The sequence below is a fragment of the Quercus robur genome, chromosome 11 (genome assembly GCF_932294415.1).
Source record: "Quercus robur chromosome 11, dhQueRobu3.1, whole genome shotgun sequence".
In the NCBI taxonomy this organism is placed as follows: Eukaryota; Viridiplantae; Streptophyta; class Magnoliopsida; order Fagales; family Fagaceae; genus Quercus; species Quercus robur.
In genome coordinates this window covers 34,898,892-34,952,122 of record NC_065544.1, presented here as the reverse complement: position 1 = coordinate 34,952,122, position 53,231 = coordinate 34,898,892, and the positions used below count along the sequence as shown (strand labels likewise).

General features: G+C 34.7%; 4 protein-coding genes across 4 annotated transcripts; 3 read left to right on the top strand and 1 right to left on the bottom strand.

Annotated features, from left to right (window-relative positions):
• Nucleotides 1-14,174: 14,174 nt before the first annotated feature.
• Nucleotides 14,175-21,582, top strand: LOC126706104 (probable prolyl 4-hydroxylase 9). Its single transcript, XM_050405375.1, has 8 exons — nt 14,175-14,605; nt 14,715-14,840; nt 15,741-15,898; nt 16,338-16,440; nt 18,802-18,897; nt 19,922-19,987; nt 20,091-20,210; nt 21,178-21,582. Exons 1-8 carry the CDS (start codon nt 14,495-14,497, stop codon nt 21,268-21,270), a joined length of 873 nt encoding a protein of 290 aa, XP_050261332.1. The 5' UTR covers nt 14,175-14,494; the 3' UTR covers nt 21,271-21,582.
• Nucleotides 21,583-24,381: 2,799 nt separating this feature from the next.
• On the top strand, nt 24,382-29,208 carry LOC126706520 (uncharacterized). Its single transcript, XM_050406027.1, has 5 exons — nt 24,382-24,736; nt 26,295-26,453; nt 26,530-26,702; nt 26,785-28,804; nt 28,955-29,208. Exons 1-5 carry the CDS (start codon nt 24,608-24,610, stop codon nt 29,009-29,011), a joined length of 2,538 nt encoding a protein of 845 aa, XP_050261984.1. The 5' UTR covers nt 24,382-24,607; the 3' UTR covers nt 29,012-29,208.
• A 6,700-nt stretch (nt 29,209-35,908) lies between these two features.
• Nucleotides 35,909-39,134, top strand: LOC126705454 (leucine-rich repeat protein 2-like). The gene is made up of 7 exons (XM_050404480.1): nt 35,909-36,230; nt 36,530-36,662; nt 36,817-36,888; nt 37,192-37,335; nt 37,437-37,508; nt 37,603-37,674; nt 38,881-39,134. Exons 1-7 carry the CDS (start codon nt 36,152-36,154, stop codon nt 38,945-38,947), a joined length of 639 nt encoding a protein of 212 aa, XP_050260437.1. The 5' UTR covers nt 35,909-36,151; the 3' UTR covers nt 38,948-39,134.
• A 4,380-nt stretch (nt 39,135-43,514) lies between these two features.
• On the bottom strand, nt 43,515-47,262 carry LOC126706694 (putative F-box protein PP2-B12). The gene is made up of 3 exons (XM_050406230.1): nt 46,884-47,262; nt 45,474-45,592; nt 43,515-44,396 (listed from the first exon to the last, which is right to left on the bottom strand). The coding sequence occupies exons 1-3, from the start codon at nt 47,208-47,210 to the stop codon at nt 43,883-43,885; spliced, it is 960 nt and encodes a 319-aa protein (XP_050262187.1). The 5' UTR covers nt 47,211-47,262; the 3' UTR covers nt 43,515-43,882.
• Nucleotides 47,263-53,231: the final 5,969 nt, after the last annotated feature.

Here is a 53,231-nt window from a genome sequence, read left to right as displayed (position 1 = left end):
CTATTTAATACTTAGGAAAATAATAGGAAATATTAATTTACTCAAAGTATGTGGTCCGAGGAGCCCCACATAACTAAGGTTTTATTTAATACTTAGGAAAATAATATGAAGTATTAATTTACCCAAAGTATGTGGTCCAAGGAGCCCCACATAATTAAGGTTCTGTTTAACTCTTAGAAAAATGTCATAAAATATTAATTTACCTAAAGCATGTGGTCCGAGGAACTAGGCAAGGTTAAGGTTCTGTTTAACACTTAGAAAGATGTCAAGAAGTATTAATTTATCCAAAGCATATGGTCCGAGAAGCCAGACATAACTAAGGATTTGTTTAATATTTAGAAAAATGATTGAAAGTATCAATTTACCTAAGGTATATGGTTTGAGGAGCCAGGTATGACCAAGGTTCTGTTTGATATTCAAATAATTTATAGGAAGTATGACGCATAATGTAATAAATAAAAATATGGTAGAGAAAACTTTCATTACTAATAATAATACATTCTCAGGTTGTTTACATTCCAGGGGTGTAGTACAACATTTTCATTTAGATCTTCAAGATAATATGCACCTATTCTAGCCATCGAGGTGATGCGATATGGCCCTTCCTAGTTAGGCCTTAACTTTCCCCATGCTGAGTTCTTAGCAATGCCCAAAACCTTTCTTAAAACCAAGTCTTCAAGCACTAGTAGCCTTAGCCTTACATTTGAATCATACTCTTACTTGAGCTTGTGTTGATAGTACGCCAGTTGAACCATAGTGTTTTCTCTTCGCTCTTCAATTAAGTCTAAACTCTTTCTTAACATCCCATCATTGTTGCTCGGAGTGAAAGAACTCATTCTGAGTGTTGAGAATCCAGTCTCTAGAGGAATAACAGTCTCGGCTCCATAAGTCATTGAAAAGGGTGTCTCCCCTGTGGACCTATGAAGTGTGGTCTGACATGTCCAAAGGACGTGTGACAGCTCTTCCACCCATTTTCCTTTTGTATCATCCAATCTCTTCTTGAGTCCATTCACCATAACTATTGACAGCCTTGACCTGTCCATTCCTCTATGGATAAATCGGGGTGGAATACTTATTTGTAATTCCCAGGTTACAACAGTACCTCCTAAAGGCTTTACTATTAAACTGAAAACCATTGTCCGAGATGAAGGTATAGGGGATCCCAAATCGAATGACAATGTTTTTCTACACAAATTTCTTGGCATCCACATCCCTGATATTTGCTAGTGGTTCAACTTCAACCTACTTGGTGAAGTAATCTGTGTCGACCAGCAACCATTTCCTATTTCCTACTGCCTTAGGGAAAGGCCCTACAATATCCAAGCCCCACTAAGTAAAAGGCCAAGGGCTGGATAGAGAATTAAGGACACCCCCTAGTTGATGAATGTTTGGGGAAAATCTTTGGCACTGGTCACACTTCTTCACATATTCTTGTGCTTCCTTTTGTATGTTCGGCCACCAATATCCCTGAGTAAGGGCTCTGTGAGACAAGGATCTGCCTCCTGTGTGGCTTCCACAAATTCTTTCATGTAACTCCTCCAGAAGTAGCTCTGATGCCTTAAGGTGTATACATAGTAAATATGGCCTGAGAAAAGAGTGCTTGTGTAACTTTTGGTCCTCGGACAGCCAAAATTGAGGAGCCTTTCTTTGTACCTTGTCAGCCTTAGACTTCCCTTCGGGCAAGATATCCTCCTTAAGGAATGGCACGATAGAGTCCATCTAGCTATGTCCCACTCTAATTTGATGAATATAGACCACCTCTTTCTTTATCTCAGTAGGTTTACACAAGTCTTCAACAAGGATAACCCGAAGCAAGCTCTGTGTCGAGGAGGTTGCAAGAGTAGCCAAAGAATCAGCATGGGTGTTTCCGCTTTTAGGGATGTGTAGTAAGTTGAAAGACTTAAACCCTGATTGTAAGTGTCTGACTTGATTTAAGTATTCTTGCATTCTCACGACCCTGACCTCTAACTCTACCTGAACCTAGCCTACAACTAGCCTTAAATCTGAGAATATTTCCACTGCTTTTCCTCCCATTTTCTAAACCATAGTCATTCCTACCAATAGAGCCTCATTCTCAGCCTCATTGTTTGTGGTCGAGAAGCCTAATTTTAAGGATTTCTCTATAGTGATCTTTTCAGGAAATATCAGGACTAATCCCACTCTAGATCCCCTTTAATTCGCTGCACCATCAACATATACCCTCCAGGATAAAGGTTCTTGTACGGAGACCATGCCAATTAACTTTTCATCCATGCCCTGCTTCTCTACCTCTTCTTCTAATAGGGATTCAGCGAACTCGGCCACCAAATTTGTGAGGACCTAGCCCTTAATAGAGGTGTGAGTCACATACTTGATATCAAAAGCCCCTAGGATCATACCCCATTTGGAAATCCTCCCTGTGAAATCAGCACTCCGAAACAGTGATCGAAGCGGAAGTTGGATTAAAACAACAATTGTATGGGATTGGAAGTAGTGAGGGAGTTTATGTGTAGCATGTACTATTGCCAAAATGGCCCTCTCAAATGGTAGATAACGAACTTCTGTTTTATGCAACGATTTGCTTACATAGTAAATTGGCCTCTACACACCATCGTCAATTCATATCAACACCAAGCTTACAGCATGGGAAGTCACAGGCCTGGACATGACAAGTGGCCGAGAAAGGTATTCCTTAAGCTACTAGAAGGCTAAGGCACACTTCTTGATCCATTCAAATCCCTTCCACTTATTCAACAGTTAGAAGAAGGGTCTGTATCTGTCCACTGACCTAGAAATAAACCGGTTCAAGGCAGTAGTCATTCCAGTTAGCTTCTGGACTTCTTTATGATTCCTAGGTGGTTGTAGACTATTGATTGCTTTAACCTGATCAGGGTTAACCTCAATTCCACGATGAGTGACCATATAACCCAGAAATTTGCCTAATCCCACGCCAAAGGAGCACTTGGAAGCATTAAGGCGCAGTTTGTGTTTCCTCAGTATTTCAAAAATATCCCCGAGGTCTCCCACATGCTCGGATACCACCTTACTCTTCACCACCATATCATCTATATAGACCTCAATATTCTTGCCCAGTAGTGGCTCAAACATCCTAGTTATCATCCTTTAATAAGTAGACCCTGCATTTTTCAAACCAAAAGGTATTACCTTATAGTGGTAATTTCTAGTATGAGTGACAAAAGTTATCTTCTCCTGATCACCTAGGGCCAGTGGTATTTGATGGTATCCTTGGAAGACATCCAAAAAGCTCATCCGAGGATGACCTATAATTGCATCCACTAGCTAGTCTATCTGTGGCATAGGGAAAAGGTCTTTTGGACAGGCCTTATTCAAATCAGTGAAGTTCACACACACTTGCCACTTGCCACTTTTCTTTTTCACCACCACAATATTGGCTAGTTACTTAGGGTAAAACACCTCTTTAATAGCTCCAACCTGCTTAAGTTTTATCACTTCGTCTTTGACAGCATCCAAATGGTCTTTAGATGAACGCTGAGGTGGTTGCTTTTAGGAGGTAACAAATGGATTGGCATTCAAATGATGACAAATGAAGTTCGGATCCCACCCTAGGAGCTTCATAAGCACTCCATGCGAACACGTCAATATTCCTTCTAAAAAACTCTACCAGCTCTTCCTTCTCCTTAAGAGGCAGTTGTGCTCCGACTTGAAAAAACTTTTCTGAATCATCATCTATAACAATCTTCTCTAAATCCTCACACTTCGCCCTTTCGGTTGTCTCATCCACGGGTAACATCGGAGTTCTTGATTACTATAAACCCCTATCAGTTGATGTCGAGGACTCGGTTTCAGGCTGATGCACAATTACGACATCAAGCACTGCCTAGCCACGAACTGGCTCCCAACCAGTTCTTTAATTTGATCCCCGAACGGATACTTCACTTTTAAGTGGAGGATGGAAGAAACAGCCCCCAAGGTATAAAGCCAACGTCGTGCTACAATGTCTATGTAGGGAGAATAAACATCTAGCACAATAAAATTCACCTTCACCACCTCTGAACCTGCTTACACGGGTAGTCTAATCTGACCCTTTAGAATAACAACTTTACCATAAAAGCCCAATAGAGGTGACTCATAACCTGTCAAATCTTCCGGTTTCAAGTTTAGCCCCTTGTACAAATCAGAGTACATAATCTCTGCCCCGCTACCCTGATCCACCAACATCCTCTTCACATCATACCCCCTATCTTGAGGGTGACCACCAGGGTGTCATCATGTGGTTGTATGGTTCTAACTTTATCCTCATCCGAGAAGCTCAACACTGGTCGGATCTCCATTCTAGCCCTCTTTGACTTATGGTTAGAGTCCTTCGCAGGTGGCCGAGCTACAGACATCACTCTAGAAGGATGAGAACCAGTCCTCCCTAGGGCAGTGAGGATGACATTAATTGTGCCCAAAGGGGCTCTCGAAGAAGCATCTCTCCAAGGTTCAATCCTGCCTGGCCCTCTTGCCTACTAGGATGATACAAAAATTGCTTTAACCTCCCCTCTTGGACTAGCTGCTTTAGTGAGTCCACAAAGTCTTACAATCCTCTATGGTGTGCCCTCGGCCTTTGTGGTATTTGTAATGAAGGTTTTGATTATGCTTCATAGGGTCACCTCCCATCTTATTTGGCCATTTAAAGAATGGCTCATTTTATTGTGTTCAAAACTTGTTGTATTGGTTCTTGGAACACCGTGTTAACCATTTAAGCAGCAGTAGACCCCGATTGTCCAGCAAAGTCTCTCCGGGGCCAGTTGTTGTTGTATCGGTCTGACCTGAAATCCCTCTTCTTCTGAGGGATAACCTTTGTTAGTCCTTCTCGACCCGCTTATACTTGTCAATTCGGTCTATGAGTTGATGTATGTTGTTAGCAGGTTTCTCAGTCAAAGACTTCCTCAAACCATGCTCGGCAAGTAGGCCGACCTTGAAAGTTATTATGGCCACATCATCAAAGTCACCATCTATCTCATTAAACATCTCCCAGTATCTGTCTGAGTACGTTTTCAGGGTCTCCCTTTCTCGCATGGTCATAGACAACAGGGAATCTAAAAGCCGAGGAACCCTGCTACACATAATAAAGTGAGATCCAAACGCTCGGGCGAGTTCCTTAAAGGAATCTATAGAATTTGCCCCCAGGCCATCAAACCATCTCATTGCCACAGGCTCCAGACTGGTGGGAACATCTTGCACATCAAGGCCTCATTCTTGGAGTGGACAGCCATTCTCTGGTTAACCATTATACATGGTGAACGATGGTTGAGCAAACCGCTGAGGAAGTTTTCCTCCTTCAATTCTACGTGTGAAAGGCGATTTGGAAATTTGGTTTAACGCCTTGCTCATAGCGTCATTTCCCAAGCCTTTGCAAGATGGGCTCCTATTCTTGCTCTCACGGTGGTAATCCTCATCACACGACAAGGATTCATTGGGGGGAGTTCTTGACCTGGGTTTGTAGCTACCATCCCTCTCATCACCATAAGAAAAATCAGAGTTTGAAGGAGTTCACCTTCGCCGTTTGTGGCGCAACTTCCTCTTCAAACAATCAATCTCCAATTGCATGGCTCTTGTGTTTTCCTCATGAGAGATATAACTCCTACTTTGAGAGTGGCTCCTACTAGTATGGGTGGTATGCACACTAACTTCTCAGTTCCTTCTCTGCTCAAGATTGAGGAAATGATCTTGACATTGGGACCCCATGGATTCCTTGCAGTTTGGACCTGAACCTACCATAATTAACTGTTACACTCACTACAACACAAGCAATTCCTACAGACAACACCAATTGTAATGACACAATTTGAGTCCTAAACCCAACAGTTAAAAGAATATAGGCCCAAAGAGCCCAATATAATGAATTTATAGAGAGTGGGTTGGAAAATTACGTTCTAATGAGTTAGGTAACAATTATAGTGAATCCAAATGACAATAAAGTAAAAATAGACATGTCTCATCTAAAGAAAATCGTCCTTGACACAGTCTGAGAAGATCAGTTCTTGTATATAATTCTTGAAGTTGATTACAAGTACAGTTCTTATTGCTACAGTATTTCTCTCTCAATTCTTCAATCCCCTTCTCTTAGGGTCTCCCTTCTATTTTATACCCTCTTCCTCCTTTCATCTCTATCCTCCACGTGTAGATTAGGTTGTTGATGTCGTTGTCACATCAACACCTTCCTAAAGTCTTTAGGGAGTAGCTGTAAGACTAAAAACTACTGTTCAGGTATCACTTCCTCATTAATGCGGCCAGAGAGTTAACTGCAGAGCATTTAATGCGGTGGTAACAACTTTCCTTTAGATATTTCATAGCCTCCCTTTGTCCTGTTCTTTCCTGATACTTATCCTCACCAGTGGAATTATCCAGAATGTTGCTCTTGATGGCAGACCGCACCTTCTGACCTCAGCTTTGCTCCGCCGAAGAAGCATTCCTCCTCAGACCGCCCTCTTAGACAATCATGATCAGACCTCACCTCTTCACTCACTAACACGGATTCTTATAACAGTGTTTACCTGTCCTTAGACTACTTAATGTCCTCGGATTGGGCTCCCAGCCCAATATATACATAGATACATACCACTAGGCTTATCACCTTTACAGATAATTTTTTTTTTTATTTGAAAGATTAGTAAACATAATTTTTTTACACTTGTTTATGCTTTATTATTTTCAAATAACCTTATAAAAGTGTGAAAATTCATTTGAAAGTTGTTTAATTTTTTAGACATATTTTTAGTAAAAAATTGTTAATGTTTTAATGTTTTCTATATTAATACCTTCATTTGTATTTTATTATTATTAAATTAATTATGACATTATCACGATTTATAACCTGGGTTGAATCTTAGTCCAATCTTAAAAATCTTGAACCTCTCCCTTTTTGGGTTCATTAAATGGTCCAAGTCTAAAAACTATGATAAGAAATTCTACTAATTTAAAAGCTACCCTTACACTAAACCTTTAAAATGTTAAAGAACTTGAATTAACACTACTCCTAACGGTGCATTCACTTCTCCCATTTCCCATCACTTTCTCATCCTCATTTCTCTCTTGACTTCTCATCCATAACATGCACATGGTAGTTACCACTATTTCAAAAACATTTTTTTATATAAAAAAAAAAAAAGTGTAACACAAGCGAGATTCAAGCATCAGTTTTTCTATTTTCTCTACTTATTTGGTTTTCTGGTTTGTCTATTTAACTCTCTTGGATTTGATTTTTCATTTTATTTATCATCAATTGAATTCAATTTAAATTGGTAGTTTCCCTTCAATCTTGATTATGCTCGGTGTACAAAAAAGGTTTTTCTTTTTCTTTTCTTTTGTAGATGGAAATGCAAAACCTTTGAAGCAACCCAAGTTTGATAATAACTAGTACAATGAGCGAAAGAGGTAAGTTTTCAATTAATTGAAATTTACGTGAATCTGTGTCTTCAAAGTTTGTAGCTTAATGGATTGGTAATTTGCTTATTTATTTTGAGTGAAAAAAGTTCAAATTTGTTCTCAAGGAGTTTTAATTCTTGGGTTGTTTTTTACTTGAATTTTTATTTATTTATTAATATCTGTTTGGTTACTAAAAAATATAGATAATAATGGATTTTTTAAAAGTGAAAATTCTAGGTCAATATAAACAATTGATTCAATTTAATAAAAGTTTTCTACAGTTCTAAAAAAAAAAAAAAAAAAAAAAAAAAAATCAAACAAGGAGCCAACACGAGGATTCAAGAGTTAGACTAGTACATTTACAAATTTACTCATAGTTTATAGGACTAAAATCCCTTTCACGTGTTTTTCCTATTTTCCCCCACCCTCCATTTTTCGTTCAAACCTTCACAAAATAAATTTGTTTCTATTTTTTTATTGCGCTATAATACTCGCTCCTCTATTTTTTTTGTAGAATGAGAATCATGGAAAATTAAAGAAAATTTAAAATATATATTATTTGTTAATTGTTGAGGATTTTTTTCCACCAACCAAAATAGTACCATTAGTAACTCAATGTTTAACTTATTTGCAGGTTGATTCTATAGATTAAGAAGGGTGATTTGGGTTTTACCCCAAATTATATAAGACCGTCAAACACATCTTTTTCTTTTTCTTCTTTTTGGTTAATTGGGTGATCGAAAAATGGATATAGGTGCTTGAGTAGTAATGCACGTAGCAAGTCCTTCACTTATTATGTAAGGAACTTATACGGTTGAATATCAAAGATTCATATAATTTTTTTTTTGTATGTTTTATTTTGTTATTCAATAGTCTTTACATCAAAATAAATATGCTCACCCTTATGAATAATGATTACTAGATCAGAAGCTCTTCTATTTTTTTTTGGGTAAAGCATAATAATTTGTAATAATTATAATTTGGAATTATTACATTTTCCAATAAAAAAAAAAAAAAAAAACCTAGGGGTGTGATGAAAAATTTACTTCACCCACAAATGCATAATACTCATCACACCCCTAGGGTTTTTTTTTTTTTTTTTTTTTTTTTTTTGTGTGATTGGAAAATGTGGTAATCTCAAATTATATAATTGTTGCAAATTATTAACTTTTACCAAAAATAAAAAAAATAAAAAAAAATAGAAGAGCCTTTGAGTATTAATGATGAATTTGGAGTAGTGGGGTACAAAGGGTAAACAATAGGCCTTTTTTGAAAAAAATCTATTATGCATCGGGTGCATGTAGCTTATCCATGGACACAAAAGATAGAATTTGCAAGTGGGCTTAGAACATTTGCAAAACCTATGAGTCTATGTGTTGGACACAAACACATGAAAGAACACCTAATTGATTTGATGTAGATCCTTAAATTTCAGCATAATCACTTTAATGGTCTGTTTGGATGGCATGAATTTGGAATTGAGGGGGCCTAAATACAAATCCTTTGTTTGGGTAAGGAAAAAGAAATGGATTTGGATTTGGCCCAAATCAATCTTGGAATTTAGGGGTCCAAATCCATGGATTTGAAATCCCCTCACAAACCCAAGAATTTAGAAATCCCTCACTCTCACGCTAGCTCTCTCTTCTCAATTCTTCATCAGCTCCAGAAACTCTGTCACGCTCTCTCTTCCTTGCCCAAGTTTTTCTTCTTTCTCTCTTTCTCACAGTTGCGAGCTGTCAAGCACAGTGAAATTCAGATTTTTTAAATAAATTTTTTCGTAATTATTTTCTTTAGGCATGCATGTATCATTGGATGTGTATTCCATAGACTTCTAGAGTGATAGTATATTTGCTATAGCACCTTCATCACCTATTCGGTAAATAACAATATTAAATGATAGCTAATTTCAAAATTAAGAGCAACTTTAGTTTTTAATTTGTGTTTGGGTTTTTTTTTTTTTTTTTGATTTGCTTGTGCTTTTTATTTCATAGTATTTTCAATGATTTGTTTTGGGTTTATCTTTATTTTCTAATTCTATTTTGGTTTATGGGTTTGTAATGCAAATTATGTGTTTGATTATACATAAATAGAGCATGTGAATTGTTATATGACTATATTGCAATATATTTTATGTTATCCAAATAAATCAATGATCAGCTTGAAATAATTTCCAACGAGGACAGGATCATGACGTGATTAGTACAGTGGTTCTTGTTATAATTATTTCTTAATAGAATTGCCATTATTTCTTTTGGATTAGTTGTCCAATATTTTCAGTGAGGCTGTTCAACTAAGAATTTTTCTTTAATTATTTGAGAACCAAAAAGCTTGGGATCATTTAAATTGAGGACAGAATCATGGTTTAACTAAAATAGAATTGCCTTTGTTTCTTGTGAGATAAAAGCTTTTGCTTCATTTTTCTCAAGACTCATTGAGTTTGTGAGCTAAAAGCTTTTGGTTCATTTTTTTTTTTCCAAGTCTAATTGTGTGTGTGTAAACAGTTCTTGTTGGCTATTTGTTGAATTTTTTCAGTGAGGCTGTTCAACTAAGTGTTGGAGAGATTAACACCTTGGAGAGTTTTCTTGAATAATTAATGAGAAATAAAATGTCCACAACATTTTTACAACAAATCCTAAGAGGCAGGTTGTTATTGTTGGGGCAAAAAAGTAATCTTAGTGTTAGTTTCAAATTTGAACCAATAACAACTAACCACCTGTGATTTGTTGTAAAAATGTTATGAACGTAGCATCTCTCATAATTAATATAACATATAGAGACACACTTTAACCTAAAAGGCCTAAGCCCTAATGGATATGTACTCAATTATGTTATATTAACTACTCATTTTTTTCATCATTATTTAATGTGAGACTTCACTCACACGTGTGACCCAACACTGAGATGGTGCTTTGGTCAGTTGAGAACCCAAAGGATTCATTAAATTGTGATTCTATTGTCTGTATAATTAATTGATACTCAAGCTCTTTAAAAAATGAAAATTCATGTGAAGTTGCTTCTTGGGCATGCTATCTTGCTTAGCTGTATCACACAGAGCTTGGTCTAGTTAAGCATTTAAAATTTTTTTAAGCATGAATATGTGCAAAGCAGCAGTCGTAAATTGGCACCAGTGATATATATATATATATATATATATATATATAGATATAGATATATCTCATAGGTATTGGTGGTATTTATTTCCAGGGGTCATTAAATTGGATTGAGGATGACCTTATACTAGTCAGTGTTTTCATGAGTTAATCATTCACTTGTATCTCAAATCAGAGCTAGAACCCATGTAAGCTTTCTCTTGTAGTGTTTAAGTTTTCATGTCAACTCAATTTATGATTCTTGTTTAGCATGCATGTTTAAGTCTTAGTTAATTGGAATATCAACATTACCTCATATATTTAAAATTAAAATGTAGAATGATTAAGAAGAATAATAATTAAAAAATATATTTTATTGATCTTAAATCCAAATTTAGGTATCCAAACAATGAAATTTCAAATGATGAATTTCAAATCCTTCATTGTTTAAAAAGATCCAAACAAAGAATTTCAAAATCAAGGGATTTCAAATCCAAATCCAAATCCAAATGTTGCCATCCAAACACAATCTAGTGATGAAAGCTTTTTAACCTCATTTAGTGTTGATTGATCAAATCTCTTAAGCTTTTAATTAGCAGGTAAATGGTCATTTTCTCTAAAATTGGCTCAGCTAACCAGATTACCTGAATTGGTAGCAAACCAAATTATTATATTATCCAAAAAAAGAAAAAGAAAAAAAGACAACTGCTCAATGTTGTCATTCTTATAAAAAAATTTCAACCAAAAACTTGAACCCATATTTAGAGGTAGATAATAAACATGTCCTGAACTCATTATAGAGCCTTGACCCAAAGTCATGCATTAATCAGACTTCACTTACCTCACCAATTACACTGATTCTTAAGTCCAAGCTTTTGATTTAAGAAACAACAAAGTCAAAAGATGCTCGTGTGTGTGGTAGTGCAAATAGTGTTCTCTCTCTCCTTCACCATTTCCTTCATTTTCCTCATTTTGTTGTATTGCGATCATAATAATAATATTGATAATTTTTTTATTGATATTATCTTGTTGTGAGCTAGCATTCCTAGGCGCCTCTTTGCAATGTACCGCTAGGCTCCATCATTGTATTGAAGTGAGTAATGGGCTCGACTCCCTTATTTATAAATAAACCTGGGTTGATTGGTCCAAGTTCCCTTAAAGCATGTTATTCTAAAATTGACCCCAACATAAATAAGAAAACAAGAATCTTAGAGGCCATTTGAGAATAGCTTATTTAGCTGAAATTATAAATCTTTTGTTGAAAGTACTGTAAATAAATAAACCTGGGTTGATTGGTCCAAGTTCCCTTAAAGCATGCTATTCCAAAATTGACCCCAACACAAATAAGAAAACAAGAATTTTAGAGTCCATTTGGGAACAGTATATTTAACTGAAATTAAAAACTTTTTACTTAAAGTACTATAGATAAAACTAAAAAGTAATTGAAATAGTACCGTAGGACCCATGAATAGTATCAAAAAGTGTAATATAACTCATAAATAGTAGTAAAAATAAGCTGAATAGTAGTAAAAATAAGTTAAAGAGTAAAATAATCTGGCTTTTTAAGCCAATACCAAACTTAACCTTAATGTTTTTCATTTCATTTTTCCATCCTCCAACCAAATTCTTTTAATGGAAAATCAATATCTCTTCTTTTTGCATTTTATTTTCATCATTTCTATATTTTCATTCATTTTACTACTCTTCATTGGGCACTAATGGTTTACTATTGTGAACGTCTTCCCTAAAGTCTCCCTAGTTGGAAGCATATCCCAAGAAATCTTACATTAAAACAGTTCAGACTTTCATGGATTTTAGGTTTCCATAATGAGTTCCAACCCTTCTTCACCAAAGGGCTTTCAGAAAAGAAACAATGAAATTGGTCAACTTTATAAGTTGATTTGTTTAGAAACACACATTTGGAATAACCATCTGCCGATTGAGCTTGATGCAAATGGAGCCACCATCATAAATCACCATTTACAACCACATTAGTTTTTCTATTTTCTAAAACAGGGCAACATTTAAATTAATATAAATAAATTTTATTTCTCCATGTTTGATTTAAAATGGATATAGATTATTTTATGGTTAATATATAGTTTAATTTTTTATTGGTAATTTTCATTAACCTATTGACTTGTTTGTTTATGTACATCTTTTTAAAATCACATTTTTAAAGTACCATTATATATGTGTGTGTGTGCGCGCGCACGCGTGTGTGTGTATGTTTGTGCGTGCATGCGATTGTGTATAAATCAATTTTCAATGAATAAAAAGAAAATGAATAGAAACCTACAACTTGATAAATGTAATTTAAAATGAGAGAATGAATTATTGGGGATTAAGGGTCCGTCTGGATACAACTTATTTTTGCTGAAACTGAAAACTGAAAACACTGTAGCAAAATAATTTTTAAATGGATGAATAGTGTCGTGGGACTCGTGAACAGTGCATGAACAGTGTCTTTTGTCCCCTGCATAGTGCTCACATGTGATGTTACTGTTCACATGCTAAAAAAAAAAAAAAAAAAAAAAAAGGATGGCAGAAAACGCAAATGTGGGTTTGGAAACGCGGATCCAAACCCACACTAAGGCGTGGCTTAGTGGTAAGAAGTCTTTATGACCTATCACATTTGTGAATTCAAGAATTGTGGGTGAGTAATGGCAAAGACCACTATTGCTCGGGTAGTCCCACACCATGCATAACGGGATTTAAGTAGGCGGAGACAATGACCATACATGTGAGGTACCTTTTTTCTTTTATCTATCTATACTACTATTTAAGGGGGCTTCCAAGTTGGCTTCCAATCCGTTTAAGTCATGAACTCTAGTTTTAGATATTTTAAAATATCCCCTCTATGCTCACTTGTAGGTTTTCAAAATAAAAGCTTTCAGTTTAAAACCTCCTACTAAACTCAAGTTCTTATTTGTTTACAATTTCCCTATCTCTTATCATTTTTGAAATTTAAACAGATGCACCATATTTTTCTCATCTCTTACCTTAAAAAAAAAAATATATATATATATATAAATAAATAAACTTTTCTTTTCTTGCTTCTTCTCCGTTCTTTTTATTTTGAACAAAAAAATCTCTAGGCAGTTGGCAAACTCAAATTCAACACAGATTTTCAAGGCACAAAAATAGATAGATGAATATGATACTAAAACCAAAAGAGAAATGTTATACCTACAATATTTTCACCACACTTTCACAATAAATTCTAAATGGTAAGTTATTACAGATTGTTATTAGTGGGTCAGAAAAGTCATTTCAATAGTAGATTCAAATTATAACCAATAATAACTATCCACTTAGCACTTCTCAACCTAAAAATATTTATATGATGGGCCCGTAATAAGAAACTTTTAATAAAAAATTGAAAAAATTGTCAAATCAATCAATTACTTTTTCTTTTTTTTCATAGAAAATTCTCTAAAATGATTTATTAACTATGTCTATGACTCTATAGTCCATCCATGGTTGGAGATTTTAAATGAACTTTTAACATCATACCTAACTTTCATCTTTAAATAATTTTACACAAAGTATTAGATTTCAAAGCAAGGTACCATATCACATTTGAAAATCTCAACCTTACCGTACCATGATATATATGCTCTGTCCTTGACTTTAGCATCCAATGCCCAAAGGTAAAGTGGGGTCTATCCTTGTTTGTTTCCCCGCTTTCTTAGTGGATGCTGCACAATCTTCCTCTCACTCAATTCACAAATTCCACAGAGAGAGTCACACTCACAATTCACAAATCAAAAGTCACGTCAAACCAAAGAAAAAACTCCCGCCAACAACGCGTCACGCCACCACTTCTACCGGCAAACACAGCCAGCAAACACTGACACACACCCAGAATAAAATAAAAAACATAACCATCCATCAAAAACAAATCACTAATAATTACGAATATAAATAAACACCAAAACACCTTCATTAAAAACCAACAAGTTCATACATAAATATTTAAGATTAAGATTAAGATTAAGAAACTCTCTTCAGTTCTAGAGAGAGAGATAGAAATGAAAGTGAAATCGAAGAGATCGAAAACCAATTTAGGTTTACCAATCGTTGTTCTCTTATGTTTACTCTTTCTTCTCGCTGGTTTCTTCGGTTCCATGATTCTCTCTCAGGTTTTTTGTTCTCTCTCTCTCTCTCTCTCTCTCTCTCTCTCTCTATTTCTCTGTGTGTGTAATTGTTTTTGGGGCTGAGCTGAGTTTTGGGTTTTGGCTGTTTTGACAGGATGTGCCTAGGGCTACGGTTATACCGAGGTTGAGGACGCTTGAATTTGTCGAGGAAGTCAACGAGGATGGTTCGATGCCGCATGGCCGAACTGGAGTAGCTTCTGTTGAATCAATTCCTTTTCAGGTTTGTGATTGCTTTTTATAGGAATCATATTGATTAGAATTTTGATACCAAAGTGATTAATGTTGCCTTGTTTGCTTGTTTGTTTTGTTATATGGGTTTTTGTTTTGGTTGTAGATTTAATGATGGTGGTTGATGATTAAATGAATGGTTTTAATTTGATGTGAGAGGTTTAGTACTATGTTGAGTTTTTGGGATAACAAGGTTGGTGATTCTGATCATGGGGTTTCACTCTTTTGGGAAAGTTACTATTTTGATGGGCATTTTATGCAATTGTGTGATTTTGCATTAATGTATTGATAGTTAGGATTGTAACTGGAGTACCCATTGTAACACAACACGAACCAGTGCGGGGAAATGGTCCCCTTTTTGTTCATTTTTAGTGATAGGCATGCGATTATCGCTTCAAATGTAGTAGTATCTTATAATCAGGTGAAATTGTGTTGACTTTTAAAACCAGTGTATTTGAAATGAACTGTTGATTGTTTAAAAACATGATCCATTTAACATTAGGTGAAAGCCTTGTCCAAAGATTGGGGATTTGGGATTGCTTATCCAAAAAAAAAAAAAAAAAAAAAAAAAAAGATTATAAGAAAATCCTATTAGTAAATTGATTTTTAAATCTTTTCCTTCAAACTGGCTGTTTGAAACTTTGTCTCACATTGTTTAACTTTTTGCCAAATTTAAAATAGCAGTCCTAGTGAGGACATGCTGAAATTGGAGACATCCAATAGGAAATTGTTTGATGAAAAGGCTCCTAAGAGCCTTGATAGCAATATTAGTCAGTACAGGCAGCTGAAGAATTGGTCTGGCATATTGTTTTTGGGATCAACTCAGTAATTTTTAACTATGCTTCTTGTTTTCCACCTAATTCATTGTTTGTCCTTCTATTCTTGGATGCAGATTTTGAGCTGGAAACCACGAGCTTTATATTTCCCAAATTTTGCAACAGCAGAACAATGCGAAACCATAATTAAAATCGCAAAGGCAAACCTTAAACCCTCACTATTGGCTTTGCGAAAGGGGGAGACTGCTGAGAGCACTAAGGGTACGAGGACAAGGTATCATTATACATTTCAGATCCTATTATATGTGCTATACATTATAAAATTTTAGATGAATGTGTCGCTACTTCTTTGTGTTCCTAAAACAAATAATCAGATATCAATAATACCTATTTTAAAATAACAGACCATTGGAAACTAGTAGCTTTTGGGTCATCTCACTGGCCTGGATCCATCCTATATATATTTTCCTACTCAGTCTTTGTTTGTATATAATCTGAATTACATCATTCTAAAGCAACAATTTCAAGTGCATTTGCACCGTAGCCTTACCTGGTTGGTATTGTTGGATTTGTTCCTCCATCTATTAATTTCCTGAAGTTAGCCTGGTTCAATTCTTCTGTTTTTCTCCTTTGCATCAATATTTCTGTGTGTATAAATGATTTCTGTGTAGTTTGATTACCTCAATTTGGTTATTTCACCTGCTTGGCAACAGCTCAGGCACATTTATTAGCTCATCAGAAGACAAAACTGGAGTCCTGGCTCTTATTGAGGAAAAAATTTCTCGGGCTACAATGATTCCAAGAAACCATGGAGAGGTATGTTTTATTTTCAATTTCTCTTTCTACTTTATATAAATAATTTGTTTTCCAAGTACTATGGAAGTGCTACTTCCTGTTTTATTGATACATTTGGTGACTTGAGCAGATATTAGTTCTCCTACCTAGATGTTTTATCAGTTAATTTGTATTACTGGAGCCACCAGGGCGTAATGATATTTAGTGCTATTTTAATTATAACATGCACAGGCACACTCACATGTATTTGCAAGTGCTTTATAACATAGAAGAGATATTGCTTGTAGACAGCCAACTTCTCTCATCTGAGAGGAGGATTCTTTAGCATTATCAGCTTTACTACTGGTAATTCTTATGAGAAAAAAAGGCTTTATTTCTAGAAACTCTTTTGGTTATTTGCCTCTCTCAATAGTGCAATAGATTACCAAAGTGCATATTTACACCTTATTAGGAAGCTCTTCTACTGTTTATACATGAAAAAAGACTTAACTATCGAAAACTATATTGTTCTACTGCTGTGGTATATTTGGGAAACTAATAACCCACTTGCTTTCTTGGTGGGTTAGGGTTGGGAATAGTTCGAATTTACGAGTTGGAAGGCCTAAGTTTGTTGATTTATTAGGGATTCAATGGATAAAAATTTCAAGGCAAAAGGAGGCTGATATATATATGTTTTGTTTGGTTAGTAACACACGCATTCAATGCATTTCAAACCTGCACCCTCCACCCATCTTATAGAAGGAGGAAGTACCATTTGAGCCAGAGCTCATTGGCTGATATTGAAGACAGCAAGTGCCAGAATTTTGCACTAAAACAAAAGAAGAGAGAGAATGGTTGAGGCAACAAATACAGTATTTAAGTGGTTTTGAGGGGGTAGCTTGGTGGGAAAGGCTGGGAAAATGACATGGTTTAAGGTTTTAAATGGTCTAAAAGAAGGTTTGTGGTTGAGTTAAAGCAAGGAATGGTGAATTGCATTGCTGTCATCAGGACTGTGCACTGCAATTTGAACATCTAAAATTTGGAAGCTTTCTTATTTTGGGTTAGGATGTTCTTGTTGAGGCAGTTGTCCTTGATACCTGTCAAGCACCTCTACAAAGACAAATTTTTCTAAGGCAAGTGTCCCACTCAAAGAATTATATTCTATATGAAATTTACTTGACTCAATTTCAGCCGACTTTTACTCAGTTTTAACAAAGGCAATTTTGTCTGTCTGTGTTATTTTGATTTAGCGAATAAGGAAAAATTCTCAGTTTCTTTGACTATTTTGGGTTTGGGGAAAGCCAGGGGTTAGAACCTCAAACATTATTGCAAGCCAAATCCTGGGAGAACCTCATGACCTGTAGCTCCCGCTCTTTCCTTTCTCATAACAGATACATCCTCCCCCCCCCCCCCCCCACCCCTCTCTCTCTCTCTCTCTATATATATATATATTCTTTTCCAATTTCCCTGTTTGTCATCTCTTATTTTGTTTTGTCAACATCTAGGCCAAGAGTCTGTAATGAAGTACTTCCCTAGTGCCAAAGCAGTTTTGGGGTCCTCATGCCTTGGGAGTGTCTTTCAGCTGACAACATTAAAGTGAAGCCGGCTAGATTGGAAGTTGTATCATCTACGTTTGTCTTGAACTTGAAGGCCTCATCATATATGGACAAAATGAGCCCTGGTTTTTTTTGCCTGGTTGTTTTTCCCATAGGAGATCAGATATGATTGTAGAGCTTTCATATCTTTTTATTTTTATTTTTTTAAACATGGTTCCATAACCATTATTACTTCAAGTTGATCCAGATGGTAAAAGAAATGGAAGGACCAAAACTTTTTGTTGATAATTCTGACGCAAGACAAGCCAGAAGAGAACCTAAGAGACAACACTTAGGGTTGCTTGGAGTCAGCACCAAGCATAGGAAAACCACTAGAGTCAGCACCTAGAGTTGATAGGTCTAGTATTTGCTCATATATGAGTACTAAACCCTAATCCTAACTGTGATAAGAAACCCAAATGACTTATTACAAAAATACCCTAAACTTTGAATAAAAATACTAATTCACCTAATTAAATACAAGGGACCAATAAAAATACCATTGACATGCAAAAATAAATAAAACTAAATTAAATGGTTCTCTCTTTGAGCCTCCCAGCATCATATTCATAGCAAAATAATTTTGTACCTGAAAGGAATTGAAATGCTTTAATAGTTCTCATGTATAAATTTTATTTTATACATCTTCTTCCTTTGTGATTTATTAGAACCAAGTGTAGCCTATCTCAGTTCTTAAAATTGATAATACTCTTTTCTCATTTCATTGAAATTTTAATTAATTCTTTCATTACAAGTCCATTTGAAATTATTTTGAGTATTAAATTAATTTCATATCTCAATGTTGCAGTCATTCAATGTGTTGCGGTATGAACTTGGGCAGAAGTATGATTCCCATTATGATGCATTCAACCCTTCTGAATATGGCCCACAACAGAGCCAAAGGGTAAACATCTCCATAATGACACTATTTTTTGTTTGTTCATCTCTTTCTGGATCCTGTATCTTAGTGCATCTGATTGGAAGAACAATTGCAATTATTAATTTATGATTTCTCTTGCTAGGTACCTTGAGTCCATACTTCAATATGTTTGTTTAAAATTTTATATTTTCCTGCTTTTCCCCCTAATAAACAGCCCAGCACCAAAAATTAAAATAAATTAATAAAAAGAAATAAACAAAGTGAAATAGGATTCAATGGTTTATTGTTTTTCTTGAATGACATGTCATTTTCACAGCCTGAGGAAGCTTTTTGCTATGATAGTTGATAATATATATTTATAGAATCATCTGTTGTGTATGTGTTTTCTTTCATCTTCTATTAGCATCTATGTTTTAAATTTATTGGTATTAAATACCATAATTTTCGTAATAAATTTATTCACTTAATCTAGGAAATCATTATTGGAGATATGCAATAGGAAAATTAGTGCTAGCAGACATCATTTTTAACAGCCTCTGCTAGCTAAATCTCATGTAGTCATAGTAGATCTGTCTTATAAAGAAATTAGATTTAAGTTGATGTCCCCAAACAATATTTGGACTAAGGGAAACTCACTAGGATTTCTTTCTTATAAATCTCTTTTCTTTAGTATTTTAGTAGTGGACTTTTCTTCAAGTCATTTGTTCTAATTTTCTTGCCTTGCTTAATGCCGAATGCATCTTATACTAGCCATGTATATTTTATGGATTAGATGCAAGGATTTGTATTTTCAGCAAATTACTTGTAGATCCTTCTTTGGTATGCTTTACATTGAGTAATTAGAATTATATGTGAAATTTATAAAGTGGAAGGCTTCGAGAAAGTGCAGATTGTTTTAGGTTCATTATTTCATCATACTCTACATGTGTCACTTCATTTAAAAAAAAAAAAAAGGTATGAAATTTTATTGAGGATGAAAAATTCTTCATGTTCATGATGATGAAACTGTCACTGCTCATTATTCATGTTGTCATACTCAATTTTGCAGGTCGCTTCCTTCTTGTTGTATTTATCAAATGTAGAAGAAGGTGGAGAAACCATGTTTCCGTTTGAGGTAGATAAGGAAATTCCCCTTTTTCTTTTTCTTTTTTTGGCTTATTCCTTTGTAGAACCAATCATTTTGTTGCAATGTTGACATTGAATTGTGTTGATTGCAGAATAACTCAAATAAGGGGACGGGCTATGATTACAAAAAGTGTATAGGTTTGAAAGTGAAGCCACGGCAAGGGGATGGACTTCTATTTTATTCAGTGTTTCCAAATGGCACAATTGATGGGGTAATTTTTCTTATTTTTATGTTGTACTTGATGCATGTGCATTGTTTCTGTTCTAAAGCCTTGAGTCTTCAATTATTGATCAGAATGAGTCATAAAACTCACATTTGGATCTCCAAAAATTGTTCTCCATATTACATAATCTCTCTCTCTCTCTCTCTCTCTCTCTCTCTCTCTCTCTCTCTCTCTCTCGTTAATTAGCAATTACTAGCTCTTGACATTTTCAATTTTCTGCTGGAACTCTATCATGTACTTGCTTGCTATAGTGTACTCACTTTGATCAGGCTCGTAGGCCTATGCTTTTTGATTTTTTTAATTGACTTGAGGGAAAGTGCAACCACTGATTCTCTCCCTTTGGAGTTCATTTCGAAATAGTAGCCATATCAGTCAATTTGGACTTTGCAAATGTAGCTTGATTGTGTTATAGGACTCGAAAATACCATATTTATTACAGTTTTTCACTTACTCCAACTCAACTAATGAGTTTCCCTCTTTAAACTCATCCCCACCAAACTCAAGCCATGATAGAGTTATCTTCTTCAGGGAAGTTAATCCAAAATGCATTCCTAAGCCCCACTTATAACTGTATGGTAGTATACTTTGTGTGGTACTGTGGTTTTTGTTTCTTTTAGGATTTATTTCCACACAAGGAAGTTAGAGGGTATTAATGGTTTGTTCAAAATTAAAGAATAATTTGGAGCTAGAATATACTTTTTTTTATTATTTATTTTTTATTTAGACGTTTAACTTTTGCTGAGATGCTAGAATAGTCATTGCAACACAAAAGGCCTCTTTTTTCTCCTTTTTCTCCCCTTCTTTTGATTGGTAAGATACGAAGCTAAAACAAGCCAAGTCCCTGGAGGGCCTGGACCTTTTTTTAAATTTTTATTTATTATCTCTCGCTCTCTTTGGTGATCAAACAAAGCTTTGAGACCTACCCTCACATTTTGTCTGATCTTTGGTATTGCAGACATCTCTTCATGGAAGCTGTCCAGTGATCAAAGGGGAGAAATGGGTGGCCACAAAGTGGATCAGAGATCAAGAACAAGATGATGACTTTTAATCATCAAGAGGACTAAATATACATCTTTTGAGAACTTTTTTTTTTCTTGTCAAGGGTAACAATACCCATTGCTTATTGATGTACAGTTAATACAACTGTCAAAATGAGGACAAAATGCCTGAGAGAAAGAAGAACACAATGTATGGAATGCCTCATCGTATTTTCTTGGCATTCTACATTTGTACGTGGTTAGGTTCTTTAATCACCGGCGTTGGCAGGGATATTGGTCTCAATGTATTACCATGATTTTTTTTTTCTTCTTGGGAGGCCATAGCCATGTGACTATGGAATAAACATATCTTTTCATTTATAGTTTCGCTGGGTTCATGGCAAAATCCTTACTTTAAGAGAGGCAAATGAAAGGGGGAAAAAAAATGTAATTCCCTGATATATGTTAAACGAGCCCATATATTACTTTATCTTACCACTTTTTATGGATCAAGCAAGCTCAGGTACAATATAATTAGGATTTTGGTATTGCCTAAAATCAGTAGTCTTCGTTTCCGAAAAAAGAAACACTTTAAAAAAAAAAATTGTTGAGAGAGAAACACACTTGCAAAACACTAAATGAGATAATGTTGAAATAATATCTATATGGCATTGGCTAAAATCAGTAGGCTTCTCCATGCGAGAACCTCATATAGGTTCAAACCCCCTTTCCCTCTCCAACAATGACGGTAAATTGTTTGTTAGTGTCTGAACATTTAAAATAGTCATTATTTACTATCATTCCTTTGTTTTTTTTAGCGTCTTTTGTACTACAAGGACACGTATTGGTCTTAGAAATTCCTTCTTATTTTTTAGTTTTTAGAAATTCCTTCTTATTTTTTAGTTTGTTTTCGTATAAGACAACTTTTACTATATATTGTCCTACACACTTCTGTAAGAAAGCAACTAAAAATATAACTTCATATTTTCATAGTTTTCTCTCCGTATTTGAAAAAGCTCCATGAAAATTACATAGCAAATCATTATTAATTCAATAAATAACTTCTTTCAGAGGGGGAAAAACCGAAAAAGGCTTTGTGGTCTAATGGTGTTTCTCTCTTAAGTCAAAGGAGGTTTTGGATTTGACCCACAATAAATGCAAAGTTCTAAATTTGTGAAAATATGGGCTTCCTAATCAATTTAGTGAGGGTTTGGATACACGTTTGCAATTAAAGCTTGCGTTTTTTTTTTTTTTTTCTTCAGTGCGTGAACAGTAACATCTCACGGGTTCATTGTCTAGGAGACAAAATGTAATGTTTATGCACTGTTCACATACTGTTCACGGGTCTCACGACACTATTCATACATTAAAAAATTATTTTACTACAGTGTTTTCAGTTTTCAGTTTTTAGTTTCAGCAAAAATAAGTTGTATCCAAAAGGACCCTTAAAGAAAGAAAAAAAAAAAGCTGAAACTTCTCAAATGCAAAATCATTACTCATTGTTAGCAATAAATATCTTATGTATCATATATATCATTCTTTTTCATAGTGTGTGGATCCACACAATCGTTTGAAATTCGCACATTATGAAAGAGAAAATGCATATATCTTATGTATTAAAAATTGAAACACTTTTTGCAAAGTGATAAGATCACGACATTTTCTTTTCAATAATCAAGGATCTTCTTTAAGGCTTAAATGGTGTAAACCACTCCTAAATTAATTCACAATTAATGTTCCTAGATGTAAGTGGCTCTAATCCATCAACATTATCCAATATGATATTAGAAATTTTATTTCTTTGTATCAAATTAATTTAGGAAGATGTATCTATCTATTGTCCATCAGCTGATAGCCTGATGGTATTTCTTCCTCCTCTTTATTTATCGTCCAACGGCTGATAGTCTGATGGTATTTCTTCCTCCTTCTCTTCCCTCATGACTTGTCCATGTTTTTTCTTTATTTCTTTTTTAAAAGAAAAAAATATTCCTATTTTACCACCAAAAAAGAAAAGGGAATTTATTTTGGTCCTATCCTACCATTGCGTGATGTGGCAAAATTTAACTGGAAATGTCAGATTTTTTTGAAAATAACATTAAAAGCCAAACTATTTTGTTAGTTAGCATAGTTTTGAAACTATTTGGGTATCTAACAACTCGAGACCAAAAGACTTGATTTTGGAGTTATAAATCGAGTATAACTTACTCGATTTTCAGCTGAGGTGGACACTTGGTCCACGTAGGCACCGAACTCGAGTCAAACGGACTTGAGTTTTGCCAAATAGAAATTGAGTCCTACAGACTGATTTAGTTTTGCTTCGTTTTCCTTCAAGAACCAGATGAACTTTCTTGTTCATCCAAGCCCCAAAAACCCATGAACAAAACCAAATACAAAACCCAAAACAAATCAAACCCACTCTCCACTCTCCACTCTCCACTCCATTAATAGATACCGGTATTTTAATTTCGGTACCCAGCAATTCTAAAATACCACCTACTAACAATGCCAAAGCATACCAGCAAAACCCAAAGATCAAAACGCAGAGATCAACAACGAAGAAGAAAGAAGCAACGATGCAAAACCCAGCAAACCAGAGAAGTAATAACGAAGCAACCCAGGTGTCGATTCTGACCAAACCAAGCGGTGAAAGTTTCAAGCGACAGAAATCGGATTGGACTTAATATGGGTGTGGTTTCTCGCCACCGCTCCAGTGGAGGAGAAGAACATGTTGGAGTGGAGAGTGGAGAGTGGGTTTGATTTGTTTTGGGTTTTGTATTTGGTCTTGTTCATGGGTTTTTGGGGCTTGGAAGTGGAGAGTGGGACAGCATCGGGAGAAAGTAAAAAAAGGAAAGGAAGAACAAGAAAGCCGATCAGTTCTTGACTCGAGTTCTATGTCTACATGGACAAATTTCCACGTGACGTGCAACATGATGTTGAAATCGAGTTTGTTGTCCTCGATTTATAACTCCAAAATCAAATCTTTTGGACTCAATACCTAAATAGTTTCAAAATTGTGCTAATTAACAAAATAGTTTGGCTTTTATTGTTATTTTTAAAAAATCCGGAAATGCCAACGTGTCCATTCTGATACATGGACGCAGCACGCACGGGATAAGAACTCTGTTCTTAAGTACCGTTGAGTGGCGTGCCCTCTCTCGTAACGGCTACTTTTCATTTTCAAAAACCAAACCAAAACAAAACAAAACAAAACAAAGCTTCCCATATATTTCATTTCAATTTTGAAGAAACGCATCCCAAAAATCTCTCTCTCTCTCTTCCAAAATTCCAATCATCACTCAAATTCTTCTTCTACAATTCCATCATTCTTTTTCCGAATCGGAAATCAATTTCTTTCTTTGTTTGATTTGAAATCGGAATCTGAGAAAAGGTCCGGCGAGAAACGCATCCATGGATCTCGGGTGCTTGGACTTGGGTTGCATCTCTGTATCAGACAAGAAAGGCGTCGTTGATTCCAAGAACACCAGAGAAGACGATGCTATCGACACCGCCGCTTCCACCAACTCCAAGATCGGCAAGGTAGTGTCTCTCTCTCTCTCTATCTCTCTTTCTTCTTTCATTTTCAACATTCTTGTTTTCCATTTGCGTTTCTTTGTTTCTTGGATTTCAATGTATTCGGAACCCTAAAATTCAGATTGCCTTTTTGTTTTGATATTATTGAATTTGGGTTTCAATGAATTCAAATCCTAAATTGTGATATTAATATTAGTCGCTTTGAAATTTTTTAGTGAGTTTAAAACTCTCCTGCCAAAACAAAGAGTTTTGGGCTGTGTTGTTGTTTTGCTATATGGGTTTTTTTATGGAATCTAAATCTGTTTTCTTTTTGGGGTCCTAAATTGCATCACTGAATTCAAATATTGTTGGTGTTTGTTTCATAATTTTAGTTTGGATATAAGTAAATGTTTTGGTCTTGTTTGGACGCGAATGAATTTCAAGATCCTCAATTTGTAAGCACACAAGATAATCTTGAAATTATTAGTGTACTGCCGCAATATAGGCATGTCCTGTGTCCACATTATTATAAGCATGCCATGGATTTTGTTAAATCAGTACATCAAAAAGGGTTGATTTTGGAGATTTATGAGGGACCAAATCCAAGTTAAAGATTACTTGAGAATTGTAAATAGGCTTTCAGGATTTATTAGTCGTTTCACTAGTTGTTCCGAGGCTCCTATATATTCCTACTGTGTCACACTTTTAGTTGCAATAACCATTGATTTGGTGCAGTCCCAAGCAAGCTGTGAAGTGTTGGGCCATGAACAAGTTGAAGTTAGTACTTAAAATAATAGTCTTATTGGATGAAAGGACTGATAATCTTGAAAGTTATGGTGCTTCTTATAGTTAGCACATAGCAATGTGAGTGGAGTGCAGTAATAGTGAGTAGTGAGTACCTTTAATTCTCCCTTTAGCATGTTTGATGATTCATATTGGTCATATTTAGGTTAAGTCAAAGAAGACTAGTGGGTGTCCATTAAGCAATAAATTTTGGGTGTTGAGAAATGGCCAACCTTTTTATTAAGTCAAAGAAGATTATCAATCTTTCACTTGTGAATGTTATGTGTAATAGGCGAGTTGCTTGTCAATTGTCATATTGCACTCTTAGTGATCCATCTTGTAGTTTTTTTTTTTGGTTGATATACTATTCAGTTCTTCCATGTAGCTTTAGTGGAACCTTAGCAAAAAATTAAAAAAGTAGCTTAGTGGAAAGAGGATTAATGCATAAAATTGATTTATCATTCAGGCTAGTCAATACTAAGTCTTATGATGGCCTTGTGCTAAACTCGCTGTACAAATTGTGTACACATTGTTTATGTTGATAATGCCTTATGCTAAGCTCACTGTACAAATTGTGTGCATATTGTTTATGTTGATAATGCTGGATGATTTTGATGATTTTGACATTTTAAAGTCGAGCCTTTATTGGTTGATGTTATATGCATGCAGATTTTGAAATAGTGAATTGCAGTATCTTAGTTTAAATGATTTTTCTATTTTCTTATATATCTAAACCTTTGTCATTGAGTCTAATTTCTCTCTCTTTTTGGGGTTAACTTATTTCTTTTTTTAAATGGTGCAGAATAAATTGTTGAAAGAGACTGGACAATCAACATCAAATACTCTTAATAGATTTACATCACAAATTAAGAAGCCCCCTCACCGTAAAAGTTCTCCTCTCAACTGGTTCCCGCGCAAAAAAGTGGACTCCTACTTGAAAAGGAAAATTAAAATGCTGCAGGTGGTGCATAAATGATTTTTCTTCTTACAGAGTAGACTTTTCTTAACCAAAATACTAATATATATTCTTATTTCAGGAAGTAGATGGCATGAATTTAACACTTGATGAGACTCTAGGTGATTCTAATCCACATTACTCACGAGTCCTGAGAGAAAAGATGGCAGCAAGAGAAGCTGCACACAAGGCAATGGAGGCTCGAAAAGCTGCTCTGGTAGAAGCATCTTGGTGTCGAATTCTACGAGCATCCAGGTAATCATTACGTCAAAGATTTGTATGGTTTTAATTAATACTGGGCTTTTCATAGTAGATAACCTTTGATTTATCTCTTCAGGATCCAAAGCAAAGAGGCAGAAGCCCAGTTGCTGAAAGCTGAAAAATCTGCTGCTGAAGCTTTTGAAGCAGCCACAGCCATAGGAGTTATCATTTATGACATACCAAATTGCCCTAAGAAGCCTTGTCAAATAGAGACATCCTCTGGCAACGGAGGAGGGTTGACTACTCATAAAGTCACAGCATCTTTTGAAACTGCATTTGAGGTAGAAATAGAAGTAGCTGCAGCAGTCAAAACTGCATTAGTTAGGCTTGCAAGCTGTGCTTCTTTTAATAAAGATGAATTCAATGAACTGTTGCGAAAAATCAGTCAGAACCCAGATACAGGTGAAAATACACAGGAATTATCAGAGTTTTCTTCAGAACATGAATCAGAGTCTGGCTCAGAACTTGAAACTGCATCTCAAGATGATGGTTTAAGCTCTCAAGAAATTGACTCTAAGCTACCAGTTCCAGAGATAAAACAGAGGACAAAAAGGAAAAGGCTGTCTTTTGAAAGGTTTAATATGACAAAGCTGGTGGAGATGATGCTTGAGAGGCTTAGATGTTTGCAAGAAGATGAACTTTCTTCGCTTGCCACAATAGTTGCAACTAGTGGTCTAAATGCTGTCTTAGCTGAAGTACAAAACAGCAAGCTGAATGGTCCAGGTTCTGCTGATTATAGCTCTACTGCAGCACTTAATTTTCCACGAAGAATGTCTTCCGCAGGAGCAGGGAACCTTGAGTCTTTCACAGACGGTCATATTAGGAGGAAGCAAGCGGAGTCAGAATTGCCTAGCCTTGACAAGTTTTTGGTTAAGCACGTGACCAAACTTGAAAGAGAGGTGCAGGAAGCAAAAAATAGTAGGAGGAATGAGTCTAGGGAAGGAATTGGCGGGAATTCTGATAGAAGTTCTGATGGGAAGGTCAATTTGGATAATAATGTAACTTCCATTGAGACCATTCCAGACTTGGGGAGTATTCTTTTGAAGCATTCTTCTAAGTTAGAGAAAGAGATTGAGGAGGCAAAAAAGAATTCAGGAGGAGACTTCGGAATGAATAGTAAGAACTTGCACAGTCAAAGAACATCTTCTGAGGCTGTTCCTGATTTGGGAACTATACTAATTAAGCATTCTTCAAAACTTGAAAAGGAAATTGAAGAGACCAAAAGGAATAACGGAAAAACAATTGAGATGAAAGGCAAAAAATTGGGAGGAGTTCCCGAAGTCCCCAGCCTAGATAAATTCCTAGTGAAACATGTCTCAAGGCTTGAAAAAGAGGTCCAAGAAGCAAAGAACAGGAGAAAAAATGAACCACATAAAGAGGGCAGGGTCAATTATAAGATGGCAAAAGTTGATTCTTCTACAGTTGCACAATTTTATAAAACAGCTTACTCTGATGGAGAAGAGGAAAAAGAAAACATTAACTTAAATGAAATTCCTACAATTTCTAAGATGGAGCAAGAGGAACGTACCGTGGATACAGGTGAGCCTTCATTAGAGATTGGACAAGTGAATTTGAAAGCTGGAGAATCACTCTCAGTTCAATGTAAGAAGAGTGAAACAAAAGAGACGGATAATAGTTTAGACAAGATCTTGGTCAAGCCAGTGCACAGGTTGGAAAGGTATAAAATTCAGGCCTTGTCATCAGGAAGCAATTTTGAAAGTCATTGCCACACAAAGAAACAGCCTGGAAAAAGTACAGATTGTGAGAGCTTGGACAAAGTTTTGGTAAAGCACGTCTCCAGATTGGAGAAAGAGAAAATGGCTCTTGGTCTAAAGGAAGAAGTAGTAAAGGTGAGGGGAAGTGAAACAAAAATGCATTCACAGATGAATCAAGAAGGTGGTCTGGACCAAATATTGGTTAAACATAAGTCCAGACTAGAGAGAGAAAAGATGGTTGCTGCTCAACATCCAGATGACCAGATTAGACACTCTGTCACTCGTAGAGAAGCAAGGGATAAAGAGTTGCAAGAGGCATGGGGAGGCTTAAGTTTAGGGAACTCCATGAGGCCCCATCAGTCAAAACTACAACGAGATAAGGTAATTCAATTCCTCCTTTTCTTTCTCAATGAAATGCTTGCAAATCCTTGGAATTATGATTTGCATTAAGACACTGTTATTTACTTTCTAAGGTTCTTTTGGTTCCTCCTTTTATGTAATGGGTTTTTGTTTCATCCATTTTTTGTGTAGGCTGATTGGATTAAGGCTGAGCAAGAAGAAAGAAGCAAAACTATGAAGGACATGTAACTTCTTTTAGTCATTCTCAAATTAGTCAGTGTGTTCTCTTTTTATCTTCAATGATCAAATTTGATTTTTTTTTTTTTCCCTTTTCAATTACTGTATTGAAATTGCTGATGAACGTGGGAGAGGGGCTTTCCATGTTCTCGAGATTTCCCTTGTCAATAGTAATTTAATATCCAATGTCATACCAAGCCAATTGTTTAGAGGAGTTTTCTATGGAAATATGAATGGATACTGTTTATTAAAAAAAAAAAATGAATGGATACTGAGTGCAAATTGTCTTGAGAATTCTTAAACAAAAGGTCATAAGTTTAAGAGTAATGATAGTCACATACTCCTTATTACACACTCACTGTACACACTGTCACATTATTGAACCATGATTTTACAATTTTTACTGAAATCATGTGCATGGAATATGCAATAAGGACTGTGTACTAAATGTTTTTGTAAATTTAAATATATCGGGATTCATTCATAGCACAAAGAGTATCTTTCTTTGAAAGGTGTGATGAAATATCTTCGGTTTTTTTTTTTTTTTTTTTAAATAATTTGGAGAAGAGATGTAATAGCAGTTTCAAGTTTCAACCTCCAAATAGCATGCCTAAATTGCAGCGCTAATTGCCACTGAGCAAGACTAGAAATAAATTGATGCAACTGAGTGAGACTTAAAAGAGACCTTGAAAAATTGAGCAAGGCTTTGTGGGTTCCTGCTTTGGACAGGGCCCAAGCCCAATAGTTTGAGAGGATCTTGGGCCTCCAAAGGATAGTGTAAATAGTTGGTGGACTAGGCTTGACTCGCGGCTTTGTTGGGCTGTTTATGAGTCAATCTGTGCACAAGAAATGTTTTTCAACACAAATATACATAAACATATATAAATATATATATATATATATATATAAATATATATATATATATATATATAAATATATTTATTTATTTATTTATTGGTTAAACAAATAACTAAGGAATAGCAAAGGAACTAACAAGAGTGCAAATAAAAGGAACATTAGATATCCTCAAAATAGAGTGAGATTATATTTTCATTATATCAAATATTTGAATACATTGAGTCCTACTCTGCTGGGATATATTACAAGGTTCAATAAAGTTCAAAAATAACAAATTTAGATAGTTTTTTTGGTCTTCCAAGACTTGTGAGGTTTGAATCATTTTGAATCCAAGTGTATCTTCCAATATTTCTGTAGGATCCCTCACGATATCTCACTCTTTCACTGTATTTCAAGCTTACAGCTTTCTTTTGTATCTTTTCTAGTGTATCAAGTGCTTCTTTGTTGAATGCCTTTTGGTTGGAGCTTTAGCCCCTTTTATAATGCCACTTCTAGGGTTTTTTTCCATGCCATTTGATCCAATCTCTTGTGTTCTGGGTACTAGAATTAATGTTATGTTCGTAGCATTGGTGGCTGTTTGAGCAATCCTAAATGCTTTTTTCCCAGTCAAGGCTTCTCATCCTTTTCCCAAGGTCTTTAAAAAGACATCTTAGAGCTCTGACTGCTTCACACTTTGTCCATTTCCTCTAAATGAGTAAATTCTTCATTGCTAATGATGGAAGGCAGAAAGGCTCCCAGCCACCTTCCTTTTTGGTTCCCCTTTCTTGCTTTGCCTGAGGTACCAAGCTCTTTCATCATGTGTTGACTCCTAAGCCACCATCTGTTTCCAAAACTTTCTTCTAAATTGTGGGCGGCTGATGAGACATGACCTCCTTTGTTCCTTGTGCCCATAGGCATGTCTCCTTGAGCTGTTCAAATCCCAGCCGGTTTTCCCTGTATTTCTCGAGGATCCCCTCCCTCTGGCTCTGGTGAATCCTAAGTAACCTGGCCCAACTCCTACCTGCCTCTCTGTTGGGCTTCCTTGAGTACCTCTTCTTGCTTAAGCCCATGACCCATGCTTCCCTTTGTGCCTCTTTTTTCTTCCTAAGGCCCAATATTTATTCTTTTCTCTCCATGGGCCCAGTTCCTTACTTCTTTATTTATTTTTTTTGAGGGCCAAGCCTTTCTTCTTCATGGGTTGGGCCTCTCTTGCTTTTAAGGGTTTGGTTCCTTATTGCAATTTTGAACCTCAACAGGCGTGAAAGAAATATTTTGAGCCTAGATGAAAGTGAAATTCAGTCCCATTAAACCTTTTCTAACTCCCAAATAATCTAGATGAAAGTGAAATTTTGATGATTTTTAGATTTTGAACACAAATATTTGGGCAAAGGTAAAACAGATGTTGATGCCCATGTTCTATTGCCCTCAAGTCGTAAGTAAATTCATATGCTCATCGAGGAAAACACTCATTTGTGTTCAATTAGCATTGAATTCCAATTTGTCTTTTTGTTTCAACAATGACTTTTAGTCTCAATTTCTTTGATTTGAATGACATTGAAGATTATTAAAAAAGAAAATGAGTCATTCGTGCTTGATCAACGATAAGTCATTGGCGTGTCTTAAGTGTCACCAAAAGAAAATTTTGACTTCTTCTCCAAAAAAAAAAAAAAAAAGAAAGAAAAAAAAAATAAAATTTTGACTAAATATCAAAAAATGGGGCCCATACATACAAGTGGACTACTTTCTAAAATGTGTAAAATATTCAAAAATAATTTTTGTTTAAAATCATTTTAAGGCTTATTGACAGACTACTTTCTAAAAACGTGTTAAATATTCAGAGTCACTTTTGCTTATATTAGATGAGTGAATAAAAGTACTCTTAACAAGTTCTCTAAGTGATAAAGTAATGTGGATTAAGTTTATAAGCCTAGGTCTTAACTCACCTATGCATTATGGTCATGTTGTTGCTGTACCTACCATCAAAACTCAAACGAATGATACAGCTGTGAACTATGGGGCTCATACTTAGAATAGAATATTGTTTTGAAATGATTTTAGAGCTTTAATAATGATTAAATGCATGTGAAATTGTTTCAGAAATACACAATACTTCTTCACTTTCCCTAACAACCGCTACCTTTGCCTCTCCTTAACAATTGTAGATTGAGAGGCTGTTTGGGTGGAAAAAAATGTTTACTCATTACTCCTCACTTATCACTCTATAACTCATCATTTATTACTGAAAATATCCCAACTTCCTAAGGTGGCATGTTTGGCACTTTTTTCCAACTTCTGATAACTCAAAATTTTTTACTTTTTTGTGAGACCCAAGGATTGACTTGGTGCAGCTTTTACTTATTATTATTATTATTATTATAATAATTATTATTATTGCTTCAACCCCTAATACCCAAACTCATCGAACCCAGACCAAAGCTTCTTATTTTTATTTTATTTATTTTTTCCTTCAACCCCCAATACCTAAGCTCATCGAACCCAAATTGAGTTAGGAATTTTGTGGGTATATCAGTGATGAATTGTGTAAATGCTGATGGGTTTCCTTTGTATGGGTTTGGTGCTTGTAATTTCCTCTTTGATTCATTGACAGTGAAGGTCATGGTGTATTAATGATCTGAACTGATGGAGACTCATTGCCAAAGTTTAGATGGAGAAGTTGGCCAAAACCCCTTCCTCTCTTCAGCTGGAGTGGCAGACTGGGATGAGAGAGAGCAGCTACCAGTGGGTATGGAGAGGCCGGCTTAGGAAGAGAAGAGAAAGAAATTAATGGAAGGGTGTTGAAGAAATTAAAAAAATGGAAAGGGGTTTGGTTTGGTATGAAGAGAGCCATTGGGGGAGTAAAGGCTGGCATTGAAATGACTATACACTAGCTGTGGGGCCCATTAGTTGAGTGAAATTACCAAAATGCTAGCATAACTCTATTCCCATAACTTGAAAATACCTAAAACTTGTTTCCAGTTTTCATAACTCATTACTCAATTTAGTGAAAATTGAGTGATGAAAACAAAAACTCAGAACAAATCCAAACAAGTGTTTGCTCTGTGGGACCCACTAGTTTTGAGTGATGGGTGATGAAAACTCAGTGATGAGTGATGAAAACACCCAAATCCAAACAGCTTCTGAATGTTTCAAATGATTCTTTTATTTATTTATTTGTTATTTTGCTATAAAGGGATGATCACTTTGGTATTGAGCAAAGTAAATATATAAATGACAACTTGCTATTATGGGCTTCACATGGAAATATTTACAAATTTGTGTGAATAGAATTAAGGAAAAAAGTTAACGGGCATCTTAAGAGCATTGATTTAAGAAATATATTTAGAAACTTTTTATGAGGAAATAAAAATGCAATTAATTTTTTTTAATGATTTTTTTTTTTTATATTTCCATGAAAGTGGTGTAAATTTTTTTCTAAAATAGTATATTAACAATTGATCTAAGGGCATTTGTTAACAAGACCCACTAGAATTAATAGTAAAATGTCATGCAATTAAAGTTATAAGAATAAATCACTCTACAATATCAAAAATACAATGAGCATGATATCTGATAAATTAAATTAAATTATTAGTAAATTACAAATTAGCATAAATTTTTGCACTTATATTCGGCATGATACATGGTGTATATATATATATATATACTTTTTTTTTAATGAAAATACATGATATCTTATTATAAATAGATAGCAAATAGTTCAATAGGCATATCCATTCCTACCAAACTTCACTTTTGTAGGAATATAAAATTTCTTTTTTCAAAAGGTGAGTATTCACATTCCTAGAAATGTTCACAAGTTGATTGGCCTCGGGTTGCAGTTACACCAAAGCCTATCACTCAAACCATAGAGATTGGCTGGATGATGGAGGAAAGTGATGCCAACTTATATTGCTTGAGAAGCTGATTGAAGTATAGTTTTCAATTTAGGTCTGTTTCAATTTTTTAATATTCAATGATGGTAAGAGTTTGAAGAGTTTGAGAGAGTTAACAATGGACAAAGCAAAAGAAATTCAAAATAAAATATGATGGGTAATGACTTATGAAGAGATCAAGAGTCACTTATTGACAATAAATGAAGAAATGGAGAGTGAAAGGAGGGGAAAATATAGTAAATTGTAGAATTTTCATATGAATCGGGTTGGGTTTAGTCAAATTATATTCGTGAAAGTCACGGTTAGGTTTTCTTGTCTTTAACTATCAAATTCTTAAAAGAAGAAGAAAAAGAAAAGGAAAAATAGAAAAAAAAAAAGATTCTTTAAGGGAAAAATTAATAAATACCTTAAAAACATTAGATTAAGATTTTTATATTTTACATAAGAATAATATTAAAATTTTTCTAAAATAATTGAGTAATTAATAAATATTTTAAAGATATTAAAATTTTTTTAAAATGTTTGAGTAATTAATAAATATTTTAAAGATACCTGTTAACCGGCTCATTGTTTAAACCAAACGATAAGTTAAATGTGACCCAAGTAGAGGAGTCAACACAACAACCATTATTAGTCGGTTCATAAAATGATAAAACCACAAATTCTTGCCCCTTATTTTCCGTAGAGGAAAATGGACCCCACATTAAACTGAGCTGATATGGCAAGACAGTATTGGGTGGCATTAATAAATTCCAAACAAATAATAATTTTCCTTTCCAATCCATACAGTACTTGAATGGTGAATAAGTTAGGGCTGTCCAAATTCATCCGGTAACCCGATCCACCCGAAAAACCGACCGGAACCGACCCGAATCCGGCCGACCCGACTGCTCCGGCGGTCGGCGGCGGATCTTCACCACCAGAAACCGATTCCGGCGGGTCGGTTTCGGTTTTCCTCCCCTAAAACCCGAAAAATCCGAACCGACCGAAAGATTTCCAGATTCCGGCCAAAATTTCCAGTTTCCGGTGAGAATTTTCCAGAATCCGGCAAGAATTTCCAGAATCGGGCAAGAATTTTCCAGAATCCGGGGAAAAAACCCAGATTTCGGCGACTTTTCCCTTAGATCCAGTGAGATTTTGACCGGATCTTGCAAAATCTCATCAAATCCAGTTAGATTTTCGCCGGATCTAGGGGAAATATCGCCGGATCTAAGGGAAATATCGCCGGAATCTGGGTTTCTTCGCCGGATTTGTGCTTTTTTCACCGTTTTCTCGCCGTCTTCTCAGATCTACGACTCCGACCGACCCGCCCGCCATCCGTTCATAATCTGAACCGCCCGACCCGATTACTCAGGCGGTCGGCGGCGGGTGCATTTTTTCCCCACCCGATTCCGGCGGGTCGGTTCCGGGTTGGGCACAAACCCGACCCGGACCGACCCGTGGACAGCCCTAGAATAAGTAATGCAAAGTCACACCACACTAGGCAGCTGTCTAGTTTGGACTTCCAAATTCCAAGTTCCAAATTCCAACTCCAACTAAACTTTTCCTAGTTTTCCACACGTGAAGGTCCCACCCAACGCGGCAGAGGTTCTTACACTCACACTCACAGGCACGACCAATGCGTGACTTTCCTCTCTCCTTCTAATAAATAAATAAATAAATAAAAATGTTACATTTATCTTTAATAATGTGTTATAAATGGTTGGTTTCAATTAACTCAACTGGTAAAATTTCTGATAGTTAAATAAGAGATATGAGATTCAATCCATGTTACACTAAAAATTGATTGGTGTTCTGGTTTGATGATAAAGAAATATCATTAAGAACAGACGCCATAAGTTGAAATTTTCTCAAAAAATAATATGTTATAAGTGAAAGGTGGTTATATATTATTTTAGGTAAAAAGATAATTTAAATGATAAATTTAAATTAGAGTTTATAATTTATAATAACTTATTATATATGATTTGTTATAAAATGAGTGTAAAAATGATACGTACGTAAGAATTTTCATAAAAAAAAAAAAAAATGTTAGGACCTTAATAAAATACACAAATTATCATTTTTTACCACAAAATATGGTATATTTATATTTATATTTCTATTGATCACAACTTGTTATGCGGTAAGTTGGGGTGGGAGGTGGAAAAATAGTTGGGTGCGAAGAACGTTCCCTTCCAATTGGCCTGTCTTCTGTCTCTCTGAAGCACAAAATAAACTCTGAAAGACTGAGAGAAGCACAAAACAAACACTATAATGTGCATTTGACTTGACTGACTCAACCTACAACAACCCCACTTCCACTTCTCTTCTCTTTTTCTCTCCCACACATTTTGTTTCTGTTTTAGGTTGTTTTAGCTACTTTCTTTTAAATACCTGCCTTTTCCTTCTCTCTCTCTCTCTCTCTCTCTCTCTCTCTGTAATGGCTTCTCTTTCCCTTTTCTCTGTCTTTGTTACTTTTCTTCTCTCTCTCACTCCTGCTTTCTCGACCAACTCTGAAGGTATAATCCCGACCCATTAACTCTTTTCTCTTTAGATTTCCAATTTTTTATATTTTGCTCCATATGGTTCCTATTTGTTTGTTGAGAAACCCCAGGAAAAAAGAGAAAAAAAGAAAAAGAAAAAAAACCCTTTTGAAAATATTAACTTTTCTGTCATGAAAATGGAAAGGAAATGAATTGTTCAATTATGTACTCTTTTTTTCAATTTTCTTATTATGGAAAGGAATAAGTTGAGCTTCAAATTTTCTTCACAGTTTGATTTTTATTAACAGTAATTTTTTGAATGGTCTTGTTTTCAGGAAATGCTTTACATGCTTTGAGAAGAAGGTTGTCTGACCCCACCAATGTGTTGCAGAGCTGGGACCCTACTCTGGTTAATCCCTGCACATGGTTTCATGTCACCTGTGACTCCAACAACCATGTGATTCGCTTGTAAGATTCCCTCTTTTAAGTTGATATTGAATCCTACTAATTAGTAACCATTTTTAAGTTTTTGGATGCTTTGTTTATTTTCTTTCTTGTGAATTTTTTGATTTATTGTTTGGGGTATATTCCTATAATTAATTCTCTTTGCTTTGAATTTCAGGGATTTGGGCAATTCTAATGTGTCTGGGGCTTTAGGTCCAGAGCTTGGCGAGCTCAAGCACCTGCAGTACTTGTATTGCTCTTTTCTTTCAACTTTTACACTAGTTGTTTTAGATTCCACTTTGTGCTATGTTTGGTCACTGAGAAAAACTAGGAAAAATAGAAGAAAATCTGACTTTTGAATCTCATGTATCATATGATTCATATCTTTTTCTTTTTAATATTGTTTGTTCACCTCGCATGATTATGTTTGCTGTAAGGAAACCCAGTTTTAGTTTAGTAAAAACGATGTATAGATTTTAATTCCAAATCTTCCCTAGCTATATATGACTGTTATATGAAGTAATTGGGTGTGAAATTCTTTAATGGGCTGCAGGGAGCTTTATAGGAATGAAATAGGAGGAAAAATCCCAGAGGAGTTGGGGAGTTTGAAAAACCTTGTTAGCATGGATATGTATGAAAACAAATTTGAAGGTGAAATTCCAAAATCTCTTGCCAAATTGAAGTCACTCAGATTTCTGTAAGTATCAGCATCTTTTCATTGACTAGCTGGAAAACTTTAAACTTCCACAATTGACATTTGGAATGAAATTTGTATTTGATATGTTTGAATCGATACAGACGGTTAAACAACAACAAGCTAGCAGGATCAATTCCAAGGGAACTCACCAGCCTCTCTAACCTCAAAGTTTTGTAAGTATGATTCTGAAAAATAAAAAGGAATTTCCTTAAATGTTTTATCTGATTGTATTATAATAAGCTCCGTCTTGAATTCATAATTGTGCAGTGATGTTTCGAACAACAATCTTTGTGGAACAGTCCCAGTTGATGGCCCTTTTGCGACATTCCCAATGGAAAGGTACCTGTTACCTTTCTCTTCTTTAACCCTGTCAAGTGTCAATATATTTACCATTCTATCTATTTCATGGTTTACTAGGACATAAAGAGTGATTTCTTAACTCCATGCCTTTTCTTTTGGGATCTCAAAATACCTCATGGAGCAAATTATTGCCAGAAGGAAAGCATGAAAATATGTCAAATTACTGAGTTCCCAAATGACTTCATATGAATGTTTGGTTCGCCATTTGGAAAAGAAATGATTATGATAGAACCAGGTTCTATCAAGTTGATTGTAAATAAAATTTAAGCAGTAGTGGTCAAGGATGACCTGCCTCCTTAACGAAAAGAGAGGACATGATATAATTCTTGTGCTTGATTTTGTTGAATGAAAACATTATAGTAAATGGCCGGTTGTCTCTCCTACTTATACTGAAACAGCTGATGGATAACATTAACAGCATAATCAACCCCTTCCTCTTCTTGTAAACTCAAGTAACTAACCATTCTTCTTTGATAAACTGCATTAATCACATTATTCCTAATGTCTCCTAACTTTAACCATTGCGTGCCTCCCAATCATGAGATCATGTAACGTGACCTTGGTTCACAACAAATTATTTACACCATCTCTACATAACAAAGACATTGGAAAATGCATCAGTATCCAAGATATAATTTTGTTTGAACTGATGCTCTTTGGAAAGGCCAAGATGGCCTTTTGCCTGTAGCCCAATATAAACTAGAGGTAGCATGTGCCACCTTCTAGTCTTGTATTATGCATTACTCAAATGGTGACAAAATCATTAAGAGGTGCATAGCTTTGGGTACCATTTTTCATCTCTACTTTCCTGTTGGTGGCGAATAATAAACTTTCCAAAAGATATTTGGACATTTTTTGTCACCCAGTATTCTGTACTTTTGCTCTCATCATGCCCCATGAGTGCAATGTTATATAACCAATAGACTGCTATAAATCCCTAATAATTAAATTACATTTGATATAAGTGAATTTGTTGCTTTGAATTCCTGTATGCATGTAAATCCAAGGTTATTCTATGCCCTCATTTTTAAGTTTTATCAATTTTACTCATCAAAAGTTCATGCAAGAAATTTATTGGCATAAGCAGTCATCGTCCGGAATCTTTGACACAGTTTCTCTAATATTGGATACACTTTGATCTACTGGGAATGATGCTGTAACTGTATTTGCCCCTTTCTGTTTCAGTTTTGAGAACAACAGACTCAATGGCCCAGAACTGCAAGGACTTGTGCCCTATGACTTTGGATGCTGAAGCAAGCTTGTATTCCCCGACCCTCCTCTAGAGAGTGCAATTCTAGAGCTTACTGTATAATAGAGTGGCACGATAGAGTGCCTAGTTGCTATGTTATGTATTTGACAATGGCACGCTGTTAATGTGTCAGTAATGAGTATTGGAAGAAAGCAAATAAGATGATTGTGCACTTGGAAACTTAATATAACCTTTGCTAAGGAGCATACCCATCCATACTATTATCATATATTTGACAGTGGCACATTGAACATGTGAGTTTAAGTGAATCAAACGAGCAAAAAGGTGATTATGGGCTCATCGATCCGTTCTTTTCTTGCTATGTTTATATAAGAGATTTAGAAAAAGACCTTGACACCCCCCTGAACTTGAAAGTAGAGACCATTACACCTCTTGAACTTTTATTTTGGTTAATTTACTTCCCGAATATCACAGGTTAATATTTATATACTAACAAAAAATGCACGTGATATACATCATGAAGTTTTAAATAACATATTGAGGCCTTTGAATTGATGAAAAGAAGAAGAGAAATGTAGGTCGAATCTAAAATAATCACAGCGGCATCCCTTCCTCCAATGCCAAGGTTCTTTGAACTGCCGTTGATCTTGCTATCCATGGTCTTGACGGCACCCTTCTTGGTCCCTCCATGTCATTCAACTGTGGACAAGCATGGACATTTTTGAGAGGCGTTGAGTTTGAATGATGGGTTTAGGTAGGCTTGGAGAGGCAATGAGGGAGTGTGAGGAGGCCGTCAAGTTGGATCCTAACTATGTGAGGGCTCACTGGTGTTTGGCGTCTCTCTGTCCTAGGTGGAGCTTGGTTTGCCAAAAAAAAACTTATTTTTGCTTCTCTCTTATTGACTGTTTTGGTTTGGGTGTCTATTTGTGGAAAGGGAATAATAAATCGTTTATGATAGATTTTTAGATCTAGTTTGTGTGTTGTGGTTGTTGGTTCATTGATTAATGCCTTCGTGATTTAGGGTTACAGTTGGTTCATGCTTCTATGTTTCTCAACATTTTGGTTTGTCCTTTCGGTTCTGATTTACAAGAAGGTCCATTGGGTTGTTGTGTTTGAACTTGGATAATCAGTTTGGGGTCTTTGACGTTTTGGATTTGATGGTTTTTGTGTTATTTATGTTTCTTAACATTTTGGTTTGTCCTTTTGGTTTTGATTTACAAGAAGGGCCATTTGGTTGTTGTGTTTGAATCTAGATAATCAGTCCAATGTCTTTAAATTTTTGGATTTGATGGTTTCTGTATTTCACTCTTTTATGCTGATGAAGAATAATTTTAAAAGTGCTGTGTTGGAAAAAATAGTTTTGCATTTCATTCCAAAAAAGCAATGAAAGCAATAAAACAATCTACTCATTCATGAGAAATAATATACAAATTTGAATTTTAAAACAAAAAATAGAAAGAGTATCTTGATGTAGTGCAATAAAAAAAAGAAGGAAATAGATAGTATCTTAAAAAGACCTTTAATCTTTATCCTAATTTCAGATGGTGGTCAAAATGTGTGGTCTTTCAATCTGATCTTATGTACACTTTTTTTTCTTTATGGAAAAATATGTTTAAAAGATATTGTAGGGTCAGAGAATTTGTGATCCCGGCCCACTTTGCATTAGGGCCCAAGGCCCACGTCGAGGATAGGCGTTGCCAAGGACATGCAACGGAAGTCCAAATGGCCTAGAGATACAGTCGAGGACAATTCTGTCCTCGGCATCCCAAAGCGCTCATAGAAAAAAGGGCGAGTACGGTATAGGAGTGGTTCAAGGAATAGCTAAACACCTCTGCATTGATGGGGAAAGGACCCCCGAACAGTGTGGCGACAAAGGACAAGGGAAAGGCTGCCATTATTGCAATTAAGTACTCTGCGCCCGACAGAGCAATACTTTTTAGCTTTTACAACCACCCCCCAACCACTTTGGGTATGGGTTGATAGGACAAGTATCAGCCCCAGAAAGCTGAGCCTACACGTGGACGTTAGGGGGAGGGTAAAGGCTAGTATAAAAGGAGAAGGAAGCAATCCAGAAAAGGGGGCTGGAAAAAAAGGCCAAGAACCAGAGCCTCCCAGGCCGTGTCGAGGAGAAAGACTTCTTGGGCAAGCACGGTTCACCTCTGTGTGATTATCATGAATACCATGATTAACTACTGTCCAGTGACCAAGGCCTAACCTTTTGGTCTACTCTCTACAAATTTTATTATTTGGGCCTTTAACGTTCGAACCCAATACCGGTTTGGGGTCGTTACAAATTGAGTCCTTACAGATATAAAAAAGAAAATCATTTTCTCTCTCTTTAATATTACGTACATTTAACTGCCAAATGTTGTTATTTTATTTAATAACTCTTATTAAATAAACACTGTAAAGTTGAATTTAATCAACTATCTTGTTGGCTTTATTCCGTGCCAAATTTGCTTGTAATTTAGCAATTAGTAATCCTGTATTTAGGTGAGAATCATATAAGGGTAGTGTGTGAAAGAGTATGAAGAAATGCTTAAGACTGTGCAGTGAAGCAAGGACTCGCGGCTAGATCTTGTAGGTGGCTCACGACTTGCAAGTCGCCAGAAGATGCACACGAGTGAAGTATGCAAAGAAACTGAACCGTCATGCCAATTGTAGCACTATAGGACAAAAAATCCAGACTGACCATTCAGTTAGCTCGCGGCTTGGACTCGCAACTCAATCAAGTCACGAGGCCAAGTCACCAGTCCACTCTGTTATGGAAAAACTGACTCTTTGCATTCTTTTCTCACTCCAGTATAAATACCCCTTATATCCATGAAATATTGAGAGATTCTAAAGAGAATTTTGAGAGAGAAACCTTAGAGAAAAACAAGATTGACTCATCCACAATCTTCACATAGTGGCTCTTCAAATTTCTTAACTCTCACCCTCTCCATTGTTATATCCTTGAGAGGTTCTTTAATCAAATCATTTTCTCACCTTACCTATATCTGTAAGAAGGCTTTTTGGTGCTTTGGGAAGCAGTTCGGAAGGAACCAATTCATATTAGTTGATGCTATGGGTTATAGCGGAATCCGGTAAGCTAAAGAAGAAATATGTTCGGCGTAACTTCGTTGGAATAGGAGCTTGGAGGGCTTAGGTACACTGGGTAAATTAGGCTTGAAGGGTCTTCTGCTGTTCATGTATCCCAACTACATTTTTTAGTGGATTATTTACCACTTAAAGGGCGGTGGAGAGGTTTTACGCCGAGGGCTTCGGTTTCCTCTTCGATAACACATCGTTGTGTTGTCCTTGTATTTGCATCTCTCTTCTCGTAATCTTTGCCATTTAATTTCTGCTGTGGATGTGATTTTATTTGGTTTAGATTGTTTATCAATTCTGTTATATGCTTATGTTCATATTACGCACATTAATTGTTTGATAATAAGCTTGAATTAACAATTTGGAAATTGGGGGTCTAAACGTTCATAGTGTTTTATACACATATTGAACATTCAAACACTAATTATCTAATTGGGCTTGCCTTTTGGGCTAACTCAATTGGGATTTAGTACGTGGCTTTGGATGGGAATAAATGGACAAATAAGGTTCTAACTCCAAAGGACATCATGCTTTCCATCAACTCTAGACAAACCCAAAGTTACTATTAATTACATAACAAGTATCACTATGGAAATATAATTGCACTTTCAGCCTTATTAATAAATTATATCCAATATAATATCAATTGACCACTCCATGAAACATCCATAATGAACTAAGTTATAATTAATTGCCATATTATAAATCACTATTTTATTCCTTCTGTCCCTAGTTTAATATTTTGGTTATTAATATATATTATGAAATCTAATTTCATTAAATATAAACTTTAGTAACTTTTGACTAATGTGGTCAGGCCTAGCACCTTGAATAACTAGTTTTCATTAAACTTATCTCAACTAGATATTTCACGTTTCTAGAGATTATAGATTCCATCCTAAGAATATGTGTTCTTTCAACATTATGTGTAGTTATCCAAAATACTGAGATTTGGACAGTTAGATTAGATTTTACTTTTGATATATCTAAACAACCTACATTTTAGAATATGTGTTCCTTTAACACTATGTGCGGTTATCCAAAATACTGAGATTTGGATAGTTAGATTAGATTTTACTTTTGATATATCAAAACAACCTACATTTTCATGATTAGGTTCATAATTCTCTTAGGAGAGTGTTTTATGTGTGGTATTACTTGCTCTACCCTCCATTAAAAGTTAGCATGACTTTTGAGTGAAGTTTGTGGCTTTTCTTTGTATTTAAACCTCATTCCCTCTCCTTTGTGAGTATGTTTGTTTCTAGATTTATTTATTTTTTATTATTATTATTATTATTTTTTCATTCATTTGAATAAGAAGGTCAGATGGTAAATAGGGTTGGTTTTGCAAGGAGTTTGATGAACTCTTCTAGGGACATACCTTTTGGTATATATTTTGCCATAAAAAGGTTGAGTTCTCTTAGAATTCGGGTATAATGAGTTGAATTTCGCTATAGCTCAAGGTGTCAATGTAATTAAGATCTATACATAAAAGAAAAATTATAAGCAAAAAAGATAATTAAAACAGATGAACAAAGCATAAGACTTCCATTCTTTTTTTTCTTTTGATAGAACTTCCATTCCACTTTTTGGCTGAAATCCATGTCCCAATTACAACAATAACCTGAGAGACGTAAAATTTTAAAATCCACCCTTTGGATGATTCCAAGCTACAATTGTTAGATCCACATTTTGTCACAATTTGTTGAGCTAGTTCTATATTTCTCACTCCCAAGGATTTTTTTCACTACAAGGCCATCCAAATATCACGTAGGTACCACATTCTTTGCCTTTTTCTCAATCACCTTAGTGAATTGAATCAAAACAACAAAATTTCCATACCACATTCTCAACTTTACTAAATTGGATCAAACAAACAAAATTCTATTAAGGTTTAGGCCTGATCTCAATGCCTTGAACAATGAGGCCACCCTTCCAGCTACCCCCATTGACCTCTAAAACACTCATTTCTAGCTCCCCATTATCTTTTCCTGATCTATTGAAGAACTTACCCAACTCAATTTCTAACCACCCATCTACTCTCTCCTTGGGATACTTAAGGCCATTCAGCTCCTCATTTTCTTTAGGTTGTGGCTGTGGGGCTTGAAACCCTGGAATTCGGCGAAGGGGGCGATTAAAAACCCCGATTCGCCGTGGTACAATCTGGTATCGTAGCCTCCGCCCTCCATCTGCATCCAAATAGACAGTTTGCTTATGGATTTCACCTCCAACAAGTCCAACTTCGACCTCAATAGGCTGGGATTCAAATCCATAGGATCCTGTAGTTGTCTTGAACACAAGGTAAGCTGCATATAGTGTGGCTGGGGACAACATACAAGTGTTTATCCTGCCACGGATTTCCAGCCAACACACCTTGATAAGCTCCGCCACTTCTGGGAACCTTTTTGATTTTGGCATTGCATGTTAAGTAATGAAATGATGAGCTAGCTAATCATATATAGCACCAATGCTAATGTTGAGAAATTGCCTTCTTGGTCTTAAAAATTAGACAAAACTAAAATAATGTACTACTTTAAAAGATCATATATAACTTAAAAATACAAATTATTTGTCCCACTTTCAGCACTTTTGGTAATTTACTTTATGCTCCACCAATTATAGTTTGCCATGTGTTTGAATTTATTTTTTCTTTTAAATTTTAGTTATTTTAAAAGGAAAGTCAATCAAATATATGACAAGTTGTGATTGGTTGAGTATAAAGTTGAATTTTTTTTTTTTTTTTTTAAGGATTTGTATTCACTCAAGTGTGCATTTGGGACTAGATTAAAAGTCAACTTTTAGATTTTTTTTTTTACTACTATTTGTGAGCCCCACAATAATTGAATTTTTTTCCCCTTTTAGTAGCTTATTGTTTGCAAGTCCCAAAATTATCCTTTTGTTAAAACATCAATACAATTAACTGATGTAAGTCCCACACTATAATTTTCTAAAAATTTCAAGCACCTTTGGCTTATTGTGGGTCCCACTTTATATATTTATTTATATTTTTTTACCATAGCACTTTAAAGAAAAAAAAATCAATCACTTTTTATTTTATTTAGCTTTTAATTTCAACAAAACGTTAAATAATTTATTTCCAAACGGATATTTAATAATTTCTTATAAAAAGTGGAATAGAATATTTGTTCATTCATGCCTTGGAGGAAACCCAATCCATGTAGTTGGATTTGGGTTGGCCTAAACCTCAAAAAGGCCCCTCAACACATACGGTATAAGTTAAATTAATCAATCTCTATCAAAAAATGGCATAGAGAATTTATATTCATTCGGTACCTAACGGTTTAAGTTAAATTAATCGTTTCCTAATGCACTAAATTAAATGAATACATATATTTTGGATGACTATTATTACTAAGTTGTTAATGTATAGTACAAGAGTTGGTGGTCATAGTTTATTATCAACAAGAACAAGAAATGAGAGAGAGAGAGAGAGAGAGACAGAGAGTGAGAGAAAGACCTGGTGTGAGGTAAAGAAGTCCATCTCCAATAGTCAGGAGTATCAATCCAGACAATGATGAGGTCCTTTGGAGATAGCATGTAACATTTCTTCCCGCTCTTTTTCTCCAAGGAAAGGCTCTGAGGATGGGGATGGGCATCCGGTACTTCTTAGTTAAAATATTAGATAAAGACAGCATAAAAGGTCATAGCTAGAACTTAAAATTAGTAGTTGGCACCTCCAAAAAATAAGAGCTGCCTCCTAAAAAAAAGAGTTGAACAACTAATTGTTGGGTTCTAAAAAATAGTTGTTAATAACAATAAAATATCCACCTTGTAACCAAATTAAAAAGTACTACTTTTTAATATGGTTGTTGAGTTAAAATAGTAAGTTTTTAACTTTTTGAGTTATTTTATTCGGTACCAAGCCTTTCTTTGTTGTTGTTAAGTTTCAAATTGTTTATTAATACTCAATTTTGTCACAAAATGTTAAATGAAAAAACTACATTGAGGATATTTAATGTTAGGGGGTGATAGTACTTAAAAAAGCAGTTTTCTCTTTGATAAATAAATAAATAAACAAACATATATTTTCTTTTATTTTCCATTTTGAGACAAAGTCTTTTGTTGTTATTGCTAAAGAATAGAGAATTTTTAATAGTAGGGGTGATAATACAAAAAAATGAGAGATAAAATTACAATTGAATTTTGGAACTAAGACTGTTGTTGTTATTGCTAAAAAGAAAAGAAAAAAAAGAAGAGAATATTTAATGCTAGGGGGTGATATAGTACTCAAAAATGAGAGAATTATACAATTGAATAATGGTAATACATTTTTGTACATATTGATGGCATTGTAGTACATTTGTGTATATTCATTAATGTATATATATGTGTGTATCAATCAACATGTAGTAATTTATTTTATTTTTTTAAATGTAGTTATGTGTTCTTAACCAAAAAAAAAAAAAAAAAAAAAATCCTTATGTAAATGTGTGTGTATATATATATATATATATATATTATCAAAAGTAAATGTAGGTATATATCAATATGTAATTTGGCCCAAATCAAAATTTTTGGTTTCGGTGAACTCAACTAATAAAAGTTTATGATGGTTGAATAAAAGATGGAGTTCAATCTCGGCTTATGCCAAAAATTGATTAGTGTTTTGATTTAATGATAAATAATTACAATCGGGAATGTGAAACTCTCTATAAAAAAAAAAAAAAAAAAAAAAATTTCAGGCTCTACTGGCCGCAAGTCTTTTAAAAAAAAAAAAAAAAAAAAAAAAGCTAATAAAGAAATCTAACATTTATAGGAATGCTAAGCTCAGATCCAAATTTTACGGGGTAAAGAAACAAAAAAAGAAAAAAAGAAAAAAAAAAAAAAAAGAGTGAATAAGAAGAATAATAACGTAGAAGAAAATTACCAGTTTGCCGTCGTGGATAAGGAGGGGATGGTCGCAGAGATGTAAGAAGAGTTTCTTCTTGGAAGAAATGGGGAGAGAAGACGAGGACGACGAAGAAGAAGAATTATTGAATAGATAGTCAGACTCAGGTGGAACAAAGCAATCCCAAACGGCATTGGATTCAGCCAGCGACTTGAATGATGTTGAAACCAAGGACGATCTACAAGCATCGGCAGGAGTCGTTAATGACAGCACCTTTGCTATGCAGTCCATCGGTAACACCTTCAACATGTTCACTGCTTCAGCCTCATCACTTTCTTCTCTTCTTGTTGAAACTGTTGGATCCATATCCGTTTCTCTATTTAATCTCTCTCTCTCTCTCTCTATAATGTCATTGAGTCCTTATAGTTTATATAGAGAAGGAATGCTTAGCGGTTAAGACTTGAAAGAGTTTATCGTGTATCGCTTTGCCGTCATAAAGTTCTTGAAACACGATGCGCCACCCAAAAAGATGCCTGGCACTCCTTTTTTTTTTTTTTTTTTTTTTTTTTTTTTTTTTTTTTTTTTTTTTAATTATTTTAAAATAAATTTTCTATTTAATAAGATGGTTGAGAGTAGAACCCTAATAGGGTAAGTTTTGGTGGGTTGATGAAATCAACTTTTCTAAATATACACCTTTTCACATACCACATAAAATGTCATAATTATTGCCATAAATATCATACGTGTCAGATTGTGATTGGTTGTTTGTCACTTTTACATGAGCCTATCATTTGTTCTCTATCACCCACAGTCTGTCACATGGATAGTTGTGGCATAAATTGTGACATTTTATGTGGTCTTAAATTTTTTGTCTTTGTGCACATACTTAGCCACTATTTGCTAGGATGTCAACTGTTAATTGGATTATATTACTTACATATGGGTTCACTAATTAAAGTACTTCCAATCACTAATTGACTCTTGGACAATTTACTTATATCAAAGTTTATTTTCCCAGACTTTTTCGTATATAAAAAATATCAAAGTTTATTTTCCCAAACTTTTTCGTATATAAAAAAAATGAGGATAAAAAATATAGGAAAATTTATGTTGATATAGTTGAGGTTGACTCATTATACTCGATTTTTAATAAATGACCCTTGGGCCCTAAAAGATTTTAAAAATTGACACTTTACCGGGGGCAAATTTAAGTGTTAATTACATTGATCATTTGGAGGGTGAAAAATGGGATATAGTGTCAATTATTTAAATAATTAGGGTGGTGGAGTGTCATTTCTTGAAAATCAAGTATAACAAGTCCAATTTCGTTATAGCCTCGGAGTCAATGTAATTTACCTTTTGCAAATAATAGCCATTGATTAAATTTTTTTTATTCAAAACACTAATATATATATATATATATATATGTTAATATATTATATGAGTAAGCTATGACATTTTAAAAATTATTGTTGAAATTGAAATAAATTTGAAAAGTTGGGGGATAGAGGTAGAAGATGATGAATAGTATTTGATGAGAATGAAATATATACAATAAAGTACTTTTATATATATATATATATATATATTAATATATTATATGAGTAAGCTATGACATTTTAAAGATTATTGTCGAAATTGAAATAAATTTGAAAAGTTGGGGGATAGAGGTAGAAGATGATGAATAGTATTTGATGAGCATGAAATATATACAATAAATTACTTTCATATTTGCATTTTTAGTCTTAATTTTATGCTATTTTGTGGCTGATTATAAGTTGTCTTTTTTATTTTTATTTTTTATATTTAAATTATATATATAGGTAATAAAGAATTTACATGCTAATCAAAATTGGTGGTAGTAAAGGGGAAAATTATTAGCTACTTATGGAGTATAGTGAAATGGTATTTTCTCCTCTCACATTCATGGTGGACCCCACCAAGAATTTAATTACTGGACTCCATCATGAATGTGAGAAGAGGGAGTATCATTCTCTGTGTTCCGAGAGTAACTAAGAATTACTCCAGTAAATGAAGAACTGCTTGATCTGAGTTTTGTTTCCTTGGCACACTTTCCATGTCAACTTGGAGTCTTGGCCTAATTCTTCTCTCTCTCTCTCTCTCCATGTCTGGCTGCATCTCACTTCTTTTCTTTCTCCTTTGTTTAATTTCCTTCTTTGTTTAAAATTTTTGCCTTTTTGCACATACTTGGCTACTATTTGCTAGGATGTCAATTGATAATTAGATTATATTACTTACATATGGGTTCACTAATTAAAGCACTTCCAATCACTAATTGACACTTAGGCAATTAACTTGTGTCAAAATTTATTTTCCTAGAATTTTTCATATAAAAAAAATGAGGATAGAAAATATAGGAAAAGTTATGTTGATATAGTTGAGGTAGACTCGTTATAATCGATTTTAATAAATGACACTTGCTCCATTTGGAGGGTGAAAAATGTAGTGAGAAAGGGTGAGATGAGGATAGACACACAGACACAGGGATTTTAAAGGGGGTGTAAGAAGATACTTATAGGAGTTGGTTAAGAAAGTAAACTACTAATGAAACATAGAACATGACTTGGAAACATAAAGTAGAACGGAAGATTGTATAAAACATGCTTACTAATATTATTATATTGAACAGGGATTTTACATTAGTCATAAGGGAAGGATTTCTGAGGTAGGCTAAGTTCTGCCTTTCCAAAGTTACAAAGTGGCTATTTATAGGCCACAGAATTCAAACCAACTTAGCTATAATTTACAATCAGTTTTGTCCTATCATGCATGAGATGGTAGGGGCCTCGCTTGTGGCTGACAAGTGGTTGAAGAGGTAAGGGCCTGGCTGAGGCAAAGCTTTTGCCGGATAAGGCTGTTGTAGAGAGCATTAAGTGCATCTGACATGCATGGATAAGGTTGAGTGAAGTTGCTTCAGGATATTTCTGGGACCTTTTTTATTTTTATTTATTATTATTTTTTTAAGTGTTGAACATACTTAGTCTCATCTGTCTCTTCCTTGGAACCAATTTTCGTCAAAGTCAGCATATAGGTCATGATTATCATCATATAGGTCGGGGGGCCTATTTGAAGTGGATTGGGCATTTTTCCAAAAACCTCATTGTTTTCCTTAAACAAAAATATTTTTCCAAAACCTCATTGTTTTCCTTAAACAAAAATCAGATCTAAAATGTCTTTCCAAAATCCCATTGTTTTTTTTTAAAGAAAAATTAGATCTGAATTTTATGTTTAAAAAAATTCATTCTTTTCACTTTAAAAAAAAAAATCAGATCTGAAATTTCATTTAAAACCCATTATGTTTTTTAATTAAACAATCAGATTTGGATTTTCTTTTTAGAGATCCATTCTATTATTTAATTAAGAAATCAGATTTGGGAACTTTTCAAAGAAATCCATTCCTTGTTAAAAAAATCAGATCTACCACCGCATTCCCTTGGTGCGATGGTCACTCCACAAGTATAAGTGCTTGTGGAGTGTGGGGGGCAAGGGCCGGGGTTCAAGTCTCCAGGAGGGAGCTTCACACACATATACACTTAGATTAGGCTAGAGTAGAATTCTATCTTGTATCAAAAAAAAAAAATATATATATATATATATATATATATCAGATCTGAATTTTTATCACAAAATTCATTTTGCTAATTTGAAACTTCTCATAAAAAATCTTTCTTTTCACAAATAAAATTCAGATTACTCTGCATAAATGTAACAGATTTAGTCTTTTGCATATTAACCAATTTTAGATCTAGGAATATTGACACAACAATTTGCATATCATTTTTTGGATATTTAATGGTCATTTAAAGTCTAGAAGACCAAACTCTGTCTAGGCAGGGTGGGTGCCTAACACCTTTCCATCTTGTAACCTAGTCCCCGAACCTTAAAATTTTAGGTTGGTAGATTTCGTGTCTTAGTTTTATTTTGGGTAGAATGTAACTAGGAAACAAAGCTTTATATTTTTCTTTTTAGATTGTACCTAGGAATCAAAACAATGTAAAATTCTTTCTACCACAGTGTAATTGTTTCCAATCAATAAAGATGCATACTATTCAAGATATATTGCAAATTGTAAAGTTTTCTTATTTTACTTATAAAATAAGTGGTGACTTCAACACCCCTAGTTTTCTGGTCTCTCACACTAACCATGCCCTACTAGGAATTGCTTATCATTTATGTGTAAAAGTGCTAATAGTTGTAAAACTTGCAGCAATGGTGGAATTTACTCACTGCATGTATTCTCTATTCAATGTTCTTATGCATGCACTCAATATTGTCAACTTTAGGAGGCCAACCACAATGTAAGCTTTGATGTAATATTGGATCATCGTTGAAGAACTATACCTATGTTATATGATATTGTTGATTAAATTTTTCTTAGTAATGTATAATTATGTAAATTTATTGCGCTTGTACTTGCCCCCTTTCTTGTTGTTTTGGTATGAATTTTTTTGAAACCGATGTAAGTACCCAAATTTTCTTCATAAAGTTCAGATATTGGCTAGTGGCAGTTCTATGGTAGCCCAATTATCACTCGTGATTCAAATTGGAAATTGGTTTTGGCCTCGAGCTTGTTTAGGTAGCTTGGTATTTTAGACTTTAATTAGTTGTAGATCCACGAGATGCGTGGAAATAAATAATTATTTTGTAATTGTATATTTTGTATAATTTGTTCTCTAAAATTTGTTGAACATAATTTGTTCTCCCTAAAAATTAAACAATTTATATTCTGTCCAATTAGGTCTACTTCGGTCCCATAAAGTCCAATTTGGTCCACTCAGTCAATTTTGGTCCCCTTCAGTCCATTTTGGACAAACTAGGCATTAAATTGATTCTTTTTGAAAGTTGTCTTTTCAAGTTTAGCTCAATTTTTTTTCTTAATTTTTGGGTTGAAAAGTATGAAATTTTATTATATTTGGGCTAAAATCTTTAGTTTTGAGTTAAAAAAAAAAAAAATACAAACAAAATAGACTTTATAAATTACAAATATGAGCCCTAAAATGCGAAAAAAATGATAAATACTCAAAAGTCTTATTTGGTCCACTTTGGTCCTAATCGGTCCATTTTGTCCTACTTCAGTCCACTTTGGTTCTATTTTGTCCATTCGATCCACTTCATTCCATTTAGTCCATTTGTGTCCACTTCGGTCCATTTGTGTCAATTTTTATGAACTTACATACAAGGGAAAGATATGTTTGGGTTGAGAGTACCTATTTTAAATCCAACTTCATTAAAAAAAAAAATATAGACCTCAAACTTGAAGTATCTAAAATATTAAGCATAATATTAATGTTGCTACACTTTTGTTCAGCCACATTAACGTAGCATTTTAGTCCACTTCTGTCCGGCTAAATTTAAGTGAAAGTCTTTCTAAACCTTAAGGCTATGAATATCAAATCTAATCTTTAGGGCAATTACTCATTTGTTTTAATTTCATTACTTTTAAATGAATTGTATGAAGTTGATTTTCCTAGTGTGATAATTCATAGCTTTCTCTTCTCTATGCCTCCTTCACCATGCTTACATCTTAGAGAGGAGATTGTTACCTTCACCAACTACACATTTTTGAGTGTTAGTGAGTTGTTAATTGTGGAAACCTTTAGAGATCCAAACGACAAATTCAAGTTTCACTTGATGAATAGCGGTTGGTCAATCAACCGGTGTGACACCGTAGAAGAAAGGACTTGGTGAAGTGGAATGCTAGCAGGAGCTCAAAGGGCTCAAGTACTTAGGGAGATTTAGGTTTGGAGGGTCTACTTCAAACTTGTACTGAATCTATTCTAAAGTGGAGTTCTGACTTGGAGGGTTGGCGAAGAGGTTTTCACTAGGGACTTCAGTTTCCTTTTTAAAAACACGTCTTTGTGTTTTTTTTTATGGTTTGATATTTTATTTTTTACACTATATATTGCTTTATTGCTTGATATCGTTTGTTGCTTTGCATGGATTGTGAAATTAGTTGATCACTTTTATTGGACTCTTATTGTTAGTTAGGATTAAAAGTGATTACGCTGTAAAATTTGATAATTTGTACTAGCTTATCTTTAACCTTATAGTTGCCACCATCATTGTTACCTACTATTATTGCATGCAGTATCACTGCCACCATCACCGCTGTCACCATTAGGTCCACCACTAATAGCATGACATTTTATTGTCACAAACACCAAATTATTTCTACCATCATCGTTGTAAATATTAAAATAGTAAAAAATTTTGTTTTTGTTTTTTTAAAAACATTCTCATCCATACAATGGCAATTTAAAATTGATGAGACTAAAATTCCCATCATTTGAATTTCCATCATTTTTCTTGAATTACTCGTCCAAACACAGAAAAAGAAAAAAGAAAAGAGGAAGAGCAAATAATTGA

Bases quoted from the DNA above. Each gene is read 5' to 3' on its own strand.
- LOC126706694 (XM_050406230.1), bottom strand. From the start codon at position 47,210: ATGGATCCAACAGTTTCAACAAGAAGAGAAGAAAGTGATGAGGCTGAA. The intron at 45,593-46,883 runs GTAATTTTCTTC...CCCCATCCTCAG, and splicing joins TTATCCACGACGGCAAACTG to AGCCTTTCCTTGGAGAAAAA. The intron at 44,397-45,473 runs GTCTTTCTCTCA...AAAATCAAAAAG, and splicing joins ACTTCTTTACCTCACACCAG to GTTCCCAGAAGTGGCGGAGC.
- LOC126706104 (XM_050405375.1), top strand. From the start codon at position 14,495: ATGAAAGTGAAATCGAAGAGATCGAAAACCAATTTAGGTTTACCAATC. The intron at 14,606-14,714 runs GTTTTTTGTTCT...CTGTTTTGACAG, and splicing joins GTTCCATGATTCTCTCTCAG to GATGTGCCTAGGGCTACGGT. The intron at 19,988-20,090 runs GTAGATAAGGAA...TGTTGATTGCAG, and splicing joins AAACCATGTTTCCGTTTGAG to AATAACTCAAATAAGGGGAC.
- LOC126705454 (XM_050404480.1), top strand. From the start codon at position 36,152: ATGGCTTCTCTTTCCCTTTTCTCTGTCTTTGTTACTTTTCTTCTCTCT. The intron at 36,889-37,191 runs GTATTGCTCTTT...AATGGGCTGCAG, and splicing joins CTCAAGCACCTGCAGTACTT to GGAGCTTTATAGGAATGAAA. The intron at 37,675-38,880 runs GTACCTGTTACC...TTTCTGTTTCAG, and splicing joins GCGACATTCCCAATGGAAAG to TTTTGAGAACAACAGACTCA.
- LOC126706520 (XM_050406027.1), top strand. From the start codon at position 24,608: ATGGATCTCGGGTGCTTGGACTTGGGTTGCATCTCTGTATCAGACAAG. The intron at 26,454-26,529 runs GTGGTGCATAAA...TTCTTATTTCAG, and splicing joins GGAAAATTAAAATGCTGCAG to GAAGTAGATGGCATGAATTT. The intron at 28,805-28,954 runs GTAATTCAATTC...TTTTTTGTGTAG, and splicing joins CAAAACTACAACGAGATAAG to GCTGATTGGATTAAGGCTGA.